Raw genomic sequence first — 72,089 nt, 5'->3', positions numbered from 1 at the left:
GTAAGGCTTTGCAGGATTAGGACCAAACAGTGTGGGGAGCAACAAAGTGAGCTTTACCTGCCCATCCTTTTTGAAATAGGATGCATGACATTCTTTACTCATTTCGGTGAAGTGACTGGGAATGCTCCTTCTAGGATACAGTTTCACCAACACACTTTCACATGTCACAGGGCTCCATAGCTGAGGATACCCTCATATTGCCCCATGCATCTCTATTTATTGATTCTTTTAATTCTAAATTTAAGGGAATCTGAAATATTAATCTTCAGAGAAAACCATAGCCCAATTTCACTACACAATATTATTTTCATTTTTTTTAAATTAAAAAACAAAAAAAAGCAAGACACCTAAAAGGACAAAACAAAGCCAGGATCTTTGCCTTTTATTGTTTTTCCCCTAGAAAAACCTACACATCAGCATTCTCTATGCTCTTTTCAATTGGTTCCCACCTTTTTTGGATTCCTCCTCCTTCCCCTCAGCCCCATGTGATCCCCCCAACCTGCCACAGAAAGGGTAACCAAGGAAACCAGAAACCATAGCAACCTAAAACAGTACAATTTGTCTCTAAAGGAAAGAAACATAAGCATGCAAAATCCCTTTAATGTTTGTACCAGGCTAGTGGCTCCAAATCTGTTTTCCCCCCTCCTCTTTGGAAAAAAAAATTATACCCTTGATTTCTTTTACAAGGGCAGCTTTGGTGCTGACAATTCTGTGCAGACATCAGGGTAAAATTCACCTTCTACCCCATTGAAGATGGCCTACTCAAGACCTTCTTAATGCAGGAGCCCTGCATTTGTAAGTCCCCCCCTGCCAATAAAATAAATAGTACAGTATTCAATTATAGTTGAACTATTCTGTCAGACAACTGCCTCTTCCGCCTTCAAATCCCTCCTGAAGACCTACAAGCAATCAGCCAAGTAACAATGGCTAGGTTGAGTGGCAGCTGAGAAGAGCTCATTTGATTTATCAAGCAGAAAAGTTCATATGAGACAGAGGCACCAAGTTCATACAGCTAGTCAATGAGACCACGTGTTCTTGTCGCTACATCCACATCCTCATCCCCCTTCCCATTATTTGTTACGCTAACTTGTTGCAACTTGCTCTATTTATCATAAGTACTTATGTGGCCCTCCCATCACCATAATATCGAAGCAACTCAATCATTAATAGACTTATCCTCACAACACCCCTTTGAGATAGGGAATTGCTATTATCTTCATTTAAGAGACTGGGAGCTGAGGAACAGAGCAATTAAAAGGTCAAATTTTTGAAGCTATTTAGGCACCTAAAGATGCAGGTAGATGCCTGATAGTAAAATCCCACCAGCTACCTAAATACCTTTGAAAATCTGGACCTATGTGAATTGCTCAAGGTCAGAAAGGAATCCTGGGACAAAGTAGAGTCTTGAACCTAAGTCTTTCAGCTCTCAGGCTAGTGTCCTAATTCCTGGACCAGTCTTGCTCTTGTATAGTAGAGTGTAAATTTCCTGGGGCAGGGAACATATCTTCCTAGATGTTCATACAAACTCTAGCATAAATAGGCCCCAACTGAGATTAGAACCTTATGATACTAGTAGTAATGATGATTAATTGCCCCCAATCCCTCACTATCACCATTGTAAGATATACAGGCAGATTCAACACTGGTTTTTACCAACTTCTGGCAATGTAGATCAAGGCCTCCAGGCACTTTCTGCTGCGAGGAGATCTAAGTGGCCACAGCCTCCCTTCTACCATGAGTCACTGCAGTACAAACCATGGCTGTTGCTTGTAGTGAGAGAAATCACATACAAGGGAATCCAGACCTTATAAACTTTAAATACTTTATTTTTAAATGGATTTCATCTTGATAGGGTTTAGAGTCACTTTTCTCTCTCATGATGAAGAGTCCTGAAAACAAACTGTTTGACTTACAGTCCAGTTCCAAAATAGAAAGATTACTGGAAGTTGTCTTGTTTGTAAAAATGACAAGTGTGGTCATAAATTGCACAAATTTACTTTTTAATTTTGCTGGGGGAGGAATCTCAAGTGACTGATTGTTGAAAAAGAACCCTTACAATCAGCTATTTTTACAGTATTTTGTGTGTCAAACTGGTGAGACCCTCACATAAGAGCACGCCAGCTTCCACAACATGGTCTCATGTATCCACTTTTTGAGGAGAAGGGGGGCAGGGGAGGGGGAGGAATGGGTTTATAGACAGAGTCTCTGTGATATGTAAAACACTGAATATTTCTGGCTCCCTGGTAGGCCTCACACCTGTCTTGTCTAAAGGCCTTGGAGGGCAGCTCTGCAAAGTTGGTACGCAAAGCTCACAAATCATAAGAATCAAGCATAAGGCTGAGAAGCCTCACCTTTAGGGTCAACAAGGCGCCAGATGGGAGACTGACCTCCCAGAATCTCCAAGACCCAGCCATCTTGGGGAGAGGAAGCCAGGTTATCAACCACCAGGCTATGCCAGCCTTTGACCAGTCACCCCTGTCTGGCTCCTTGATTACAGTTCAGCTCCTTCTCCATGAGAGTACACAACACTGTCAGAGCTGAAGGGTTCACAAGACCCCAGTTAACTTGTTTTTCCTTTTTTCTATTTTTGTCTTTATCATCTGGGGGATGTGAAAGTGTGGCTATATGCCTGCACCCATGAAGTCCGCATGGGGAAAGCGCCTGAAACAAAGTTCCCAAGTGGAAAGGGGTCCATGCCAAGTATACCACATTGTGGCTAGGTCAGGACGAGAGGTAATTTGTTATCTGGCACCCCCTTCCATCTGTTGTTCACATTGTGGGCCCCTCTCTGTTCCCATGACTCAGCTCTCCAACCAGGTCACTACATATAGTTTCCCCCACCAACCCAGACTCTCAAAATCTCATCAGACAAACTTTCCAGATACTACCTCAGATGATCTTCCATTGCACATCTCCAGGTCCTGTGCCACCTTCCCAGTGGCTGGTAAGGGAACCCAGGCCCCTATGACTAGCAGTCCAGGTCTGCTCAGTCTCAGACCCTTTTGGTGTTTCCCTAAATTCCTTCCTACACCACTTCTCTCCCAGCTTGCCTCACTCTGGTTTCCTGCCAGAAATTTCTCTACTTCCCAGGACTACTTCACACTGCTTCATCTCTTACTAGACTTCCCCCACTCCAGGACTACTGGATTACCTCCTTGTCCCGTCAGCTCCCTTTCCCTTTAGGCAGTGACTGCAGATCTTCTCCCTGCAGCTTCTTTCTGGTCTTACTTTCTGGCATTATACTCCTATCCCAGCTGGCCACTAGGCCTTATCAATCCCTGGCTTCCCCTCCAGGTGCAGAATCTAAGGTTAATTGGCCACTTCTGGCCCACATTAACCCACTCAGCCAGGTTAACACCTGATTACATACCCACAGGGGTTGTTTTGAGGTTGAGGGTATAGAGATCTTCTACCCTGCAGTTGCTGGAGCGGCATCCGCAAGTCTTCTTACTCCTTCTCTAAGTCACCTACTATGAGAAGCAGTCTGCCCTTCTCTTCTGTGGTGTCCCGATATGTCTCCTGCTGAAAATCTTGATCAGGTGCAGCTACTGGCAAAGCCTGCTCTGCAGTTACTAACTTCTTCTGTAGCCCCTTCACTCATGCCACAGAATGCTCTAGTAACTTTTCTCCCAGGGTCTGAGTTCCCACAGTAGACTAGTTACTCAGTATTTATCCATACATCTTCCAGGTTTATTTTTGTGGCTAGCAATCCAGGTCTGCTCAGTCTCAAACCCTGTTGGTGTTTTCCTAGGTTCCTTCCTACCACACCTCTCTCTCTGCTTGCCTAGCTCTGGTTTTTCATTGGAGATTCCTCTGCTTCCTAGGGCTATGTCATCCTGCCTCTAAGGCAGGCCCCAGAGCTTACTCTTGTATTGGATCTCCTCCTTGTTTCTCATCAGCTCCCTTTCCTTCTAGAGAGGGACTGCAGACCTCCCTCAGCCTCTTCCTGCTCTCACTTTCTGGTTTATAATCCTATCCCTACTCCTCCCCCAGTTGGGCTTCATCTGCCAGTATCAATCCATGACTTCCCTCTAAATGCAGAATCTAAGGATAATTGGCCCCTTCTGGCCCACATTAACCTGCTCAGAGTTTGTGTGCATGTGTTGGGGGGTGGATACCCCATCACACTATGGTTTAAAACAGCCCTAAAATATGGTCTCATAAAATTAATCAGAGTGTTTTTAAAAGTCCTAAAAGACTTGAAATTGTCATTGGGAATTTCTGATTGATAAGATTTGTTAAACTTCTGCTTATCTGAAGTGTTCTGTTAATCTGTATTACAAAGTCTGTGTGACTGGGGAGGGGTAGGGAGAAGGGTTAATCACCATGCAAGAACTGAAATCAAACGAGGAAGTTTTATAATTTGTTCCGAGGTTGTAGATCAAACATTAGATAATAATTTTGTTTCTGTCTTAAGTTATTTGTCTAGCTCGGAGTTATAGATCTGATTGACTTTGGTATAGTTCTTCACTTAGGGTTTATAAACAAATTGACAGCTACATCCTTAGAATGTATAAGGATTGACTATTTTTGTGTGTATTAATCTGATTTATTTAATTCCAATCCAATATTGAGACTAACTTGTTGATTTGACCCCCTATTTGATTTTACTATTGCATTGTTTAATTTTAGTATTAATAGCAGCTTAGCTTTGGTGATGCTTTCTGGATTTTATTGTTAATACTTTTAATACTATTTATATAGAGACATTTCTTTCAATAAGCAATGTGAATCCAGAACCTTGGAGGGCCTGGATGGAGATCAGCTAGCAAACCTAAAAGCCTGATCAGCGCTGATTAATTAGTAATTGCTTTCACATTGCAAAGATAGATAGCAAAGCTAAATTAAAAAAAACCCCAAAAACCCAAAACTTGTGCAATTGCCAGTAGCCTGCTGCACGCTCCAAATGGGACTCAGTGTATGTTCAGACACCTAGACTTTTCAGGGCAGCTTGATAGTATTGCCTAAATCCTCTAATGTTCTGGAGGTTGAGTGCTCCCAGGGGCTACACATCTATGCATGGTGAAGGGCCTGGCTGCTCACTCAGAATTTTCAAAGGCTCTTATAAGGCCCCACCTGCTCAGCCAGGTGCTGCTGGAATAGTTGTATCAAGGCATGGCTAGATCAAGAGGCGCTAGTTAAGCCTCTGAGGCTGACACAGAGATAAAGGAGATACTCCTACCCTCCACGTTGGGTCTATGAGAGCAAAGAGGACCTACCTGGAGCCCAGTGAGGCACAGGTGGTCTCATATTACAGGCTCAGTACTACATGTTGCCATCTTCAGGTCATCTATGGGATGAGCTGAGATGTGACCTGAAGAGGACGTCATCCAGGAGCTACATTAGTTCTCATCAGAATCAGCAGCACCCTAGACGTACTAGCTGCTGGGTCCTTCCAGAAGATCACAAGGGACCCCACTGGCATAATCTTGGCTTCCTTCCACTACATACTGTTTGGAGGATTTCTTTAATTCCATGGTGGGCAGGGATAGATAGTGTGTGAATTCTCCCATGGAGAGGGAGGGAGAGAGCTTGAAATCATTCAGACGGTATGGGAAAGATGACTTTCCTTCATGCTGGGCAGAATGAATGGCACCCATACACCTTATTCTGCCACAGATTCAATTAACAGTCACACACACATAATTTACATAGGCAATAGCCAGATTTCCTACCTCTCACTAGGACTGCTATGTGCTAGACAGGACATGCTTGCCTGCCCTGTTTGAGAATAAAATAATTGAGTCTGGATTCATTCTGGCTGAGTAGAAAAAGCAAATACTATGGACACTGTACAAATCCAGACAAGAACCAGGACAGTGGTGTAATCCTCATTTTAATAGCACATCTCCTTCCTTCCTTCTTCAAGGAGGCAGATAGTACTCCATCAGAACCTGGCTCCCGACCCTCAGATTAATTCCTCAAACGAGGGCCTAGCCTTGGCACAACAGCCTTAGGCCCAGCAGAATGGTGACAGAAAGGGCATTTAGCATTCCATTTCTTGTCACAAGAGTCTGGTGTCTGTATCAGCTGGTGGTATATTACGATATGAACCCTCCTAATTACCGCAGGCTGTCTGACAGAGACATGTCCCCCAGTGAAGGATTATAACATCCTCTTATAACATCCTCTTCCAGCTGTCCCCTGGCTGGTGCCTGCAGAGGCAGCTCCTTTGCTGGGGAAATCCTGCCTGTGGCCTTCTCACAGAATCCGGACAGAGTAGTCTCCAGTCCAGTTAAGTGCTGTGGGTTTTATTTTCAAACTTTCTTAACAAAAACAGGATCAAAGCTTCATATCCTTTACCCACAGTCTGTACAGTTCAGTCCTGTTCCCCCAAGTCTGTCCCTCACCCCACAAGTTCATCAACTCAAATGTCCTGGTTCTGACACCTGTCCTCAGAGCCCTTTGTGATAACAGGACTTTCCCCCGTCTCCCCTCTGTTTCTTGGACATGCTCCATTCATTGGCAGCTATTGCAGTCCTCCTTCCCCCATTTCCTGCTCCTTCTTTTACAAGGTTTAGCCAGTTAAGTTGCTGGTCTTTTCAGACAGCCAGCCAGCTGCATGAAGGTCTCTGACCCCAGAGAAATACTATCCCTTATCCCTTCAAACCTCTCCATTTCTTTAGAGTACCTGAATTTGTTCCTTCTAGTCCTCACTGGCTCAGAATTACCCAGATATAATTTTTCATGGGGTATCTGATACTGCATGTGGACAGGGCGTAGTTATCAGCTCAGGCACAGACAGCAGTCAGATCACTCATAAACGGATCTGATTTTTTTTTTGGAGGGCAGGTGTTGAATCACAGGCTTAGGGCTCCACCCCTCAAGGAGAACCATGTGGGGTGTTTCACATACAGAAGGCTCAATTGTGTCTTTAAGGAAGCTGGGAGCTCCTGGAGGTTTTGTGCTGGAGCTCATTGAAATGTAACCCTTGATTAGCTCTGTGTGTCACCCACAAATGCTACCACTGGCATAGAGAACAAGTGGGTAAGAACTAACTTGTCAGATCAGTTCCTCCCAAACACAGTTTATGCTAGAGATGTGCAGACAGTACACACACAGCACTGTTCCCATTACATGATGCCCCATCAGCAGCCATAACTCTGGAGCTGGGAGCGGTAGCACTAAAATAAAACTGTAAATTGGAAGCTAAAAGGGGTGAGAATGGTGGGAGCATAATGGAGACAGGAGGTTAAGTGTGGGGGCCTCACGGAGAGAGAATGAGTGATGGGAGCTCCTGGAAGAGGAGGGTCAAAAGGGATTGGAAAAAGTTATGCCTCCCCTTCTTACATTTGCTCTAAAATGCGTCAGCCTGGCACTGATCCCATGTTTCATTTATGAGGATGTGCTCACCATAAGTAAAAACAGCAACCTCTATAGAAGGCAGGATATAATATATTGTGGAATGCTTTAAAATCTCTTGTTACGATCAGATTCCATTAATGCTTTTTTTTTTTTTTTAAATGTTAGTGAGGTTCAGACTTCACACAGCACTGCATTAGGACAGTATAATTATTGCAGTGTCTGGTAGTGCCTCAGTAGCTAAGGATCTTGCCATTAAAAGTTCTGTATTTCCCTAGATCAGAGCTTAACTCCTTTAAGTCGCATGACTCATCAGCACTCAGGGTCCTCAGCATTATTTATGTTTTTAACTATAATGTGTTGAAATTAGTTCAGTTGTATCTGACTAAAAGAAATGAAAAGCTGGGAAGGGTAGAGGGTGCTTCCAGATACTTTCAGATCTTTGTGCAGCCCTGGAACAAGAATGGCTATAGTTTGAAAATAAAAACATTTCCTTAGTTGCTTTAGGAATTTGGGGGGGGGGGGGGGGAGTGAATCAACAAGACTGTCAAAGAGCCCATTGCCACTCCCTTTACTCTTGTGAGGAGCCCCTTTGAACCCAATATGATTCTTGGCACCAATGAGGCAAACAAGATTGGGCCCAAATGGTGCATACACTTTTCATATTGGAGCAGATTCTCTACCACTTGCTCAGACACAGGATATGCCTATAATGCCATCAGAGGTGTGACTAAAGCACATGTAGACATAGCTATAGCAAAGCTACCTCAGGTAACTTAAATGACATGGCCTGTAAGCCCTGCCCGCAGGTCCTGGGTATGCACTCCAGCAGTTAACTTGTGTTGCCACAGCTTCACGCCTATGGTTATTTGAGCTAGGTAGATCAAAACTAGCTTGGGTATGTCAACAGGTGATGCCCCTGCTCCCCTTTCCCCCCATTCACACCCTATTGCACACATACTTAAGTATCCATGGGTGAGGTGCATTCAGTGGGAAAGGGAGGCAGGATTTGGCCCCAAATCCACATATGGATACTACTCCAAACCTCATTGATTCTGGTAAGATTAATATACAAATGATGCTAGTTAGAGATGTGCCTAACTAGAGCTACTAATCTGAAGCTCCAAACAGGCCTGGTCTACACTTAAAAATTAAATCAACCTAGCTGCATTGTATAGGGTTGTGAAAAGTTATGCACCCTGAGCACTGTAGTTAGGTTGTCCTAACCCCTAATGTAGATGCATCTAGGTTGACAGAAGTATTCTTAGCTACATCAGAAAGACAGATTAAGTACATAGATGGAAAAACCCCTTCTGGCCATGTAGGAAGCATCTGCGCTCTGATGCTACAGCGGCACGGCTGCAATGGCCATGGAAATGTAGGGCTGGAAGAGACCTCAAGAGGTCATCTAGTCCATCCCCCCATTGTGAGGCAGGATTAAATATACCTAGAACACCCCTGACAGGTGTTTGTCTAACCTGTTCTTAAAATCTTCCAGTGATTGGGGTACCACAACCTTCCTTGGACGTCTATTCCAGGGATCCAGGAGTTTCCAGATGTAAGCAGGGTTTGAAGGAGTTCTCCCCTGCCCAGCTGGCTGCGGGCAGGGGAACAGGCTTCGGGACCAGATAGTATTTATATGAACACACCCACCCTGCCTAAATATCCAGCAGGCAGGGCTGTGAGCTAAAGTGACCAGCTTTGGCTGGTGTTGGGCTACAAGTCCCTTTATAAATTCACTTCACTTGAATGCAAGGGTAATGACATGTTGTTACCTTTGTTGTATGAGTAAAGGGCAGCAGAACTGTGCAAAGCCTGCCCTGATAGAGGAGTCACCATCAACTGAACTGAACCGAACTCACTCAGCCAGGGGCTCAGATGCCAGACCCCTGTGAAAGACAGGGGAGATGGGGACAAGTAGCCCTGCTGGGAGGCATGGGCTCTGCCTGAGAGTCCTAGGCATGGTTTAACCTGCCTCTCCCCACTGTTCAACGATAGAGCTAATTTAAGGCTCCCTTGGCAGTCTTTTGTTCTGTTAAGTGATTGCTAGGACTGAAATCACTTGTTGTGGGATAGTGTTTTCTGTCCAGCCTGCTTCAGCACTGAAGTTCCCCCACTAAGAGCTGACAATCACGGAGAGCTGGCAATCACTATGAGCTGGGTGGAACCTTAAGGAATTGGTCAACAGAGATCACAGTAGAGAAGCGGGTGGCAGCAGCAGGTGATGGATGGTGTGCATTGGTGATGGCTGTCAGGGCAGCCAATGCAGAGTAGCAACCAGACAGCAGAGTGAGCGAAGGGCCTTCTTTCCTGCCGCCCTGCCCCAACCAGGGTACAAGGTGAACTCTGCAACTGCAGCTCTGATCTCTGAGTCTGCACTGACTAAGGACAACTGTGAGTGCGGTGCGGGGAGGGGAGGGGAGGGGTACATTAAAGGAACGTCTGGTTGCTGGACTTAAAATCCTGAGGCAAATGGAAACTGCCCACCATACTCTGGAGTGCGTTTTATGCTTGTTAATCCTGCTTGCCATGTTTTCCCAAGTTAATGCTGGTTACTTTTCCCCTTTTATTTAAAGTTTCTTTTCTACACTCAGTCTCTGTGCTTGCAGGGGGGGAAATATTGCCTCTAGAGACACCGAAGGGGTGATGTGTAATTGTCCCAGGTTACTGGGGGCTCAAGCAGTTTATGTTGTACTGTTGAAAAGAACCCCTGGATACAGAGCGCAGCCCTTGTTGCTGACGCCCCACACTGGCAGAAGGGTTACAAATAAAGTAAGCAAGATCCAACTCCACTGTTTATGGTTTGGCAACCCCACCTGACAATATTTCCAGTACCAGCCACCCTCATTTTTGTTTGTCTGAAATAGAGATACAGGCTAAAACCAGACCAACTTAATTGAAACTCCCTTGATTCTGATGAAATAAGATCCATTTCAGTCACTTTTCACTGAGATTCTGTGTAGCAGAAATAACCCATGGAAGGAACCCATTGCTCATTTCAAATAAAGCAAATCCTCCAGAGGATGTCTTCAGTATTTGCATCTTCCTGAAGACCCTTCCCAGAAGCTAATACATCCAGTTTAAGGGATCTATTCTGCTATCAATGGATGTATTTAACTCCCTTTAATATTAGCAGGTGCCCTGTGTGTGCAACGAAAAGAGAATAGAGCTCTAACTATGGAAATGCAAGGCCATATATTCGAGGGAAGTATTTGCAAGAAAATGATTCAAGGAGGAGTCTTACAAGTCCTGCAGAGAGAGGGAGCAAGAGCTGTGAATGGATTCAGGCATTATCAAAGACTGTTTTGCAGGGCACTAACTGTCTTAGGGGATTTATAATGGATGTGCAGCCCTTCACCACTAAGTTAGCACCAATTTAAATCTGACCCAGGTGAACACACCAACAATGATTTAAAGTTGTTTCTGGGTCACATGACTAGCAGTCTCAGCCCAGGACTTAGGACCTGATCCAATGGTCATTAAATATCAGTAGGAGACTTTCTATTGGCTTCAATGAGTGGTGGGTCAGTGGCCTGGTGCACACGTGCACTTCAGCAAAATCCCTATTCTAATGAATTCTAACTGAGAGCCTTGCTAGCAGCTTCAGCAGAGAAGACGAGGATTTGAATGAGCATGGAGACTGTCCTCATCACTGTTAGAAGTGGTCCTTCAAGAAAAAGGCTGAGGAAAACGAGAGAAGCAGCACAGAACAGTTGGAATTCCCGCTGCTTGTTCTGTGCTAGATAGAGAACATCAGTCTCTGGGTCTATCCGTTCAATTACTCAGAAGTTACTTTGAAAACAGAATCTGGAGTTTCATTTAGGTAAAGAATATTTCCTGAGAGTTTAGTTAAAACAAAAGCTGATCCAGAAGGTATCAAAGCCACAAACATACAATGGGAGGAGTCTTACAAAGCCTCACATAGTTTGATTATCACTGGTCTACCATTGTTTGCAGTCTTGTTGCAGCAGTGTTGGTCCCAGGATATTAGAGAGAGAAGCTAGGTGATAGAGCAGGGATTCCCAAACTGGGGGTCAGGACCTCTCAAGGGGTCACAAGGTTATTATAGGGGGAGGGGTCACGAGCTGTCAGCCCCCATGCATGCCGTGGCTGCACTGTCAGCTCCATGCATGGCTGACAGCCAGAGCCCTTCAGAGCTCGGTGGCTGGAGAGCAGCGGCTGGTGGCCGGGTGCTCTGAAGGCAGCGCCACCCCCAGCAGCAGCGGCACAGAAGTAAGGATGGCTTGACATTGGAGGGGTGGCACGGCATGGGGTGGTAGTCACTTTCAGGGGTCATCACAGTTTGGAATATTTTCAAAGGGGATCCCAGGAAAAAAAAATTGAGAACCCCAGTAATAGAGAGACAAGAGCTGAAGAAGAGCTCTGTGTAGCTCAAAAGATGGTCTCTTTCACCAACAGAAGTTGATCCAATAAAAGATATTACCTCACCCACCTTGTCTCTCTATCACCTATGTTTACATTGAGCCTATCACTGTGGTACCACAGCACCTTGCCATTAATTGGCATAAATGGGAGTTGCATGGCTAACAACTTTTACAATATAATCTAATGCTTGAGTCTCCTCCCATTTATACCAGGTTTACACTATAACTCCCCTTATTTAAGTGGACTAATTCCTGCTTAACACTAGCAAAAGTGAGAGAAGAATCAAACCCCTATGGGGTTAGATCTCATTATAAGTGTCCTACAAAACACAGAATACAAGCATCCACCAGGGCAGAAGCTGCTCAATTACTATGTTGTTGCAAAACTGGTTTAATGAGACCAAACACGAACATTCATGTTTCATACATCAACAAACTATTTCATGTTTAAACAGCAATGTTCTCCTCTAGATTATTAAACACGTATTTCAACAGGATGAAACATGGTTTGCAGTTTCTGACGCTCACCTCCCATGCTGCTGGTGTCACACAAATGATAATCAGCAAGATGGCCACTGCCAGAGTCAAACTCCCAAATGACAATCTTTATTTTCAAGCCAAATTCACAGTTTACACATGGTGTCATCACCTTCAGGCTACTGTAGAGGAGCAAAGAATCACTTCTGCCAATTGTCAAGCTGTATCTCAAAGTAAAGAATTGATTCCAGGAGTGAGACACTGATTCTGCAATAATGAGCTATGAAGGGGTTTCTTCTCATAAATGGGACTGGGATTAAGTCCATGTCCCACAGATAATGATTATATATTCTGCTTTTTCTGGCAAATGTCAAGGTTAATCCTGCTGCTTGTTGTAAATTCAGCAGTTCCATTTTAATTCTCAGCACAATACTCCTGACTTGCTTTATGAAGTCCTAGTAAGACAGAAAAACTATTGTGTGACCTGTAACCTCTAAAATGAAATATCACTCCAATGTCTGCTAGGAGCTTTTCTGTAACTGAAGTTAGGATCCTGTAGGCCTTACTAATGGGAATAAGGAGGGCTGCAGACGAAAGCCTCGATATGATAATGTAGCAAATATTCCATTTTAAGCATTTGTCACCTGGCACATTTTGGGTATTGGTCTACTTCTTCCAGTGTTCATTTTCCTTGCCCAAGAGCCCACACTTCTTTCATTTTTTACTTCCTGCTTCTGTTCCAACAAGGGGCTTGTCTTCACTTACCTCGGAGATTCGGCGGCAGTCGACCGGAGTTACGCAAACTACGCAAAAAACTTGTGTAACACCCATTGACTTCTCTGCTTCTGTTCTGCGCACTGTCTTCACTACACTGCGCCAACTGGAACCGTGTTCCTGTTGACGGAGCGCTACGCCACTTGAGAAGGTGGTCTTAATACGTCAATTTCTGGATCAACTGAGCAGGTCTTCACTGACCGCTCATTCAGTCCAACGGTGGTGAATTTGCGCCGTCAGTGAAGACATAGCCAAGGATATCCTTTGCAGTATTTTTCTAAGGCAGCTCCCACACTGCCTTTTTGAGTTGTCACAGTGTCAATGGAAGCCACTCATGAAAGAAGCAGCATTAGAGAAAGTGTGTTGCTCCTATTGCACATTTTGAACTTGAATACATTTCAAGTCTGTACTTCATAGGGAATTTCTTTTTCCCTTCATTTTTTCCCTCCCACTGCTGCTCCAACAAGCAGTGACATTCATCTGGGTGGAATCACCTGCAGGAGACAAAGCTGAAAAGTTTTTTAATTTTCCTGTTTACAAAATGACGAATGATAGCACAGTGTTTCTTTTCAGCTCAGGAGGAGTTAGGATACAGGTGAAATTTCACCTTCAGCTGATCCTGTGGCACAAAGATTAGCCAATCCACTGTTTTTACACATTTCATTTTGTGTGTGTGTGAATGTGTGTTATCCCTAAGAGAACTCTCTTGCCATGTGATACCATCCCAGTTGCTGTTAGCAGAAGTGCTTAAGCCCCAATTTAAAAAGAAAGGCTGCTGGAGGGGCATTTTATGAATGTGGGGCTTGCCTCTGCAGTTTGCCCCTCCACACTATTGGTCTGCCAGGACCCAGGTTTGTCCACAAAGCTCATCTTTTTTCTTAAGCTTTTGGGAGTGGAGGGATTTAAGAGCTACTGTGTGCAAATTTAAAGGGGTTTGTATGATTTGTATTATTTAAGGAAGCAAATTAATCGCATGGTTCACTCGCTAGCTATGTCATGAAGGTTTCGTTTTCGACTCTGTAGTTCTAACAGCTCACAGTACTTAGAGGTGCTTAGTATTAGTAAGTCAAAATAAATAATGATAAATAAACACAATGGATCAAATTTCCTTCTCATGAAAGAAAACCAGATTCCACTGAAATCAGTGAGGCTATAGCTACTTATGGAAGTGGTGAATTTGGCTATTAGCTCCAGTTGTAGAAACTGGAGCCAAATCCAAAAAGAAAGGAGTTATTACTACTAGAATTAGGACTAGATTCACAAAGAGAGTTAGGTGCTTAACTGTCACTTTAGGTGCCTGTCACAGGGTCACTCACCACAAGCAGTGCCTCCTGCTGGCTGTGCTGGGGATTAGCTCTGCCAGCTTGCGATCTCCCTCCAATGTTGTCCTTTCCCATCTTGTCTCACTCTGCTGCCCCACTCACTCCAAGGTCTGCAGCTTTCTCTCTGCAGCTTGGTTCTCCAACCAGGTCACCAGAGTCCTCCCCTTCCAGGGAATTTACAGTCTTTCCAGACCTGCTGTCTGGCTGACACCTCCAACACCCTTTGCCCCTGTAATGGCTAGCAGAGGAACCCAGGCCACTCTCTACACTGGGTTCCATACTAGGGACCCTATAACAGACAGCTCCAGTCTGATCTCTTGTGGCTGGTCCCTGGGCTTTTTCCTACATATCTAGCATCCCCCCCCCGCCCGTGAGCTTACCAACCTCTAATTCCCTCCACTCAGGAAGTGACTCTCCCTTGTTTCCCTGCAGCCTTCCCTCCTCTGCCTGTTCCTACACAGGTGAGCCTGTCCTTAATTAGCTGCCTCCAGCCTAAATCTCTCCTGCTTGCAGTCTAATTAGCTGATTGGGCCCACCTGGCCTAATACAACTGTTGCAGGGTTAGCATGGAGCATCCACCCCATCACAGCACCTAAATCCAACATTTAGGCACCATTGGCATTCAGAAGCCCTGCTTAGCTACTGCTTAACCCTGTAGGTGCCTAAACTCACTGCACACCTACATTTTCACTATAAAAGTTCCCTAGACACTTATGTTTCTGCCTCCGGACATGGGCATTGCTGTCTCACATTAAGCATCCAGATGCCCAAGCCCCAGTGCGATGAGTATATCAGGAGAACTTCTGTTTCATCCAGGATGCCTGATCCAATAGGCATGTTCAGAGGCCACTTACCAGATCGACTCCCATTCAAAATTTGCCCAGAGGCGGAGCCACCAACACCCATCTTATAACTTTTAGTCTGCTGGTTAGGATGCTCATCTGTGATGTGGGACCCCAGTTCAGTTCTTCCCTCTGCCTGAAAGGCAGAAAGGATTAAAAGGGGGGAGGAGCTTCCCACCACTCAGGTGAACAGTCTAACCTGGGGTGGCCAAACTTACTGACCCTCCAAGCCACATACAACAATCTTCAGAAGTTTGAGAGCTGGGGCATGCCTGCAGGGGCTTAGGGCTTCTGCCCCAGGGGGGGCACCTCCTGGGGCTGAAGCCCTGAGCCCCCTCCCCGCTGAGCAGAAGCCCCTAGTTCCTCCACCCTGCCACAGAACAGAAGCCCTGAGCTCTCCCCACTTCTAGGTAGAGAATGGGAGGGAGTGGGGGCTCCATGAGCCGCACTTCAACTGTAAAAGAGAAGCATGCAGCTCGTGAGCTGTGGTTCGGCCACCCCTGCTCTAATCGCTAGGTTATGGGATATTCTGAAGTGGTACTTCTCAATCTCTCCTTTTGAAGCTGTTGCACAATGTATAACTAATTAAAGACTCCTTAGAGCTGGACAATGGGTCTACCACATCCCAGCAGAGCATCCTACCCACCAGGCTATAGAATTATTCTCCTGCCTTTCTGGTCTCGTAACTTTAATTATTTATACAAATCCGCTTCAGCAGGAGTGATTGAGAGGACACCCTATCAGACTATCCTATGACCTGGGGTTAGGGTCTTTTCTGAGAGGTAGGTGACCCATGTTCAAATCCTTTTCCCCCCCTTGTCCCTCATGCAGAGGAGAGAATTGAACCTGGGCTCCCACATTCCAGGTGAGTGCTGCAACCACTGGGCTAAAAGTTAGCACTACTGCCTTTGACATTTTTTGCAAGAAACTGCTTAGGCGAACTCTAGGAGAGAGTTCCTGGTTGTGACTCTCAAGGAAAGATGTGCGCTTCCCTGCACTTAAGGGACTAACTCCCTGAGCGGGGCAGGGCTTAGCACACACCCCTCTCTTCAGAATCTCCCATTGGCTACTTTAGGCTGCTTAGCATGTTGGCTTGTGTGAATCCTGTTCTGAGGTGCCTTTCTCTCCCCATTCATTGTATATGGAACCTAGGCACTAAACCTAGGCTTTGTGAATCCTAATGATTTTTTGTGATGCTCAGCATTACAAAGCGTAAGTCCCTTTGTGACACTAGCTTTTAGTAACTAAGTCAACAAGCTAAAAGTCTGGATCCAAACAATGATAAGCTTGGTGCAAGACAGGGGAGTTAAAAACCAAAACCTGGATCCAAATCCATTTGTAAATGGCCCTTATTTTAATAGTGTGTCAAACTAAAATCCTGCATTCAAACAACCCCAACTATCTGGGGTGTTTGAAATCCTGATCCAGATCTGAATCTTCCATCCTAGGCAACCTCTAATTAGTACTGAGGTATTTTCAGAAGTGCCTTGAGAAAACACCCTCCAAAGAGTGAAGCAGCTAGACTATCTAGGGCAGTGTGGTTCTTTCTGACCCACTCCTAGTGTGACCCTCTACCAAGCAGAAGTAATTGGGTCCATAATGACTCTCTCTTTAGAAATAGTGGTTTTATATTTATATAGCACATTTCATCCCAAATGACGGTAAATCACTTCACAAACTTTATAGAAAAACAACCCTGAAATACAGCCATCTCTGGAATGGAGGGTAGCAGCCAGCTGGCATATATTGGTCATGAAAGAATAAGGGAAGGGGATATTTTTGGCCAAGGACACCATAGCAAACCCCTTCTATAAAAAAAAGTGTTTTTGGATCTTTAAAGTGATATTTTACTCTGAAAAGTTACTGAGTACACAGGACATCTTCTTAGTCAATAAACCTGCTCCCTGGGTGTAGTCTGTCACAGCTGATAAGCTTAGTGACTAAATAAGTTTTTGCCGCTTTTTATTCCTGTTAACATGGAAGAAATTGCACAGCCAAGAAAGTGTGAGCCGACTTCTATTCTGGCTCTTACATCATCTATAGAATTGTAGGTTTCTGCTGTTCAATCTTTAATGTTGATGACGGGTGAGCCAGAAAAAGCCCAGTGTGACTTTCACATCTGATCCTAAACTGAATTTGCAGGCCTGGCAATTAGAAAATACACATTTGTACCTTTCAACAGAACAAATTTGTTATGGAGTCAATGAGAGATAATAAATGCAACACTCCATTATACCCTGTAAAGTAACTGTATGGAACAGAACATGAAAAGCAGGCAGGACCTCACCTCTGCAGGTTTCATCCAAAACACACTCAGTGGTACCCAATTTTGTCTCTCTGAGAAGAATAAAAGGCTGATCTGACCCTCAAAGATTTGAATCTATAAACCTGACACTTAGACCACCAATGTATCCTCTTGAATAGGACATGGAAGCCAACTCCAAAGGTTTGTGCCTCAATACTGTTCATTTTTCTGTTTTCAGTCTTCTTGATTACCTTGTTCTAGACAAGCAGCAATCTATCTCAGATACTTATATGGTCTCCATGGTCTTCACAATACCCCTGTGTGGTAGAAGGTAATATGATCCCCATTTTACAGATGGGGAACTAAGGCACAGCAAAGCTTAGTGTCTTATATAAGGTCACAGAGGATAAGGTCTGCAGTAGAATAAGGATTGTATCTGCTGTCTCCTCTAGTTGTAAGGTAGTGCCCTAACCACGGGACCATCCTTCATCTCTAGTCCTTAAGAGGTGCCACTTATTAAAAAATCAATAAAGATCTGTAAAAAAAAGGGATATGCAGGGACTCTAGGAGGTAAGAGGAGAGGGAATGTTTATGAGTGAAGTGCTAGTAAAGCAAGGGAAGTCATCGGAGGGGAGAGGCAGAGGCTCTGTAACAGTTTAGCTAGAGCCAGGCCTGAAGATTAGCCTGTGAGAAAGAAATGTTAAAATATAAGGGGCACGTGAAATGTGAACCATTAGCCACATACTTAATGGAAAGCTAGCAGGTATCAGTGAGATGTCAATGTTTAAAACCAATAGTGTATTCAGTGCTCTGCAGACAGAGAAACATCGTCCCTTTCTTGAGGATCTTATAGTTAATACAAGTCAGACACAAAATGTAACAGGTGTACAGAAGATTAATTAAATACAGAAGAGCACAGGGAGTTCTCTGCCCTTCTATCCTGGGCTCCATGGCTTTGCTACAGCATACACATAAAAAAGATAGGAAACTTATGTTTAATAGTTTAACAACTTTTCAGATAAGCGGAAGCATCCATAGTTATATAGAATAGAGTATTTTAAGGAATATAAATTCTCATGCTTCAGGGTATAAGCCAACTACCACAAAAAAGTTATTCCATAATTGTCCATTTTAAGGTTCCTTGCACCTTTCTCTGAAGTATCTGGTATTGGCCACTGTCCTGGACAAAGTACCAGATTAGATAAAGCACTGGGCTGAACCAGCATGGCAATTCTTATGTTAGCATTCCAGTGAAAGATAGTGACTATTGAAACCATATGAAGGACCCTGTTCTTGACTTAACAAGCTTTATAGCCACACCACCCCTCAAAAGATGTACTTGATGATTCCAAAGGAGTCTGAGTCCAGATTGCCCTGATTTGGCAGACCTTAGAAGTATCCTAGTTAGACCAATCTGATATGGAGAAGTGAAGGAAGTAAGACCTGACTAAAACAAAGTTAGATAGGACCAAGCTATGAAGGACAGCGGAACCACAGTATTTTATTGGCCACTATCCATGATATGCCTGATATAGTAACTGCCAGCTCCAAAAAAAAAAAAAAAAAAAACCCTGCCAAACTGATTTTATTCTCTATAATCACTTGTATGGTATTCTGAGTTAGCTGTGTTTACACACATGCACACCCAGTTGTTTATATCATACTTTACAATTACCTTTGCAGAGCTGATTCATTGTTTCCACTGATGAGGAAATCCTTGTTTGTACTCCTTTGCAGAAGAGTCTGCTGAACTAATTTGTCTCTGTTGAAATGGTGTGGATTAGTTATTTCTGATTTTATTTCATTTACCCCATTTATTAAATGCCATAGCAGTGTACTCTTAGGTGGCAGAGTTCAGAATTTCTGTCACAGCAAAGAATTCGGGGATAGTAGACTTTTGTACATAGTCAAAAGAAGCTTCAATTTAAATGGAGATGATGATTAACTTGACCTACTTTTGAGCATTTAATACAAAATGGGCCAGATCCTCAACTGGGCCAGTGCTCCACTCAGTACAGCTGAGAGGGGGAGGGGGAAGAGTAACTTAAAGTCCCCTTTGCACTTCCCTGATTCCCATGGCTAGTAGAAATTAGTTGGCCCCCGGTGTAACTTAGAGCAGCTCCAGAACTGCTCTATACATACACTTGCACCAATTTAACTGAAGTTGTAATTTTAAACCAGTTTAGCTGAAGTTGTGCACATGTGCATTTGGACAGTCCCATCCAGAATTGTCCATTATAAGGTTTCTAATCTATCAGACTGACATTTGGACAGTCCCATCCAGAATTGTCCATTATAAGGTTTCTAATCTATCATCTATTAGAATGACATAAGGCAGGTTTAAACAGATGTAAGCATATCCACACATGGATTTGCATCATTTTAACTGATTTAACTTAAATCAGTTCAACTTCTGTGTGTAGACAAGCCTTAAATTCTGCTAGCTGTTAAAGCCCCCTAAATGCTATTACACTGGGCAGAAATCACTGGAAAGCAGTATGCTCTGGTCATACTCCTCCCACTCCTGACACACCCCTTGGACTGAGGGGTTTAGGAGGTGGTAGCACAGAGCTGACTGTGCTGACCCTGATTCCCTTGCCCTAGGTAGCCCTCAATTGCCCAATTAGAGCAGCTTTGTGGCTCCTTTGTTCCTCCAAAGTCATGCAAAGGGGCTGGAACAGGGACCAGAACCTAACCCAATATTTTAATAAATCAGGCTAATTTTAATCTAAACTTCAGGATAACTCCTAATGGTTCATTGAAGTGTAACATCATAATCCATTATTAGTTAAGCCTCTTGCAGTTATTTCCTTCCTACATTTCCTTTCAGATGTCAGACTGGATTTTTGTTTTCACTGAGAGCACTATTTTTAAAACCAAAGAATTTAATGGTATTAAGATAGTAGGTATTGTACTGTACAGCATGTTACATAATGGGGTATTTATAAATGAGACCTTCTTATACAGCCAGTTTATAATCAGAAGTAATAGCACCACTTTGCCATTCAGTCTGCTTAGGATGCTGTAATAAATTCAGAGCAGACATTGGTTTGCTGCAGCTGGTGTGTGATGGGAAAGTTTTGTGCATTTTTACTTCTATAGTTTTCATAACTCTTTTATCCATTCCTCTGAAGAGAAGCAGAAATAATATGAGAATACAACTATGTGATAATGAACTGTGGCAGGCAGCCGACTTCCCCCTAGCGGGTCTCACGCTTTGGTTGCTTGTAGTGGATCAGGGCGCCTCTAGTCACCCAGTCTTCCCCAAGGAGGGGGTAGGGACCCAGGCCCACCCGCTCCTCCGGGTCCCAGCCCAGGGGCCCTATGAGAAGCAGCTAGGTGCTGCTGGCACAGTGTTCTCAACTGCACTTCTCTTCCCCTGGGCTACTTTTCCCCCTCCTTCTGGCTTCTTGAGCCTGGTACCTTTCTCCAGCCTGTTCCTCCACAGAATCTCTTCACTTTGGTCTGTTCCTCCTTGCAGCTCAGCTCAGCTCAGCTCAGCTCTGCTCTGCTCTGCTCTGCTCTGCTCTGCTCTGCTACTCCTCCCAGCTCATGCACTGTCTGTTTGGGGCGGAGGGCTTTTATGGAGCACCTGGCTGGTCCCTAATTGGCTCAGCTGCTCCTAATTGCCCCCTAACGAGACTCAGCTAATCTGCAGGGAACAGAGCTCTGAGCATTCTGAGGCTTACGTATCTGCCATAAATCACTTTCTTACAGCTTTCTGCCCTCGCTATATCACAGAACCCAGATTTGCCCATCTCTGAAGATCTCCAATCACTTCCAAGTTACTACCTTAACTCCAGGAACTCTTTCTGATCAGCAACCTGTCACCAAAACACAAGTGGTGGAGTCCAAGGGAAAACAGCAAGGTGAAGAATCAGGACCTGATCCTACAGTCCAGTCCTACAGTCCAATCAGCTGGTTTTCCCACATCATGTAAGATAAAGATCACTGCAAATTACATCAGAATCTCACACAGGCATTGCAATTACCTACTCACAAATGGCAAATGAAGGACAGCCTGATATGTGAATGTGAAGAAGACATCCAAACCATGGAACAGCTAGTGAACCGCTGTCCTCTGAGATCCTTATCCAGAGAGACAGCCTTGATTCATTCCATGTCACCAGAAGCTATAAAGAAGATGATAAACTTGGACATTGACTTTTAATGTTGTTTTTCAAGTTGCCACACAAAAGAAGGAGGGAAAAAACTCATATTATGAGTCTTGCCAACCCCAAACATTCAAAGATCACAAGTCAGGCTCAAAAAATCATGGGATTTTATAAAAATAATTAATTTTGAGTTCTTTTTATTTGCTTTCCAGTATCTGAACCTTTAGGGTGCATGCCAGTCAGATTTTCAAGGTTCTCTTTGCAACCATAAGGGTTAGAAACTTATGTTAAAAAAAAAAAAAGCTGAGATTCTCATGCAACCACAATTCCAAGAGAGCTGGGGCTTTAAAAAAACACCAACTGTCATGAGACTAGAGATAATATTGTGAGAGTTGGCAACATCGACATACAGTAGTACCTCATGGGCCAACGTAGTGCAGCACAATTGGGTATAAACAATACTAAAACAAACTGTGGCCTGGTCTACACTAACAATGGAGGTTGACGTAGCGCGGCTTATATCAACCACCTAAAGTATGCATCTCCACTGGCATTTCAGTTCTTCCGACCTAAATCGTGGTAAAATTCGACTTAATAAAATCACCTCCTCAAGTGGCGTAGCACTGAAGTCGAATTCTATGGGTCAAATGAGCATCAATGTAGGAAGAGCACAACGTAAATCAATATCATTGGCCTCTGTGAGGTATCCCATAATGCTCTGTTATGACCGCTCTGGACATTCACGTTGTGCTGCACTGTGGCCTCGTAAACAGGAAATAGCTCCTCCCCTCAAGCCCATGGAAATTTTGAATTCCCATTTCCTGTTTGGTCAGCGTGGAGAAAGCTTTGTAGCTGAACTGCTCATGGCGACTGCACACCCCAAACGCGCTCCATCCTGGAGTCAACCTGAGGTCTTGGATCTCATCAGCCTGTGGGCAAAGAGTCTGTTCTGGCTCAGCTCCGAGCTAGCAAAAGAAATGTAGATATCTATGAGAATATATCACGTGGTATGGTGGAGAAGGGCCACAACAGGGATGCGCAGCAGTGATGTGTTAAAATCAAAGAGCTGAGGCAGGCATATCAGAAAACTAGGGAGGCAAACAGTTGTGCCGTTTTTATGAGGAGCCTCATGCAATTCTCGGCAGTGACCTCACCACTGTGCTATCACACAGCACTGATACCTCTGAAGGATCCCGGTCCAGGATGAATGAGGAGGACTCTGTGGATGAGGAGGAGAAGGAGGAGGAGAACAGGGGGCAGGAGAGAGAGGTATCCATTCTCCCTGAGGGCCAGGACCTGTTCGTTACCCCAGAGCTGCACAGCTGGGAACAGGACAGCGTTACAGACTGAGATGCTGGGGAAGGCACATCTGGTGAGTGTGTGTAGCAAATTGCATTTCTGTGGTCATGTCCCCAGTCCAGCTTCTTATTTTTGGGAAAAAAGGAGTTTGTGTTTTGTGGAGATGGGCTTCCTGGGGGTTGGTAACGTCAGCAGAGGATTACCCCCTGAACAGACTATTTGTGCACAGGGATGTTCTGAGAATCCTCCGTGGATATCTCCAAGAAACTTTCATGTAGGTACTCTGAAATCCCTTGCAGAAAGTTTCTGGGGAGGATAGCCTTATTTCTTCCACCATGGTAGGACACTTTTCCCCACCACTCTGCTATTAAATGAGCAGGCATCATTGCAGAACTCGGCATAGCAACATAAGGGCCAGGCCTGTACCCTGTTGCTTGCAGGAAATCTTCCCTTTTCACCTGCGTTACCCTCAGGAGACTGATATCACACATGGTCACCTAGGGAAGATGGTGCAAGTTCACAGTACCCGACCAATATAGTCACTGCGTGTTATTCCCCTGCCGTGGATGGTGTCCCTGGGCCCCTACACAGACAATTCCTAGCCATGATATTGTTGACATGGGCGTTATGGATGCCCCTTTTTTTTCCTCCAGCGACACTTCACCCACTTCCTCCTCAAATCCCTTTTTATCACCTCCTCCCAAACCAGTCTTTGGGATGGCAAAGGGGAGCCCAATGATCCTTCTCCTTGGTTATGTGTGGACTGGGAAATTTAGTGCTATACAGACTTCTCTGTAATGGATGCAAGGGCCCCTTACTTACCATGTCTAGAACAGCACGCCGACCAGTGCGATAGGTACAGATTGGTATGCAGGTCTGGCTTTGCCTTGTGAATATGAAAGGGAGTTCTTTTTACATTGTAATATTTCTTTTACTCCAGGGGTCAGCTAACAATGGCAACTTTGTGCTTTGCTTGCCTTACAGTGGACACCTCAGCCTTCATCCCATCTTCTACTCCTGCAGAGCATCTTTCCCAGATTAGGAGGCAGAAAACAAAAACTTGGGAAGGCACGTTCAACAAACCAATGAATGCCTCTGCGGCTGCTGACACAGAGCACAGAGCCTGGAGGATGTCCTTGTCAGAAAAACTAAATATGGACATGGAACACAGAAAATCAGCCCAGGAACAGGAGCGTGCAATGCAACAGGAGATGTTGCGTATTATGAGAGATCAGTCTGACATGCTGAGGCATCTGGTAGAGCTCCAGGAAGAGCAGCGGTAGAACAGACTCCCTCTGCGGTCCCTGAAGAACACTCAGCCAACAAACCGTTTCCCAGCTCCCACCCCCAAGCACTCTAGGAGGAGGTTGAGCAGGGAGCAGTACATGCTGCACTCCACACTGGTGGAGGCGAGCAGAAAGAGACAATGGCCCCTTTAAGAACTAGGAATGTGCGTGATCTGCTGTTTGCACAGTCACACTTTGCACTGGCTGCCCAAGCAGCCTTATGAGAATGTTAAATTATCTTTCTTTCCCCCCATTGTAACTGATCATGAATAAAACTTTACTGCTTTAAAAAACATTTTCTCTTTATTCATGGAGAGCTTGGGGATTGCCAGCAGGGAAAGAAGGGGAGGAGGGCAATGATACGAGGGTGTGGGATTGGAACAGAAGGCAAAGAGATGTATATTACTGCAGTTCATTCAAAAAATGGGTTTTCAATGCTTACCTGAGGTGCAGTGCTCCACGGTTGGCTCTTAACATAGCACTGGAATCTGGCTGCTCAAAATTAGCAGCCAGCCTATCAGCCTCTACAACCCAACCCTGGGGGAACTTTTCCCACTTTGTTTCACAAACATTATGGAGCACATAGCAGGCAGAGATAACAGTTGGGATGTTGCATTCACTGAGGTCTAACCTAGTGAACAAGCTGCGCCATCTTGCCTTTAAGCAGCCAAATGCACATTCCACCACCATTCTGCACTTGCTGAGCCTATTATTGAAATGCTCTTTCTCGCTGTCCAGGTGCCTGGTGTACGGCTTCATTAACCAGGGGAGCAAGAGGAAGGCAGGATCCCCCAGGATCACTATTGGTATTTCAACATTGCCAATATTTATTTTTTGGTCAGGGAAGAAAGTGCCCACCTGCATCTTTTTTAATAGACCTGAGTTCCTAAAGATGCGCACATCATGCACCTTTCCAGACCACCCCAAATTGATGTCGGTGAAACGTCCCCTGTGATCCACAAGGGCCTACAACACCATTGAGAAGTATCCCTTCTGGTTTATGTACTCTGTGGCAAGGTGATCTGGTGCTAAGACAGGGATATGTGTACCATTTAACGCCCCCTACCCCCCTGTTTGGGAACTCCATTGCGGCAAATCCTTCCACTATGTCCTGCACATTTCCCAAAGCACTATCCTTCTTTGCAGAAGTCTATTAATGGCCCAGCACACTTGCATCACAGCAGCTTCCACAGTGGATTTACCGACTCCAAATTGATTCCCAACTGACCGGTAGCAGTCTGGTGTTGCCAGCTTCCACAGAGCAATGGTCACTCGCTTCTCCACTGTCAGAGCAGGTCTCAAGCAAGTATTCATGTGCTTCAGGGCTGGGGACAGCTCTGTGCAAAGTTCAATGAAAGTGGCCTTTTGTATACAAAAGTTCTGCAGCCACAGGTCATCATCCCACACCTTCATAATGATGTTGTCCCACCAGTCAGTGCTAATTTCCCAGGACCAGAACCGCCGCTCCATCGACTGAAGATGCTGTGTAACAGCCTGCAGCAAATGGAAATTGTTTCACTCTACAGCTTGTAGCAGGGTGGCCTCAGTAACATCACAATTTTCCATGCTGCGGCTCCTGTTTCGGCCTTGAAAGTACTACAGGATAAGAAATGAGGTGTTTGTGATACTCACAATGATAGCGCAGAGCTGAGCAGACTCCATGTCTCTCCAGCAACGGCGTGCACGAAGCAGAAAGTGAAGGGTTTGAAAAAGTGGCGCAAAAAGGCGACCGTTTGTTTGTTTGGACTGGGACAAGAAGGGAAGAGGGAGTATTTTGCATCATGGGAGGATAACAACCTTCCCAAAAGCCTCTGCGTCTAGTTCCACTGTGGGATAGCTACCCACAGTGCACAGCTTTGATTGTTGATCCAAGTACAGCTATTGGGGACGCAATACCCTGACATTTTGAGTGTGGTGTGATCATGCTCCTGCGACTTCTAAAATTCGGTGGGTGAAAGGCGATTTAAAATAAATTGACTTCACTCCACAATATAGACATACCCTAATACAAAACACACACAGTATTATGTTTAAAAAGCATTACAGATGTCATACAAATGGGCAGAATTCAAGAAATTCCAACTTAAGGTAAATGCTCCCTCTTTAACTGACACCACTGGGAAAAAGTAAAACCAACAGTAAATGAAGACTTGAGTCTAATCTGAATTACAGTCGAGGGCACAGGGAATAAATGAGGACCTTCCAGACCCTTTACTTCCCACACCAGACCCAGAGAGCAATGGCCAGGACACCACACCCAGTGGATTTCTGTTGCATATTGGGAGCAGTAACAACAGCTAGAAGGAGTCTTCATAGCCTCCTGACCTTAACATTCACCCTGGTATGAGATGTGGATTCCAAGTATTTTTTCAATCTATTCCTTTATTAAGATTGGTTGCTGGTCCTGCTATATCCTTTCATTCTCCAATCTCACATCCTCTATCTATTTATGTTTCTCTTTCTTTCTCTCTTACGTCCTCTTGCTCCTCTTTACCGCCCTCTCCCTCTGTTTTCCTCTCTTTGCCCACTCCCCTCTGTTAGTCCCATAATCTCATACTCTCCTTCATTTCAACCCTAGTGAGTCCCGCAATCTCTAAAACCTAGTTTAAAACAAATAGTGAAATTAATTAAAAATGGAACTAACAAATATATAAAAATGTGTGTGTGTGTGTACACACGTGCACACACACACACACACACACACACACACACGATTGCCATCAGCCTGAACACTTTGCTTGGATACTGTATCCATGCAATTCCCCCTTCCTTTCATTTCCTTTTGTCTTTTTAAATTGTATTTGGGGCAGGGACTGTATCTTCCTATATGTTCGTACAATGTTTAACACATTTTGAACCCTACTGCAATATAAACACTAAATAGTAATTATACACAAAGCATACATAATCAAGGATCTTGAAGAATTTGCAATTGTGCCACTTAAATGGACTTTTAATAATCTTCCACTTTCATCCAAGGTTCTCAAAGCACTTTACAACTGTGAGTAAGTATTATTATCCCCAATTTACAAATGGAATCACAGAGAGACAAAGTGATTTGCTTAAGGTCAAACAATGTGTCAGTAGCAGACTGGGGAACAGAACCAATATCTCCAGACTTCTAGTCCTCCATTCTAACAACTCAACCTTACTCTTCTACAGTTGTCCTTAGAACAATTTTCAACCCTCACAGTAATGTGAACCTACACAGTATTTCAGAGCAGAATAGAACCCAGAGTGTAAACCTGGGACCCAGTTCTGTGAATTTATGCAGCCCTTATGGAGTCAGTAGATTACATGGATGTAAATGAGAACAGAATCTAGAATGTAGTTATTTATGCTAACATTTCTAGTTATTTTGCAAAAAAATGCTCTATGCCAGCAAATCACAGAGGAATGTACAATTCTGGAAGGAATCATGCACTCCCCATGTGGCTTGATGCAGGAAGGAAAGCATTGCAGCCACTGTAACCTGGAAATTGGGATGAGAAATATCACAAAAATATGTTTCTTTGAGTGATTTTCAGTATTTCCTCAATTTGACCAATTCATTATTTAATATTTTAAGAATAACCTATACCAGGAAGTGCTGGAGCATAGATAGCTGTCAGATTTAGGGGCTCTTTGATTTGAGTAATAGGGAAAGGTTTGTGCCTGTTCTTACTTTAGCTGAACAAGTTCACCCATCCCTAGTAAATATGTGAGAATACAGTTTGTGTATGACAAGTATGATGCACTGCACAGGTGTACAACATCTTATGTAACTTCATTGACTCATAAAAGACTGGTTAGGACATCTAATCCATTCCCCCAGCCAAAGTAATTATTCTAAATACTTAAAGACTATATCACTTTATAAATATTAACTAATTAATCTTCACAACATCCCTGTAAAGTAGGTAAACATTATCTACAATTTACAGCTGGAAACAAACAGATTACCCAACACTGGTTCCATTGAAGTCAGTGTCAAAAATCCCATTGCATAACTCTGACCGCCATTTAGCCCCATATTAAGTGTGGCTCCCATCCTGAAAGGTATGCAGATGCCCTAAATCCCATTAAAGGTGTTGAGTGCCTGAAGTATCCACTAACTAAAGCTGGGGACATCATTTCACAAGACTGACCCCATTTTCAAACGTGCATTTGATATTTGGCACCTAGATCCAAATTTAGGGACATAAGTAAATGAGAGTTTCTGGCCCCTGAATATGGCTCCACATACCTAAAAGGCAGGTGGGGTTAATTCACAGACATTATTTGTGTCCTCATTTACATTAGAACAGGTGTCAGCAATGGGTTCAGCATTGGGTCAGGTGTACATGGTTTAAATGCAAGTGGAGACTGGAACCAGGGCCAGATTTAGGGGCAGGCAACCCAGGAAACCACCTGGTGTGCCAGGCTTGGAGGGTGCCAGGCTCAGGGTGCTGTTTTTGTTTTTAGGTACAAAAGGGAAAATAGAATGTTTGCAGTAAAATGTTTCAGGCATTCCATATGTGGATTCATTTTCCACTAACCCTATGTTCTGGACTTTTGTAAAATCTCATGGAACCTTCCAGACTTTCTGAGAACTACATTTTCTGTGAACCTCTTAGAATGTTGTTAGCCACGCCCTCACGGGTATATAAGGGGCGGGGCATCACTAGTCAATCAGGGAGATATAAGAATGAACTGAAGTGAAGTGAGAGCCCAGCTGCGATATTGTGAACCTTGTTTTATTGTGTAATTGTAAAAGTGTACTTGTTCTTTAAGACTTGAAGAATGTAAGTCATGAAATGTGCTTCAAATGCAATAAAAAATAAGGTATTCAAAAGTTTAACAAACGGAGTGTGTGGGGGGGTGCACCGAAAATGTTCCTTACCTGGGGTGCCATTTGGTCTGTGGCTGGCCCTGACTGGAATAAACCATGTTCAGCCTTTTTCTCTTGGACTACATTCATCAGTGAACTGAGTGCAGCTGAACCAGTGCTGAGCCTTGTGCTGCCACCCATTGTCAGCAACAGGTGATTTTTCTGCTATAGATCAGGCTGATAAGTACAGTGCTTTCATGTCACGGTGTGGCCTCCATAGTCTCAGCAGAGACTGGGATGATGTTGTGGCAGAACAGACAACTCAGATTAATAGAAAGATTCACATTTTGGGTTCAAAACAAACAAACCCTGGCAAACGCACCAGGAATTGAAGACACTCTCTGTGCTGCTACCCAGATGTACTCTCAGTCCCAATTCCAGCTGCCCTCAGAAAGGGGCTCTGAATAGCTGACTCAAAAGTAGAAGAAAAGGCATTAAAGATACAGAGCCAAATCTGGAGTCCACCGCAATCAATAGGAAAACTCCTATTGATTTCAATGAGACCAAAATTTGGGGCCAGATCCTATGTCCACTAAAGTCAATGGAAAGCATTTCATTTGGATAAGGCCTTTGACCCGCAAGGACACACATTCATGTGGATGTCAGCGGATGTCCCCATTGTTAATGGAGCTGATCCATATTTACAACAAAAAAACCACAGACAGTATGTCAGCAAAATTATGACTCTACTAATTATCCTCTTTCAAAGTCATTAAAATAGTACTTTGTTTAGTTGCAGACTTCTGTCGAGTGTGCTCTGTGTTTTTTTCGCTAAATAAAAACCAGCATTAAGTTAAGCAAACATTTTACATGCAAAACACCCAGCCTCATTACTCTTATAGTGTTCAAAAATAGCCACGCTACTTTTTTACAATTCTTCCCCAGAATTTCAAGTTCAACCAGAGAAAATATTTACAGCTGTGTTATATAAATTAATGACAGAGTTTAAAGTGAAAGTGCTGGCAAAACTTTATCTGTAGCAGCAGTGAAACTAACAACATTGTAATAAATAGGCCACGTACTATTGGTTTATTGCTTAATGACCTACTATTAGAAACTTGGGCTTATATTTTCAAAAGCGGTCTCTGATTTTGGGAGTATTTGCATGCTTCGTGTTAGACACCAAAAATGGTCAGTGGGCACTTTTGAAAATGTAATCTTGGAGTATGTCAGTGAAGAACAAGTAAGTTCTCTGGGGGCAAGAATTATCTTTATTTCTGTAACTGTGCAGCACAAAGCTCATGTTAGATAAGACCTGGATCTCTGATGTAAAGAACAAGCAGATTTTTTAAAAGTCCAAACCTCTGGGCACATACATTTTCCCTCCCTTTTGTAGGTGACCACTAAAATAAAAAACAAATACTATATTATTACAATATTGACTTCATCATGAGAAGCTGTGATATTTTTCTATTCTTTGACTGTAATATTGTGATGAGATACTTACAGCACAGTAAGAGAAATGCCTATCACTGTAACGTAATAAGAGATGTAATTGAGCTAAATCTGCCTTGCTATTTGCTGAAAGCCCTTGGTAGACATTAATTTTATATGCTCTCTATTGGTGCACGCATTAAAACAATCTCTAAAGGCAGGCTGTAAAAAATACATCCATTTTCTACACTATTCAAAAAAGCAGCACAATACCACACATTGGGTTTAGATCACATGGTACTAATAATACCTATGCCTGGTCTAACTAATGTTTCCACCTTTGCTTCTGTCAGTGGAGCTGTATTATTGCTAGACCAATGGTGGAAAAAATGTTAGTGTAGATAAGGCCTTACTGGCATGGTGGACTTTAAACATAGTTAAGATTGTGGCCTAAGTAACCAAGCAATGTAACTATTTACTACCCTTCCATGTACAGTAATAATTACGGAAATGTAATAAACATAAATTGCTGCAATGTGTGGTGGAGTATTATGTAAATCCTGTGAATTGTTAGCATGTCGTTTCATTTGCTAATTGATAAGGGTTGTTGATAATTCTGTTTATTGTTTTTATTATGATTTCTCTCCCATACTCTGTTATGAAGTAATATTCAAAAGTATGTATACAGCTACTTCAGTTATGATGGAGGCTAGTGATTTTCATTTACTAATATTTATATTAGCATCTTGCATCCAACAATCCCAAAACACTTAACAAATTCAATATGCTGATTACAGTATATATATCCAGTACTGAAATGCAGCTGCCTATGGGGTAGAATGTGGCAGCCTTTAACAAGCTCTCATCAAAACCACACAAAAGAAAGTGAATATACCATAGAAAGTTGGAACATCAAGAGAACGTTGGGTCTGACTATATCACAAAAAAAAACATGCTAGAAAAAAAGTGGGAATTAGGCACCAGGAACTTTTGAAAATCTCACTAGATGCCTATCTGCATTCTTAGTTGCCTAAATACCCTTAAAAATCTGTTTCTAAATATTTTTGCTTTCTCTCATTGTAACCTTTTATTTTATTTAGAATAGATTTAGTGATGTTATCTTACACCACCATGGGTTTGGTTGCTGGTTGCTACAGTTTCAAGCTCAACAGAGTGAAAGTCACCTCTGCTACATGTCTCAGATTTAGAGACTCTAGAAACACATGAAGTCCAAGGATAGTGACCACACATATATTCACAAGTACAAAGTTTAATCTATCTTGCAAATTTTATTAGAGTAACAAGCAAGGTTATGATTAGCCAAGCGTATATGAATCCTACAAATACCCGTGTACAAGCTATAAATATAGTCCTTAAAGAAAGTCTTAGGATCTGATGGATTCCTCACCAATTGATCATCAGTAGAGCGATAGTTCCTGCTGCGGGTTTTCACGTAGGTATTCTCATTTTTACCCAGCCAAGGAACCCTCTTTTATATTGGAATTCTGACTACACCTAACACCCTGCATATGTGCATGAATGTGTCAAACCTCTTTTCATTATCTGTACTTCCACATCCCATGAATATTGGACTGCCCCATTTTTCATAGGTTGTTTGTAGCTCCTCATGTTCTTATTAGCATTTACATACAACATATAACCTGTGGTCAGGACATGTGTTTTAAAAAATTTTACAATAAGGCACCTCATGGTCTTGAACAATACATTGTGGTTGATTTTCTGCAATATCACCTTTGGCATATCTTTACAGTAGTCTTCTGAGCTTTACTGGCATCGGGTTATTTTTGGTCACTTACTTCTGTCAAGCATTCTTAAACCTATGGCCTAGTATGGCTAAGCTGAAATCTTACAGGCCTCAGCCTGTAGGCCTTATATTTCAGGCCTATTTTACTTAGATACCTAATTCATACTCATCACTCCTAAATACTTAACAATCTTATACTTCTATAATCGTACAATTTAAATCTATTTAGCATACAACGATTAAATATGACATAGCATATAAGTTGATCATAACATCACATAGCACACTAACACATGGATGATAAAATGAACTAATTGGCTACATCATGCTGCCCCACGCACACATAGGAAACATCTGCAAAGCTTCATCACTATCCACCCTCAAATCTCTCTCCAAAACTCTCCTTTGCTATGATGCCTAAAAATCACTTGACAACAGTTAGGCTGCTGATCTGAAGAGACAACCGCTTATCAAGCGGACCGATATTGTCTCACTGTTTATTTGTACTCCTCCATCTATCTCTATCCATCTGTTTTCTCTTGTCTTGTATTTAGATTGTAAGCTACTTTTGGGAAAGGACTGTCTTTCTGTTCTGTGTTTGTACAGGGCCTGGTACAATGGGGTCCTGGTCTATGACTAGGGCCCCAAAATGCTACAGTAATACAAATAATACATAATGATCACCATCATCATCTTTGGAAAATAGGATTTAGGGTCCTAAGTCACTTAGGTAATTCTGAAAATGCTATCCTAGGTCTGATAAATAAACTTAAGATATCTGCTGAGACTTGGTCTACACTTAAAAGTTAGGTCATAGTTACAATGCTCACCACCCCCCAAGCACCACCCCCCAAAATTCACCACCACCCCCCAAGCACCATAATTAAACTGACCTAATCTCTGGTATAGCTGTAGCTATGCTGATGGAAGAATTCTTCTGTTGACCTAGTTACCACCATTCAGAAGTGGATTACCTACAGTGACAGAAAACCCCCCTTCTGGTTTTTGGTGGTGCATCTACACCATTGAGCTACAGCAGCATAATTGCAGTGCTATAGCTTTGTCACTGTAGCACCCATAGTGTAAATGTGTCGTTAGGACTTCAAGATGCAACGCTGCAAGGTAGACACTCACTACACTTAATCCACCTCTCCAAGAATTGGTAGCTAGGTCAATGGAAGAATTCTTCCATCAACCTAGTGCTGTCTACACTGGGGGTTAGGTGGGCTTAACTATATCGCTCAGGAGTGTAGACATAGCTGGGTCAATGTAGTTCAGTCGACTTAACTTTTGAATGTATACTTAGCCTTAATCTCCAGTGACAAAGCATTTGTTTTTCCACTGCCTCGTCCCTTGTGTAGTCATTTACACTTGGGCAAAGTGAATGTAAAATGCTACCAAATGAGAAATCTCCATTCACTGACTCTGGTGGTAACGTTTTACACCCACTTTGCACAAGTGTAAATGGCTACACCAGGGACAGGGCAGTGAAGAATTGATCTAAGATACAGGCCTTAATAACGCCTCTGGTAGGTAATTTGTGCAGCACTTAAATAAAGGGGACACAATTGAAGCCTAATAAATTTTACAGAATAATAATAAAGGGAGTTATACTCCATCATCTGGATGGGACATGAAGTTTCCTATTGCTATCGCTATAGGAGAGGAAGTTTGAAATAAAGTGTTTTAATTTTAAAAAATGTAAATAATGAAGGACAAGGGAAATGCTAATCTTCTTCCAGTCTCCTCCAGAATGATAAGAAAGAGCTGCTTTGGGAAAGAGGAGGAGAGCCCATCCAGTAAAAGTGAAGGGTGGAGAAGGAGGTGATTACAAAAGACAATGGGTGAAATCCTGGCCCCATTGATGTTGATGGGCATTTTGCCATAGACTTCAGTGGGGCCAGGGTTTCACCCAAAATTTTTAAGGAAAAAAGAAAATAAATGCTTTGATTCCAGTTTTGATTGACAGCTTTGTTAATAGATTATTGGGCTTAATCATATTAGCATTTACATGGGCTGGCCTAAGTGTGGAGAGATTGTTCACAACTTTGCTGCTACAATGGTTTAGCTATTTCTCTCTAAGCATGGGTTTCTGGTAACAGTGCATCTGTTACATTACAGAAACTACCTTCATGGCTGGAAAGGATCACAAATTTTGGCTATTTTTTTCAAAAGGGGCCCTGATTTTGTGTGCCTCAATTTTTCAAAAGTGTTGAGTGCCCTCCATTCCTATTGACTTCAGTTGGTGTTGTGGGTCTTCAGCACCTTCAAAAATCAGAGCAAACATGCCTCAAAGGACAGCCTACAACTGAGGCACCCAAAATCAGTGGCCACTTTTGAAATGTTGGACCTTAGTTTTCTAGGTCCTGACCCAGTTCCCATTACATGCAAAGAAAACTCTCCCACTGATTCCATGTGAACTAGTTTGGATCATCAGTTAGAGGAGCAGATACTATGGGGAGGCGCATAGTAGAAATGCCTATATATATTAGATTAAATTAATTATTCTCACTCTTTTCTGTGCTGGAATCCCCACCTATTTAGCAATATGGGAAAGGCAGGCTATTTTTGACCTGTTAATTGCATTAGATTAATACATGACAGCTAGCCTTGGGAACAAAGAATAACAAAAATGTGCAGAAAAAAAAAAATTGGTATCCTGGATTTATTTATCTACCTCTTCCAACTTTTCAGTGTCTCTGGTTATATTCTACTTTGGGTCTCTCCTCCCTACAACTGAGTCACAGAACCTGGCTGCAACTAATCTGACCTCTGCCCTAGTTACAATGTATACACAGAGAAGCCCTTAAAGCAAATCTACAACTTTAGATCATTCAGGGAGATGAATTTGAAGCTACATTTAAAAAAAAACAAAAAAACAACCAATCATAAAATTCTTAAAAGCCAAGCAATACTCAAAAGTTAGGAAGTGCCAGAATTAAGGCTGTCAGCGCATTCTGATTTAATACTGTTTTGCACTCACTTAGCGGTATAAAGGAATGTACAAGGGGCAAGAAGCAGAGAACTAAGCCCTGGATATTAAACTTTAATGGAAATTCATCAAATCAATCTTCCCTACATGCAAGATTTCTGAGTATCTTCTAAGGAGAATTTACTGATTTATAGGAAAGCAACTGGCACCTGATTTGCTGAGCAAATGATTTTCTAAAGTAACAAAACTCTGAAAAGATAAAGTCCTCGGTGTATGTTCTCACTGACAAACAAGAAAACAGCACACGTCATCAGCATGTAGAAAATGGATTCCAAACTAACTACCGACTACCAGAAAAGAACTCACAGAAGATTCTCAGTAAGAAATCATAATATGACCCAATGAGGCTGAGATCATCTTACAAAGGGCAATGAGTACACAGAGAAATGCTGAAGGCAGAGGACAGTGCCTCTCCTAGTGACATAACAACAGATGAATGCATTCCGTCTCTGATTACTGTGTATGTCCCTGACTAGCTCACAGCAACATAAATTACTGGAAAGAATGTTCATACGTTTCTGGGGAATAATTATTCATTGCTTTCCAAGTTAGAATCAATGTTTGGATCTGGTTCTGTTTTACATGACTATACATTCAAGTGGTTTACAGTATGGAAATTATGAAGTTTTAATGATCTGATGCTTTAAACTTTAATGAGAATGCTTTTTACCTGCCAAGATCTGTGTTTCATGATTTGTGTTTACCCTGCAACTAGCTGATGGCATAACCAACACCTTGTGCAGAGCAGCAAGAAGCTACATCCTTTACATTATTATACTTGCTTGTGATGCTATCTATCACTTGTATCTGGGCATAAGGAAATACAAAACCCTGAACTCAAATTCTAGCAGGTAGGTATAATAATAAATCAAATAATAATAATTGCACATTTTCATCTAAGGATCTCAGACTGTTTTACACATATTAACAAATTAAGTCAAAACGTGTATATATATATATATATATATATATATATATATATATATATATATATATATGTGTGTGTATAAATGTATATATGTATAAATTTGTGTGTGTATATATATACATACACACACACAATGTCAGTGTTAAGTCTGGTTACTGATTTGTGATCTTAAATATTTTTATTCAGTAGTGTTATAAAATCTTTTCAGTTCAACTTTAAATTAAAAACTTCTCTATCTCAAAATGTAAAGGGAACCATCAATTTGAGAGCTAGTCAATTAAAAAAAATTGTTAAAGTAGTATTGGGTGCCAGACTTCCCCTAATATTCTCTGCCTTGTTGTAATTGTACAGGCACATTTTCCTATTTTGTTCAAATATTTTTCTCCTCTGTTGCTGAATGGAAGAACCATACAAACAGGAAAAACTGACTAACTACTAACAATGTTGCATAAATAGTGAAACTGATTATACATACATTATGCTATTACATGCATAAAGTAAACAAACTAAAAAAAAATAGAGAAAATATTTTTCTCTCATTTCCTTCAGCTATAATAATCTGAGTTTTACTTGTAACAATAGTAGCAAAAAAAATTTCAAAAGAAGTGTGATTTTTAAATTGAGTGTCTCTGAAAATCATCTCTTCTATTAAAAAAAATGGTATCCATCCCATTAGATGTAAATAAAAATTGCATTATTCTATACCATTTACAACTACATTTGCTTGGGATCATTGTTTAAAAATTATTTTAATCTTGTGGGTTCATTTGCACCTTCTTATAATTCTGCTATGGAACAAAGCTAATGTACCCAGATGGCAAATATGAAAATGAAAAGATGGACTGTCAAAGACATGTGGGAAACATTTTTCAAAGCTGAATACAGTATTAGATGAATTTTCAATGGCAGAGTAAAAGTTCTTTTGTATGTCCTGTTTACAATGGAAGAGTAGATCTGACTGACATACTGTAGGTGGTGAGCTGTATTAGAGTATTCACCCACCCACCAAATGTTATTTATTAATGGATTGTTATATATGAAATTACATAGTAAAGCAAAGCAATAAAATTATATAAACCATGCTATAAAATGCAGTGTGTCTTAATGACATATAGGAAACCAGTGTATATATGCATGACTATGAACGTGTGCATGAGACTCAGTAATTTTGCTGAATATGTATGAGACAGCTGCAGTTTTTCAACATCTCCTTTCAGATAATTATATAACTGCAGCTCCTGATTTTAGTTGAAGGCAGACAGCCTCACATTACAGCAGCCTTCTTTGTTGCTCCCTTGTTGTTCCAGGCAGTAATATATATAAAAAAAATCAGTTCAGAGAGCAAACAGCATCATATCAGTTTTTTATCACCTTATAACCACATACACTGTATATGGGAAACTTTCTCTTCCTCTCTGTAGTTTTTCTGGTAGTCTTGGTGTTCTTCATATAACAGTTTTGGTTCTCGTTACCCATAACTAGCCATTAGTAGTTACCCTACTAGCCATTAGGAAGTGGCACAGGACCTAGGAGTGTAATGGAAGGTTGTCTGAGACAGCATCTGGACAGCTTGTCAAGTAGAACTTTGTTATTCCAGAAGGGGAGGGACTATATAGTGACCTGGTTGGAGGGCTCAGTCACAAAGTGGGAGCACCTGAGTTGCGGTAAGGAAGAAGGGCCACAGCACAAGCAACCAACAGAACAGGGTGCCAGATGAACTGAGAGCTAATTCCCAGACCCAGCCACAAGGAGGTGCACCTGCAGGGAGTGGACCCCTTATCATTCCCCATAATAGGAAGAACTCCTTGGACTCCACCTCTGTATGTAGTTTTCCTTTTTTGCCTGTAGGATACTCACTACACCCAGTTTTGTAAAGGAATAGCGGTATAGTCTTCCTCTTTCGTGATTCTTTGTATGTAAGATGTTCTGACTTACAAATTAATTGTATTACATGGTATTGTGGGTCTTTCTTTACATTAGTTCAAATCTAGAACCAGTACTTATAAATCCATTTATGTACTATTTTGGAGGACCCAGTTACCTTATTGTTGGCTTCTGATATGGCTTCTGATAAAACACAGTTTGGTCTTAAGTATTAGATGGGATTGATTTAAAATCTTCCCAAATGATGATTAAAGCCTTGGATTTTGAAGGATTGTAGTGTGATCTAATAAAAGGGCCAGAATACAGTTTGATTCCTGCCTAAAACAGCTGAGCATGGCTCAGTCTTGCAAAGGAAATTTATACAAATATTAAATAATAACAACTGTGTTTTTACCATATTTGTAGATGATCATGTTTACAGTTCCAGTCTACATTGCAATATGAAACCATGCCAAATAGGGTGTCATCTACAAACATTAAATAAAATAATCATAGTCATGTTTAGCCATGCCAGTATTAACTGTGTGTTAATTAGGTCCCCTATCACAATATTTTCTACAGTAAAAACAGGAGCTACTCTTTTGGCTGTCATCCTTTGTGTCAAAATGAATAGCCACAGGGGAATTTCAGGCATTTGTTGCTCCCTAGATGATTCCAGGAGTATGACCAATCAGAACCTTGGTGGTATGCTGGTGGCAGTTTCTTCTATACTGTCTGACTTCTTCCACTAAGAATTACTCATGAGTAATAAAACTACACTGCAACTTTCTCAAAGTTAAGATGTCTTGGAACAGAAAATATTCATGTGGTCACCCACTTCAGTTTGCTATTGTTAAAAGGTTTGCTGTTAAGAGAGATGGAATTATCAGTCATCTTCTTCTTTTGATGCCTTAGAAGAGTTCTTCCTTAGGGCTTTTGCAATCATATAGTTCTTTCATACCAGGATGATTTTGTGTAAGAAAAGGAGCTTAGGTTCACTTCAAGAAAAAGTTTTCGATGTAACATTTCATCTAGTTCAATTGCAGCTACATCAATGAGCACAGAATGGAGACTTCAGCAGTTGAGTGATGGCAGCAGTGATGATAAAAGTGCATATGGGAATCCCCATAGCAAGCAAAATCTTCATCATCATCATCATCATCATCAACATTTTATTTTTCATAATGTAATTTCTTTTCAAGTGTACCACAAATTGCTGTGCCAGACTGAGCAACACCCACGTCCAATAAAAATCTGCATAAATATGAATAGAGGGATGGCTAGGAGGGAGAGAATAATTACAAATCTGGAATTGCTGTAGGGATTGTTCCTATTGTTTCTTAAATGTTTGTTTTGTGCTAAAATTACGCTTTAATGTTAAGGATGACTGTAGGTCACACAAAGGGTCATTCAAACCCTGCGCTAGATTGTCTGGCCCCCTCTACTCCCAAAGGCATTGTGCTTGTTTACCACAAGTTTATCTGTCCACTGCCCCCCATGGCAGGGTCTGGTACTACCATAACTGAGTCCCATTTAAGAAGATGATAAACTGCATGGGAAGTGAAAATTGTAAACAGCACCATGGTCAGACAACAGTACAATTCTGGCTAAATCAGCGGAGGATTTTTCCTCCCAAAGTGCAGCACTCAGTTAAAACCCAACTTAAAAAAGACCCATTTTAAAATTGATTGTGCATGTACATTTGTGAGACGTGCAAATAAGAAAACCTTCTGAAATTTATGGACTCACACTGCTGATCATACATAACTTAAGTGATGACTTAGTCACTGAAGATGTGATCTAGTGCACGCTTTCATATAATGACGGCAAATAATATTAAATATTCAATTAATTGGTTCACTAACTGAAGCTGGGTGTATTCGTGTTGGACAAATTGCCATAGAAGCGCTAATCTTTAGGGTCCTATGCATTGTGGATATAGACCTGTGTAACATTTCTGAACAAGTTTTGAACACATTTTGCAAACAGGACCTTAGATTGTAAACTCTTTGGGCTTGTCTTCACTGCAAAGTTAACTTGAGTTATAATTCAAGTGTTGTCCTTAACTTGAGTCCCATCGATATACAAAAACCCTTAACTAGGATGATGATGCCTTTAATTTGTGTTAGCTGGCCCAAGAGGGATTAGAAGCAAAAACTTGAGTGAGCACTATTCATCACCTGCTCACATAATCACTCTGCTGTGTGGGTTAGCAGCACTTGAGTGCCATTAGTCCTCCAATGCCATTACAGAATTCCCCCACAGACAAATTCTCCTACAATTCAATGGGAAATAAAAAAACCGAGTGGCTCATCTTATTGTAGCATTAAGAACCATGGAATATGCCCCGAGAAGTCTTAGCAGCACATGCTAAGTACAGTGTACTTATTGAGTACGTGTATTGAGTACAGTGCCAATGCTCAGGCAGCAACTTGAGTGTTATTTTGCAGTGTGACAGCTCTTATTCAATGTAGGCTAACTCCAGTTACCTCTGTAGTGAAGACATATCCTTTGAGGCAGGAACTGTATGTGCTTGTACAACAATTAGCAAGGGCCAGGATTGAAATGATCACAAAATATATACATAAATTAATGGATTACTTTTAAATTCTCAGAAAACTAATTCTGTCCTCAAAGAGTAAGTGCTGTAAATTTGGGGAATATGTGCTGTATTTTTCTTACAAAACAAAGAAGTTGAATCTCTGCTTTAAATGAAAAACTCAACTCAGCCTTAATTGTGGAGCCATGACTAGCACCTCCATTGCAATAATCATGTCCTTTTAGCAGCAAAAAAGGACGATGTGTTGGCATCAGTGTTCTGTGGCAGTTGGGAATAGCAGTTGACTGCCCCTTCCTGATGGGAAGAGAGATTACTGAGGGGGTCCCTTTGGAGGAACGGAAAAGATGCTGTTCAGTTATAAAGTAGTGAGAAGGTTTTATCATAAGTCAGGGGTGTCAAACATCCGGCCCGTGGGCCGGACATGGTCTACCAACCGTTTTAGTCCGGCCCCTAGCAGCAGCGCTTGCTGCTACGAGATCTCGCGACGTTGCGCGCTGCCACCAGAGAGTATGACGCCGTGAGATCTCACGGCATTGTGCGCTGCCATGAGATCTTTGTACTATGGCGGCAGCGCCTGGAGCACTGTGTGCATGAGACACAGCACTCCAAAAGTGCCTAGTATTTCGATTTATGGTATGTATGGCCCACTTGAAGTACATTTAATTCAAATCTGGCCCACCATAGCAAGTGAGTGTGACATCCCTGTCATAAGTGATGTGACGTTTTTTTATTTTGTTGCTCTTAATTTTAATGACACTAACAGGAAGGAACAGGATACAGGATTATTCCAAAAGAATTAATCTCTCCAAGAGAGAGTACATTTATTTATAGCCATAGTCAGAGTGCACTAAGAAGAACTGGAACCTGATTCTGGTTCCCATAGCACTTCAGACTTCATCCCGCAGGACACAGCTGAGCAGTGTTTCAGTCCATATTCTGTGGAAGCCCAGTTGCCAACAGTCCAGAGATTGTGCATCCCTGAAGAGGATAAATACCGTGACCTATTTGCTATTAGTCATAAATATTTATATTATGATAGTGTCCAAAGGTGCCATTTAGGATAGGGGCCCCTTGTGAAGGGTGTTGTAAAAGCACAAAAAAGACAATATCTCTGAATCGAAAAAAATTATTATTGCATGCTAACAGTGAGATTAGCGCTACTCCAAACATAGAGTAAGACCTGGCTGCTGTTACAAAAGTGGAACGTCTCTGTAATTAATACTGTATGTTGAGCTGGTTATTGGGATGTTTAATGTATGAGTATATTGGTTTGGTTTAATAGAGGCCTGTAAGGAAACACAAGCCAAAGAATTGTTCAAGATAAACCATTTCTCTGTGAACATTTAAGGATTGCTGAGAGACAATGCCAGGACAGGAAAAGATCTGGAAACACAAGAAGATCAAAAGGACTACAGCAGTTTTAAAAGACACTGTCTCTCAATGAGGGGTAGTTATGTGGGGAAACAAACTGACACACAAGTATTCATTGGGGATGTCTGAAGAAGTTAGGCCTGCATAGATAAAGGGGTAGCAAAACTTTAAATAAAATAAACAGGTGTGCAGACTGTTGTTTTAAAATCTTTTTTTTCCTCTACTGCTTTAGTTCCTACTTCTAAATAAAAAATACTTTGGTTTGAGGAAGGCTGTTTTGTCACTGGTCAAACACTCCTGAAGGGAAGAACCACAGGGGCCAAACCCAGTTGGACCTGCTGAGTAAGGATGGTAGACATACATGGTACAGTAGTCCAGGGCCTGGTCTAAGCTGGGAGAACTACAGAATTCACCCCCAGAGAGATAAAGACCCATGGCCTGATATCTGAGGTGGCACACTCAGAGAAACCCAGAAGAGGACAGAATTTCAGCTAGCCCTGCAACTGTGCAGCAGCCCCAAGAAGCTTACAATCAAATGGCCTGAACATGCGTCTGTAGGTTTCAGTGGGAGCAGATTCAGACTCTCAATTAGAAAACACAGTTGATACAAAATGTACCTGATGATAATCAGATCCCAAGTGGTGTAATTTTTCTTTAATAACATTCTTCCTTCTATAGTGGATTAATGCTGAAAGCGTGTTTTGAGGCGGGATTTAAATGGAGAAAGCTTGCAGCCTTATCCAAGTCCCATTGGTTCAGTGGAGTTGGATCAGATCATTGGTGCACAAGTGCTCCTTTAACTTGAGACAAGTCTCTTTCAGTTACAATTAGTTACTTGTCAGGGAATTCTGACAAAATGTAAATGAAATTTTCTCTTAAATCTGCGTGTTTTTATCAGGGATTTCAGCAAAAAATCTGTTTTTGTGGGATTTCTGGGCTGCAATATTTAATTTTAATCTCTACTTGGTCCTATTTCTATATTTTAATAGAAGACAAGATGGGACCTAAAGAGAATCATTCACAAAGAATATTAATACAGTTATAAACTGAACTGCTGTCAAATTTTATGGAAAACCTACAAAATCACACAAGATGCACGACAACAGCCCATCACTTTGTATATGACATCACTGTAAACGGTTTTTATCTGATTTTTAAGGACAGCTGCAAGAGACTCAATCATTTGAGTAAACAAAAGACACAGAGGTAACCTGGTTGACTTATAGTTTAATCCACCACTGAAAGATCTGAAAGTTCTGTTTCCAGGTCTGGGGTCTCTCTCCTAGGCTAACAAGGGCTGGGAATTTGTGCAAGGCACCTTGACAATCCTTGCTAAACAGGAAGTTTCAGATGATGATCTGAAGCAATCCCTGTAGTTGAGCAAGGCCAGAGATGATGGGCTGTAAAAGGAAACCTATCCAACCCTTTGGTTGTTAGAGGTATGGGAGAATTTTAGTAGCTCAGTAGATGAGTTAAGGGCACATGGAAGGGTTTTTGGCATCTAGGGGATCAGGTTTGGAGGTTTGTCTTGGCAGATGAGGGAAGTTTCTGATAGCTGAGTCCATGGGGGGTGGGGCAAGGAGAGGCTTGTTCTGGGAAATATCGAAGGACCAAAAGACCAGAACACAAGGAGTCATGACCTGGGGGATGCTAGAAGCAGAATCAAAGAGACTAGGCAGTCGGGGCTTACAAAAATGACATATTCTCAGCAAACAGCAATTAAAATAATTTTACCAAAAAGAAAAAAATCTTCTGTCAACTGATAAATTGATAACTGATCATCTTTCCAGTTTACTATATCCCTGAAACAAAGTGTCTTGCCCTCTAAGAGCTGGATGGCCTGGGGCTAGCCAACCCTGATTACTGAAAGAGGAACAGCTGAGAGGGATCAGGTACTTTTCCCTCATAAAGAGCACCTGGAAGCTGCAGGGGGATGATGCACAGTGAGGGCAGACTCCAGCAAAGTCCTGGGATTTGGAGCAAATGCTGTGTCTATACTTAAACTGCTACAGCGGCACAGCTGCAGCTGCCCACTGTAGTGCATTAGTGTAGACGTTAACTACAGTGACAGGAGGGGTTCTTCCACTGCTGTAATTAATCCACCCCCCCACCCCAAGCGGCAGTAGCTAGGTTAACGGGGGTTAGGTCATCTTAACTATGTCGCTCAGGGGATGGATTTTTCACACCCCTGAGCGACGCAGTTGGGTCAGCCTAGCTTTTTAGTGTAGACCTGGCCCAAGATTAGAGCTAGGAAAGGCAGGGAGTAGCTTGCTAAAGCAGGAGAGACCCTGAGCAAGCAGGGGAAAGACTGCAGAGCTCTCCAGGCAGAAAGGACTGGGAGTAGGAAAAGAGAGGCTTGTTAGACTTTAATTTGGGATTTTGTGTTTTATTTTGAATTTATTTTCTGTGAATAAACCCTGACCTCAAGGAGGTTGTACTCTGAACATAAAAGAAGTGTGTGGAATCTGTCTACGGAATCCTGAAGAGGGGGAAACAGAGGCAGGTTGCTACGGCGTGACCTCTGGCCATGGGGGGCTGGTCAGAAGGCAGCTAACCACGTTATAATTCCTTAAATACCAAAATCAAGTTAACGAAAGTAGTATTTCAAAGAAACAAAATCCATGGATTTGAGCAGATTCTTGTGTTGTGATGAAATATGCATTTGTATTTAAGAATAAAAGCCTAAATTTTCAAAAGTAACTAATGTTTTTGAGTCCCTCAATTTTTGGGTGCCCAATAAGTTCTCTCAATAAGGTGGTTCAAGTCGGGCTTTCAAAATCAATGTATTTATATTTATTTTTTTGGGCTGTGTAAAACATGTGATGCCCTTAATAATTAATTTCCTTGCTTTAAGTGCTTGGATTTAGTAAATGATGTAATAGACAGACACATGGATGTAATTTAGTAACCTTTGTTGTTTTTTAAAGCAAAGTCTTTTGTTTTTAGAATTCTATTATAGGTGCAGATTAGTAAAACAATTGTCAGAAAATCTAAACACATCTTATTCTTGTTTTCTGGTATTCTGGCCTCTACCCATTCTGCAATGCACATAAAGCACATGTAAGAAATTAGCTTAGTTTGCAAAAGCATCATTATTTGACATCTATCGTTAAGAAAAGGAGCATTATATATAATATTTAAGTGTGACAAAGTTTCTGAAACATGAGAAAATGGACACAAAAAATGCATTAATTTTAAAGAAATTAAATGGCTGCCTACATTTTTCAAAGCCTTGTACAATTACTGGAACTAGATGATCTATGGCCTTGGAAATTTCAAGTATAATTACTTGGTTCCTTTATCATGAGTTATTATTTTCACATGATGGTTTAGTGTGTGTGTACACACAAGCATGCATGTCCATATGTGTGATAGAAGAAGGGCTCTCACTTCTATACCTGAGATTACATAAGTTTATAGGGGCTTCAAAGGGACTTGAGTTTTTGTTGTTTGCACTAACTGGAAGTGAAACTCAGAAATCACAACATATGCTTGCTTCCTTAGGATCAATAAAGAAGGTTAGGTATGTGATTGGCCTCTATACTCTGACATGAAATGTGTCCCTGAGAACTGACAGATCATTAGCCTACATAATTATGATAGACTAAAGGCCAAAATTTAGAGTTTGCCATATAATTAATACAATTATTACTTACATATAAATCACTCATGCTCCATCTCCAGCCAAAGGGCTCTGGGAATTAAGCTAAATAATAAAAACAAATTAAAATATAATAAAAAGATGTTCTTTGAAAATTTAAACAGATATACATAAAGAAAAAAGTCTAGTTCTAAAAAGAAGGGAAACAGATCAGTAATAGTAATAAATATTAGGACTGTCAATTAATCGCAGTTGATGTGATTAACGCAAAACAACTTAACTAGATTAAAAAAATTAGTTGCGATTAATTGTAGTTTTAATTGCACTATTAAACAACAATAGAATACCAATTTAAATTTATTATAAATATTTTTGGATGTTTTTCTACATTTTCAAATATATTTATTTCAATTTCAACAGAGAAGAGGAGAAAATAATAGGAGAAAAGTGCTCTTACTATAGACCTGGCCTACAATATCCAGCTAATGGATATTAGTCCATATATGGACTCCTTGCATTCTTTTCATTTGAAACAATGGTGCATAGTGATTAATGCTAGAAGTCTTTTTTAGATTGTAAGATTTTTGGGGCAGGGAGCAGCGCATGTACCTTACATGTTTGTACAATACCTAGCATAGTGAGGTTCCCATCTTGATTGGGGGCTGTAGATATTCCTATAGTGACAATCATAAAACATTAATACATAATATATTCATAAATAGTGTAACTAGATACAGTGTCTTTCACTTCTAGTTTACCTAAGCTAGCCTGCTTCAGTAGAGATATATTTTTGCCAATGACTTTTTATAAATGATTTGGAGGGTTCAGTGAAGTTTCCATGTGACAGCATCATGATTGACTACCCTTTGTTGTGTCTGAGCAGAAAAGCAATAATATAATAATATGGACTGGGATATTAATATATTATTATATAATAATATAATGGGCCTGAAGACTAAACTGGGGGCAGTTTCTCCAAGCAAGGAGTGAAGCACATTGGTGAGGCATTTAGCTGATGTTCTGTGAACAGAAGGCTGTCAATACGGAATTTTCACAAGCACCAAAATTCACTTTACAAAATTCTAAGTATTTAAAATTACATTTGAGAACCTGATATAAATCATGTCACTGCCATAATCTCCACATTTGAGATAGAGAGAGATGGGGGCACACTTTCAGTTTAAGTAAGTTAAAGAAGCTCATAAGCATCCACAGGCATTCTTTCCTCTATGCCCAAATACTTTTAATCTAGGACTAGATCCTATTAACAGTTATGCATTGGAGTAACTGTTCTTGTGCAAGTAGCGCCATTGGCTTCAATGGGAATACTATCATAAATGAAGTCACTTATGTGAGTAAGCATATGCAAGATCAAGCTCCTAATATGCCATATTTTGAGGTCCAAAAAGAAAATTTTTAAATGTAAATCCAAATAACCTCATAGGTGTTCAGATACTATGGTGACCGATGCAGTGTAAGAAAGAGAATTAGAATGGGTTGGGAGTGGGGTTGAAACAGAATAGGAGTCAATCCTGGTGCTGGGTCATTAACTAGGCCACAGATAGAAAATCTGAGAGAATAACAGCATAGATACGAGTCGCTTCTGTTAATTCTGATAATGGGAAATAAGACCTCAACAGCATTTGTATGCCATGATTTTTTTCTTTTTAAATCAGTACATTACTGGATCCAAAGCCAATGTATGCCTACAGAACAGGAGAAATATGATCACTGAATGTAAAAGGCCTGAGTAGTCTGGCAGCAGTAATATGAATGTGTTGCAATCTCAAAATTAAATCTAAATTAAACAAATTTGTTGCTAGATGGTAGTCATAGCTGAGCTTTCTGTTTCCCTCTTCCCAAGTCTTTGGAACATCTTAAAGTGCACTGTACTAAATAACAATCGCCTCTTTTCCCCCTGGCATTAGTAGCTAAGGTATTAAAGGATTGCTGCCCAGATTTCCCCAGAATGCACTGATTCAAACGCAGTTGTCAGTGTGACGGGTGTGAACAGGCCAACATGGTTGATATATAGCTATGCTAGAAAACATGCTGCTGTGTGGATGCACTGATACATGTTAGCTGTAACTGTGTCAGATGAGCCTGGTTAATGTAGTTTTACCTAGCATAGACAGGGCAAAGGAAAGCAAGGCAACACTAATGTACAAGGTTATTGGGTTTAAAACACTCACTGCACTAGGAGTGACACGGTTTGAACTTTCCAGGGTGTAATTATTCTTAATCCAGTCATATATTTGAAGGAGAATGGCGATTTAAAATTTTTTTTAAAAAATCTCAAATTCTAGATGCCTTCCCACACCCTGTTCTTCTACCACTCTCCAGTGCTGCTAAACACTCAGCAGTTACAATGAAACCAGGGGCCAGAATTACCTTCCGCGCATACAAGCTGTGTTCCAGACATGCCTATGGACCCCAGCTGAAGCCTTGCGCACTAGGCACCGCACAAATATGCCTAAAGAGACACATCCTGCCCCTCCCCCTCGTCCTGGCACGCAGCCAGGGCCACCCCTACACGCTTCCCCCCCAACACAGTCAGGACCATCCTGTATCCCCCCCCCCAGCACAGCCAGAGCCGCTCTACGCTCCCCAGCCGGGCCCCCCCCCCAGCTCCTGTCTGCTCACTCTCTCGCCCCCCCCCGGCCGCGACTCCCTCAATCGCGTTCCTCCTGCCGGTCAGGGAGGCCCCGCCCCGTCCTCCTGGGTGCGGGGTTTGAAAGCGGACGAGTCCATGTGCCGCGCAACGGGGGGGGGAGGATGGGGAGGGAAGGACGGGACTCACCCTCGCCCACCGCCTCTCGCTGCCCTTTGACAAGCGGCTGCTGGAGGCCCCCAAAGAGGGCGCGGGGGCTCGGCCGCGTGTGCGCGCGCCGGTCCCCGCGCCCCAGTGTGGTCTCGCCCTCCTCCCCCCGACGGCGCGGTGGGACGTGCCCGGGATTTCGCGTCACCCATTGTTTACAAACCAAGCCCAGCAGCGGGCTGCTGCGAGTCCGGGTTGCACCGCCGCGGCGTGCTGAGCCGGCCGAGATGCCGTGCCGGCCCGGGGAGCGCTTCCTGCTGCTGGAGCGCTCGGTCGCCGTGGGGCAGGCGGGCTCCAAGGAGGTGGACGCACTGGTGGCCAAGCTGGGCGAGGTGCTGCAGTTGAGCGCCCAGCGGGCACCGGCCCCCCGCGGCCCCAAGCACCCGCCGCCCGGCAGCGCCCGGGACCGCGCCGCGCCCTACTCCCCCCGCGGCAGCGGCCTCTTGGCCCCGGCCCCCCTGCAGCCGCACCAGCCCCCGGAGTCCCAGCGCCCGGGGAAGAACAGCCAGCGGGTAGCCAAGCAGCTGTGCGGCCGGGGCTGGCTGCGGACCGCCGCCCGCCGGAGGAAGCGGCCGGGGCCCGGGGAGGCGCCCGGCGAAGAGGAGGATCCGCACCGGCTCCTGCAGCAGCTCATCCTCTCCGGGAACCTCATCAAGGAGGCGGTCAGGCGCTTGCAGCTGGCGGCGGCGGCCGTGGCCACAGCAACCACCGGCGGCAGCGGGGAGGGGGAAGCGGCAGCCCTGCCGCCTCTGCAATAGCCCCTCGGGCTGCGGAGAGCCCGCCCCGCGCAGGGATCAGGACATCGCATGCGGGAGGGGGCCAGGCGGCGGTTCCCTCCCGGCAAGGGCCAGCGAGAGGCGGATCTGGGGGGGCGCGCCCCGTACTTGAAACAGACTTTTACGGACAGTGAGACCCCGTGGCCGGGGGGTGACTATTCTGTATAAAACGCGGTGCTAGCTCCGAGGCGCTGTAAATCTGTGCCGTGGTCGCGACTGGGAGAAGGAGGGAGCCCCCCACCTTCACCGAGCCTGCCCCTCTCCGCCGAGATGCAGGCCCCCTCAACTCGCTGCTGTGTGCGGGGGCGGGAGAAGGGGCCACCCCGCTGGGCCAGTCCTGACCTGCCATTGTCGGGGTGGGATGGGGGGGAGATCAACAGCCTCTGTTTTGGGGGAAGGGGCGGCGGGCGCTGCGCCTTGCCGGGATGAAGGTGCCCACGGCAGGGAGATGGGGTACGCGTGCGGGGAGGTAGGCTTGGGGGGAGCGGGTTTAAAATCTCATGGTTCCTCTTCCCCTGCCCCAAGGTCACGGTTTGCAGTCCCCGAAGCCGAAAGGCGCATCCACGGCGCACGCACGGTGGTGTTGTTTTCACCAGCCGGTTGGAGAGAGTAACCCTATCTTAGCTTGCTTTAACTGTACTGTGGGCAAGCCCTGTGTGTTTTGTAACCGCTGGGTGTCTCCTGAGGACGTGCACGTTGCCCGATCCGAGTTGTTGTGCTTTTTTTCCTCTCCTTTTCCAAGAGCTCCTCCTACCAGTGGGATTCTCAGAAACCGGGTCATATTACAGCAAGCTGTCTAAGAACCCCACCGGTGCCGTCCTTCCTGCTATCACCACTGCCGCTGCTCCTGCACTCTGGGGTCTCTCTAAGAGGATGGACATGACAGAGGGCTGTTTTTCTCTTCACACCCCTTCCCTGCTATTCCCAGTGCCAGCGCGCTCCAGGCTTGGAGTCCGTCTCGCTACACGGGAGTAGATTTGTTTTTCTCTGGTGGTCTCACAGGAGCCATTTGCAATAAGCCTAAATTCCCTCCTGGGAGGTGTGTGTTTCCTTTCACCTCCTGGGTCTTTTTTTTTTTTTTTTTTTTTTATACTTTTACCATTGTGACTACGGAGCAGTTTTAAATGTGAATATCAAAGTTGGAAAGCAGCTGGACTGATCATTGTAAGGTGTGAGCGAATGAAGACTGAGATATATTGTTCACATATGGTAGCTAAACAACAACCTTTTTTTTTTTTTTCTTTCCAAACAAAACCTCAATGGCTGGATTGCAAAGATACGGCTGTTGTCAAAATATATACACTTCGTAACGGAGTGTTTGAATTGTGTTCCTGGTTTACAGGACTAGTCTTAATTAACATGTTGTCTGTACTGAATAAATGTGGTCCTGTTTTTAGTTTGGCTCTGTGTTTTATTGGCAGGGAAGTAAACCTATTTATATGAACTAAGCAGTGTTTATAGTCTTATCAGTGTACATAACCCATCATCTTCTCTTTCAGTTAAGAGATCTCCATTTTGTGGACAAAACAACAATCCGCATAGTCTGATGCAGTGGGACACCAGTTATTAATGCATTGAGATGCAATTGAGCCCCTTTGTTTGCCAGCAGCATTCTTTCTTAAGCCAAGGGACACCCTTTCCTGCAGATTCAACGTTGCTATAGGAGTTCATAAGTCAAATCATACTTGACAATTAACAATTTAGTATATCACATTAAGGGCAGGAAGAAAGATGAAGTTGGTTGTGTATTCATGTTCTTTATTTCCCAGGGAAGAAGAGCATACAACTGAACTGAGATAGGGAGGGGAAAAGAGTGCAGACTCTAATACCTCTGTACGAACAGACTTTAAACATTTTTACTCAAAAATGATGGTACTAATTTAAGTTTTTAAAACATGGTTCTGCATATTTTAGGTTACTAGGTAATCTCATTTGATTTTAAGGTTGTCAGCAACTGAGTTTTAAGATTAGATTTGTATTCACACACTAAAACACAATTTCCCCTTCTTCCTCCACCCCACCCCACACATTGGGGCAAAAGCTGCTCCTTTTAAGTTATGATCCCACTTGAAAGAAAATGGAAGATGTTTACCTGTTTCTGAACAGTTAGTTACTTGCACAGTTAATTCTTTTTGAAGGTCAAATTTGATCCATAAAATACTTGAGTCAGAACATATTTTTGTTATGCTAGCAGTGAGAGATATACATAATCTTTAGTATCTAATTGCTTTTAATGTTCAGCTGAAGTATTGATTTCAGTATTTTTTCCTGAGGGGGTAAAATAAGCAGTATGTACTGTTCTTTTTACCAGCTTTGTCTTCCTTTTTCTAATTCGTAAGCAGACTGGGGTGTACATGTAATGTGATCTTTCGTAACAAAGCACATAACAAAAAAATGTTAAGAGCAAACTTCAGAAACATTGATATCTAATTCCTAACCTTTTAAATTTTAATTAATTTTTAAATTAAAATTTAATTAAATTTAATTAATTTTAAAACCCTAACTTTCATAATTTATACTGTTTCCTCTTTTGCATTTCACACAGCTAGAAATAAACAGACTTGCTTTTACCTTAGTGCTTGTGCTTTAGCAAAATGTTGCAGAGGAATTATTTTAAAATAAAATTTTTATTTCATTCTTTAAATCTTTAAGTCTAAGATGTAAAACAATTTGAGTTTCAAATGTAACTGCCTGCCATTGTGCCTTTTAAGTCTATTCATTTTCACATTTTTGTCTGATTGCCACAGAGTCAGAGTTGTACCCCTGTGCCAGTGGTTAATTTGAATCCTAGGATGAATATCTTAATTACATTGGCCCATTTAGTAATTCTGTTACTATACCTAGTTTGGCTGATCAGTATTTATGCAACTTTGGTTAAATATGTGAATGTATAACATAAAAGCCTGCTAAAATATTCCCATACTTAATAGGCTGGTTTTACTTATAATTTTCCCTCACTGCAATTTATGCACAGATTGTACATTTCCCCTCCAAAAACTTGCAATTTAAATAAGGCTTAGAAAAAACACTAGTAAATTTAATTGTAACTAGCTGGTTTTTAAGCTTTCTAAATTACTTTTAAAATAGCCTTTACTCTTTCCTTTGTGAAGGACCAGGAGATCTGTGGATGGAAAAGGGCTACATCGAGTTAAACATTGTATACAGTGTGTGTGATGGTGTTGTATAAAGGAATTTTGGCTCTCATTTTGGATGATTTTCAAAACCCTTTCCTATGTTTCCACCACTTGTAACATGAACGTACTAAATGCATGCCAGTAACCTTTTAACACTCCCTTCCATATATTTCTTAAGAAAATTCTTTTTATTCAAAATAGAGCTTGCATCGTTATTTTCATAAATAAACAGAACAAATTTGTTCTATCATTTTGGAAAACAAGCACATGATTGACTTATTTTTAAAAAACCTACAAAACATTACCCTGCCGTGCAAACATTGCTGCACTGTCCTATGCATAACATCCTGAAAGTGAAACTTATTTGAGAATGATTTCATTTGTTTGCTAAGTAGTGCAAAGATAAAAGTATAAACAGTGAATTAAACTATTCCCTAAATCTCTTTAAATATACTGTTGCTCCACTAAGGTATACATTTAAAAAAAATGTAACCTGATTTAGTCCACATTGCCTTTGCCTTCCCCAGCATACTTGTTCAATTTTGAAAGATAAAATCACTTGTCTCAACTGTATTTAATGTTTTTGAATTGTTACTGTACCCAAAAAAGTTCTAACACACCTACACTTTTCCTAATTGCTGTGTTTAATTTTCTTTTAATGGGTTCATCTCCTTTTCCTGGCCAGCAAGAAAACTGGGTAGAAAAGCAGGTTCTTTCAGCAAATGAATTCTGACCTCCAGGGCCCAAAATAAAATGCTTACATACTTATAAATAACAAGTGTTACAGTAATAAGTTTTTGGAACTGTTTCATTCTTTTATTCACTTCTGCGGTTCTGTATTTCTGTTGAATCAATCTTAATTTTTGTAAAAATATGCAAAGGAGTTGTATCTTGTGTACTTACATGGTATTGGGTTACTATGGCACAAAGTTGCATATTAATAATATAAATAATGGCTTTTTTGCATACACCCCCTGTCCCTCCCCAAATTCTCTGTAGGAGCATGAGTGACCTTTTGGCCAAAACTGCTTCATACCATTGTTTTATCTTGCTTATTCTATCGTAATTTTTTTTTGATTGACAGAAGGTGACAGTAACATTCTTCAGCTAAAATAATCTTCCCTGCCTGCCACTCTAGCCACATCTCTCTCACTCCTTCAGATTATTTTAAATTTCAGCAGTGCCTAGAGTTTCCAATCAGGATTGGGTGTCCATGGTGCTAGGCTAGTAGATGTATACAAAAGATATGGTGATGGTCCTGAGTGTTTACAGTCTCATGTTATGACAAGACTTAAGTGTGTCTGACAAACAGTAGAAGGGAGAGGAAGTACATGGGTTGGTTAATGCACAATTTGAGTCCTATTCAAGACAGATTGTCTCATCACTGGTTTCCATATGGTCTCTTTCCATATGAAGCTGATATTCCTCATTCCTACCTCTATCCCACCTGTATTGCATCTCCCCCTCATTCTCTCCATTGTTCTCTGCTCCTCTCATTTTGTGGCTCCCTTTGTTATCATCTCTGACTCTCACTTGTGTGCCATTTTTTCATGCTGGCCCTAATGATGTGAATGACATCTCTTGTCCTCTGTTCTAATCATCCTTGTTCTTCGAAATCCTTCTTTGAGTCAACGTGTTTTACTTACTTTTCTTTGCTGACTTCCAATCTCTGTTTGACAGAGACAAGGTGGGTGAGATAATATCTTTTATTAGATCAACTTCTGTTGGTAGACGAGACAGAGACAAGCTTTTGAGCTCAAAAGCTTGTCTCTGTCTCTTCCATCAACAGAAGATGTTTTCTGACTCATCTTCTCTCTCTCTTATCCTGGGACCAATCCATTTATACCATCTCTGCTTGATATCAGAACTCTGATTTGCTTGCTATGTGATTCACTTTGTATTACTTTTAAATTCTTCTGTCCTCTCTAAATTCGACAAAAATGAAAGTAACTTTAAAGTGAGCTGCAGAAGTGATGGGTGAAATCTTGGTCCTACTTAAGTCCAAAGCAAGACTTTCATTGACTTCTGTGGGGATTTCACCACTAAGTCCCTGTCAAAAGCACTGTGAAAAGTTATTGTGATGTTTAAACTTTAAAAATAAATATGTGCAATTACAATAAACTGAAATTTCTCTTTATGTGAAAATCTGTATGTGAATTGCATTACCTCTGCTGTACATGAAGAGCCCTGCTGGGGTGTTCTGGTGTGCTGGGTTTTAGCTAAGGGTATTGTTAAATTCTTTAAAATGCAAGGCAAATGTAATTGCACCAAGAAAATATAGATCAAAAGCAATCATAGAAGAACAACCAACCTCCCCCCCACACACACATTAAGGTGTGTTTTTTCACACCTCTGAGTGACAAAAGTTTTGCCAGCCCAAGTGCTAGTGTAGACAAGGCCTCTCACTGAAACGGACAGATCTTTTCTAAAGATACTAAAGCAAGGGTGTAGCTTCTGAGTTATATGAAGAAGGTTAGCAATATGTTAGATTCCAACCTGAGATAGAAGTTTTACTGTGGAAACAATCTTGAAGGTTCACCGTTAGTACCTTCCAAAGGCCTTGTCTACACTAGCACTTAACGCTGGCAAACCTTTTGTTGCTCAGGGGTGTGAAAAAACCACCCGCCTGAGCAACATAAGTTTTGCCTCTGTAAGCGCTTGTGTTTGCCAGCATAAGTGTTTCCCTCTGAGTGTTCTGATGCTTGTTCCATAAGTGGCCAGTTAGAGGGTGGCCTTTGATTGATTTAACAATCCAGCAAAGCTGCTGTTTTACAGCTCAGTGTGATTATTCTTAGCAGCAGTAGCAAATCAAAAACAAAAAGAAAAAGAGCCTTTCATTACACATTCTGTAATGTATTCTGTAGGGAGGGAGCACTGAAAGAAGAAGAGAGAGCAGCAGAAAAATATTTTAATTATAGGAATTGGATTTTGGCTGGCTTAATACTAAATATTCTGCTGCTCTAAGCATTTTACCAGTATAGACAGATGCCTGTTCTACCTGTATCACTGAGATTGGTTTAATTTAAAGTCTTAAATCTGTAGAAGTAAGGATTCAGAGTTAAAGCAAATAACCCAAACTTTGACCTTTTTAAATTCATGTTCTCATGCCTTTTTACCTTTTTAATACTGGTATTTTTCCATATTGTCAGCCAAATGACTGCAGAGGAAGGGGTGTGCAGGTATACATACATAAATAGTACGGTTGTTGTCTCTAAAAGGGTGAAATAATAAGCTTAGTATTATTAGTGATAGACATTTAAAATACCTGTGATAGCTTTGTTGTTGTGCATGATTATCCCCTTCTAATCTGATATCTTCTAAAATCCTTGTTAGGCAAATACCATAAAATATACTGTATCCTCTCTGTCTGCTCACCTCACTACTACAGCCTCTCCTTGCTAACAGCTTCCTCTGTGCTACTTCTGGCAGCTTCTCTCATTAGTCTTGTCCTGAATTCACACTTGCTTCCACAGTGCACCTCCCTCCTCATTTTCAGCTGTGGCTAGTTCCCAGAAAATTCCCACATCCTTTCTGATATGGCAATGGGACAAGGAAGCTTTGTTCTACATAGCAATTGTTCTGCCTCGGGTGGAATGTGGCTCAGTACTAATAGCATCAGATGGTGAGATGGGTTTTCAGTTCTGTTCTTGTACTTCCTTTACCTGTGTCTAAAATGGGGAAGATTATAATACTTTCAAGGGTCTTGTGATGTATGTTTCAGGGGTGTTTTGAAACATTTGGATGAAAAATTTCACAACTATGCAAAGTATTTTGTTAAGCAGCAAAAATTATGGAGCAACTATAACCGGTTTTAATATTATTGTTCATGTTAAGGCAGGTTTCTTTAAGGATTTTGCTTTCTCAATACAACAGTAGTTTTGCATGCAGACTGTCCCAAGGGCAGCTCCTGGCAGGAAGCATATGTAGTGATTTTGCAAAGAATGAGGCTTTATTTGGCTCTTCAAAAAGCTTTAGCAAATGCACTGAGTGTGCTAGGAAATGAGATTTCAATCACTTATAGCATTTTAATTTTATTTTCCCCCTAAACAAAGCAAAGACCATCATCTTCAATAAGGACTATATCTATACCAAGGATATCCATCAAGTACACGAGCTTCCTGCAGGAATTACTGGATTAAGTTCTATGGGTTAAGTTGTTATGGAGGAGCTTAGACTAGGTGATCATAATGGTCCTTTCTGGCTTCATATCTATTAATTAAAATCTTATCTCTTTTTTGCTCTTGTATTGTGTCTTAAAAATGTGTGGTTGCAATTTATTTTTCTTTAAAGGGAAAGGTAATTTCCTCTCTAACTTTCATAAAAATGGCTGCAGAGATTTTGCACAGATTTTTCACACAAAAAATGTTCACCATTTGCATGAGACAAAGAGTAGAAAGTTTCAGCCCAAAGGACGCATGGTTTGAAAACAAGGGACATGTCTGTGGTGAAATTATATTAAAAACTGGTTTGCAGTCCTAAATATAGTACACATAACCAGCTAAAATACTGGCATTTCCTGGATAAAACAGTTTATTTGAAGTTATGGGAAGCAGGGGCGTGTGCAGGAAGAGAAGGTTACTTACCATAACTGATGGTGCTTCAAGAGGTTTGGTCCCTATCTCGATTCCAGACATGGATGTGCATGCAAGCCATGCACCGGAGCTGGAATTGTTTGTAGTAGTCTCCGTCGACCTGCACACTGTGCATGGTCCACGTGGTTGCGTCCGAGGTTTTATGAGGGTGTGCAGGTCAATACCCCTTCAGTTCCCTCTTACTGGCAGGCTACGAGCCTGTAGCAGAGGGAATGTGGGGTGGGAATGGAATCCAGATAGGGACTACACCTCTTGAAGAACCATCAGTTCCAGTAAGTAACCTCTTCTTCTTCGAGTGCTGGTCCCTATGTGGATTCCAGACCTGGGTAGTGTAGAGAACAATATTCAGTTTGGAGGCAGGAGTGAGGGCTCAGTGGAAGCAAGAGTTTGCAGTACTGCTTGGCCCACTGCTGCATCTGCTACTGACGAGTGGGAGAGGGCGTAATGAGTGGTGATGGAAGACCACATTGCTGCCTTACAGATGTCCTGCTATGGGATGTCTGTGAGTAGGGCTGATGTGGTAGCCTGTGCCCGAACAGAGTGGGCAATGACGCCTGGAGGTGGAGAGACTCATGAAAGGGTGTAACATTCCATAATTCAGCGGGCAATCCCCTTGGAGATGCGCTGGGATGACAGAGTGTGTCCTCTGCAGTGTTCTGCTATTGCAATAAAGAGTCTGGGCGAGGTTTGGAACGCATGGATGCTTTGGAGGTAGAATGCTAGCACTCGGACACAGAGCGAATATAGGGTACGTGCCCTGGCAAAAGTATGCAGCTTAGGGTAGAAGGTTGAAAGGTGGATGACTTGATTGAGGTGGAATGGTGAAGCTACCTTGGAAAGGAACTTGGGGTGGAGCCGTAGGGAGACCTTATCACTGTGAAAGATTGTGAATGGTGGGTCCACCCTCATAGCGGCCAATTCACTGACTCATCTGTTAGATGTAATGGCTACCAAGAAAATCACCTTCATGGAGTGAGCGAGCACATAGATAGAGGCTGAAAGGATTGTTTTGTGAGTGCTGAAAAGACAAGGTTAAGGTTCCATAGGGAGTAGGTTTCCTTATCAAGGGAAAGGCATTGGGGAGGCTGCGGAGAAAGCGAGCCATGGTTGGGTAGGCAAAGATCGAGACGCCATCCACCAGTGGAAGGAACAAATTGAGTACTGCCAGGTGTACCCAGATTGGGGAGTGGGCGAGGCCTGAACGATGAAGGGTAAACAGGAAATCTAGGATCATCAGAAGTGCCTGACAGGCACATTGGACTGCATGGAGTTCCAGGATGTTGATGTGCATCCATGCTTCCTTGGAGGCCCATTGGCTTTGTGTTGTATGGCCTTGTATGTGTGCGCCTCAGCCCATGAGGAAGGAGTCTGTGGTCAACAAATCTGTGGTCAACGTCTGGTGTGGGGTGTGTGGGTTAAAAGGGATGCCCACCATGACCTTGAATGGGTCGCACCACCAGGAGAGGGATGTCACAACTGCGTGTGGAAGATGGACCTGTTTGTTGAAATGGTCCCTTTGGGGGTCGTACACCATGCAAAGCCATAACTGCAGGCACCACCTGTGTATGTGGCCGTAAAGTGTGATTGCTGTACATGCCGTCATGTGTTCGAGGAGTGAAAGGTGGTGTCAGAGATATGTCTTTGGATGGGTGCATAGTCATGTGATGAGGACCTTGATTTTGGTGAATCAGTCCTTTGGTAGGGATGCCTTGGCAGCCTGAGATTCCAGGTAGGTGCTGATAAAGGGCAATAGCAATCTGTCGTAGTAAGTCCTGGTATTGCCCAAATCATCAGGTGGCGAGAGGGCAGAAGGGATGTGAGCACCTCATCTGGCAATGACGATGCTCCCGTCGCTACTGGTGGTCCCACTGGTTCCATCGGATCCGTCGGTGCCAGGGGCATCCTGGACCTTTGCAGGTCCTCATACATCAACAGGGTGTGTTCGGAAGGCTCATAGAAAGGTGGTGATGGTGGTGCTCCTCTGCCACGGTATGGGTTCCAGTGGTGCCAATAGGGCCAGGTCTGTCAGTTCTGGTGCGATGGTGGCCTGCGCAGATGTTGGAGATCTTGCTCTGCTGGGGACCCATACACGTGATACTCCTGTTGGTACCCTGGGCTGTGTGCCGATGAAAACGACAATCCTGGGTCTGAAGACCACTCAGAGTCTAAGTATTGTTCGGGAAGAGTGGAAATGTTGGTACTGATGGAGCCTGGGCTGGGTCCCTAGGTGTTGGGTAGGGCGGTGCCTGGAGGAGCAGCAGTGCATCCATCAGAAAAGGGGGTTATTCAATCCCCGGTTCCTTGAATGGGGAGCCTTCCCTTGGTTGACACAGTTCTGCCATTGGCATCAATGGTGACAGCCTTCCAGGCACTGGGGGTGTGCTTCATGCTAGCCGGAATGGGGCCAGCAGAGTGGACGGGGCTGGAGAGACCTGAGGCGTGCTGCTGATTGCGGTTGTCGATTGTATCTCATTTAAGTGTTTGGTTTTCTTGGATCTCTTTGAGACGGTGCCTCAGGTCAGCATGCAACTTTTCACCTGGCTTGTCATGGGTCGGGGAGAGAGTGCTGCGCTTGGAGGCCATTCAGCTTGGCAAGCCCCCTTTGTGCCCGTGCCCATATTTCTCATGGGTCTTATGGGGTTTTGTTGAAGTGGCAGGTACCACCAATGCCATACCAGGAGGGGAGTTATGCACCACTATCTGACGGTGCCTGGAGTGCATGCGGATGCATTGCCTCTTCCATGAGGTAGTTTTCGCAGCCTCAATTCCCTGGCCTCACAAGTCTGCGTGGGAAGGAGCAACAAATTGAACATCTCACAACGACATAAGCATCATCCAAACAGTAGAGACAGTGTTGATGTTTGTCACTGATGGAGAAGGAGTGTGGGCAAGAGATGCAGTTCTTAAACCCGACTTGTCGGGGCATATTCCCCCAAAGCGGGTGGGATTCCTGACATAGTTTGATGACACTGATTAACTATACCAAGAACTTTCTAACTAAGAAATACTCACAAGCTATATACACTACAAATATAAAATAACTACTGGGTTTGGTTTTTTTTTTTAAATGCAGAGTCTCAAAATGAGAGGAGGAGAGTGTTCCAACTCTGGCCATGTAGCGGTAAGAGGGAACTGAGGTGGCATTGACCTACGTGTCCTCATAAGATCTTGGACGCAACCACGTGGACCACGCATGGTCACAGGTTGACAGAGGTGACTACAAACAGTTTCGGCTCTGGTGCACATGTGCATCCACATCTGGAAGTCACAAAGGGATCAGCACTCGAAGAAAAATTTAACTTTGACTCTTTTGGAGGGGTACATTCTGTGCTCCTGACTGGAAGAAGCTCACTCCTCCCACCCCCAGCCCTGGGAGGAGCTTGCCCTTCACCCCGACACCAGGAGTCATTCGTTCTTTCCCCACACAGCCCCGGCAGGAGATCGCTCTCCCCCCATGGCCTTGGAGCTGGGAGGAGCTCGCTCTTCACCTTTTCTCCCCTGCCACCGCAATCCTGGGGCTGGAGGAGTTCTGTGCCTCTGATGATTAATGGGGTGGGGGTGGGTATGCCCCTGCTTGCTCCCCCTGTTCATGCCCCAAAGGGAAGTTTTAATTTTGGAGGTTTAACCTGGATGTTGAAACAATAGTAAAAGTGAAATTATTTTAATGGACTATTTCCACTTTAAAATTAGTGTGTTCCAATTCTATTGAACTTGTATAGCTAAGCAGGGAAGATTAATGAATCAACACTAAAGGTGACCTTTTGTGAGAAGACAACTCCATTTAATTAAAACTTTAGAAACACAGTAATTGCCATTCTGAATCAGAACCAAGATCCCTCTTGACAGAAGCTTCAGAGGAAGGTTTAAGTACCCCACAGAAGGAAGATGTGGGATAGTCTGTCCCCCCCACATAAAGTATCATCCTGATGTCTAACAGCTAGAGATAAGCCTTGAAGCGTGAGGTTTAATATCCATTCCAAAAAAACCCATCATTAATTACAACAGTCTTGATCTCCATATAATTATCCAGTGCCTTTTTGAATCCTGGTTAAGTTGTTGGCCTCAACAACTTCCAACGACATCAAGTTCCACAATCTAATTACACATTGTCTGAAAAAAATATTTCCTCTTATCAGTTTTGAATTTCCCACCTTTTAATTTAAGTGACTGTCTCCTTGTTCTTGCACTAAGACAGGAAGAATAGAAGTTTTTCAAGTGCTTGTCCATACATATATTTCCACTCTGGGTGGCCATCTGTACACTGTTTTCTACAGAGATAAGGTTACTCATCAGTCCCTCCAGAAATGATACCCAAGATGGTGAATAAACAACCCTATCATAGGCAGCCTCCGTCTGCCTCTTTCTATCCTCCTTATTTCAGGTAATCAGAACCACCCAGCAAGAAACTAAGGTTGCACAGAAGACTTTCCTCTTTCTCCTCAACAGCAAGATCTATCTCTAGACAGCCAGTTTCACAGTTTAGTTGAGAGCTACTTGAAACCATAGCTAGAAGATCTGAACCCATCCCCTTCCCTCTTTGGGGACAGTTTATTTTATTTTCAAGTTGTTTTGATCATCATCATCTCAGGCTGTTGGTGAGTATCCAAGTAGGATATTTAGTTTAGTTTCAAGCCCTCCCTAGTTCCGAGCCACCTTCCCTGTCCCTTTTCAGGAACCTCCCCCACCACCATGAGAACTATTAAAAGAGGAGGTGAAGTCCCTTTTTATCCTGGGAGCAATAGGAGAAGTGCCTCTTCAATATGGGGGAGGAAGGTTTTTGTTCTCTTTGTAATTCCCAAGAAAAAAGGAGAATGGAGCCCTATTCTGGATTTGAGGGAACTCAACACTTTTGTTTGTTGGATAGAGTTCATAATGACCCTTACCTCAATTACTCTGGCCCTAGATCCTCAGGATTGATTTCAGCTGTTGACTTCCAGGATTTCTAATGGAACATCTTATTACAAGTACAGAGGCCTGCCATTCAGGTTATTAATAGCCCCAAGGGTTTTCATGAAATGTTTTGTGGTAGTAGAAGCATATTTAAGGATGCAAGGAATACAAGTTTAGCCCTACCTCAATGACTGGCTTATCCGAGGCAGCACATTTCAACAAGTATCAGACAATGTTCAACACATCCTACATCTTTTTGCCACTCTAGGTTTTAAGATCAGTGTAGCGAAGTCATCCTTTGTGCCTTCCCAGAACATAAAGTATGCAATAGCAAAAGCATACCTACCCAAGGCCAGATTCAAAACTATGGCAGGTATGATAAAAACCTCAAACAGTAAGGTTGTTGAGTCACATGGTTTTTTTGTGATTCAAACTGCCAGACTTCACACACATTGTATGCAAGGTTGGCTGAAGTCAATACACCATCCTAGCAGACATCACATAGATATGCCAGTCCATATTTTCCCCCGCTGTCCAGAAGTCACTAGATTGGTGGAAAAGCCCCAAGCAGGTATGCCAAGATGTTCCATTTTCTCTTCCTATTCTCTCAAAGACAACAGAGACAAATTCTTCTAACCTCAGCTGGATAGCACATCTAGACCAACATCAGTGCCTGTAATCTCAAGAGGAAATTTGTCTCCACATAAATATCTTTGAGCAATTTGTTTCACTTGTTTAGCATTTCTACCTTTGATTCAAGCCAGGACAGCACAGATGATGAGAGACAGCACCACTGTGATGTTCTATATGAAGACAAGGGAAGCACGATCATCCACTGATGTCAAGAAGCAGCCTGACGGTGGAATTGGGGTATCCATTACCATATCATCCTGACAGCTGTGCACCTACTTGGACTACATAACACTCTAGCAGATCACCTGAGAGGGAATTTTCAGATGACCAGGTGTGGACTAAAAAGGACACTGTCATCTGGAAAGCTATTCAAAGGTGGAGGCAGTTTCATATGGAATTATTTGCTACAGAAATAAGCATATGTCCCACCTTTTGCTCCAGGGAAGGCCTGAGTCCAGGACCCTTAGATGTACTCCTCATGCCATGGGGTTTTTTGCCTTCCTCTGTAGCATGGGGCATGGCTCACTTGCTGGTGGATTCTCTATACCTTGAAGTCTTTAAACCATGATCTGAGGACTTCAACAACTCAGTCATAGGTTAGGGGTCTATAACAGGAGTGGGTTGGTGAGGTTCTGTGGCCCAAGTTGTGCAGGTGGTCAGACTAGGTCATCATATTGGTCCCTTCTGACCTTAAAGTCTACAGGACCCCAAGTCTGATGTATGACCCTGTTGACCTATGAAGCAGACTTTTATAAGACCTGTAGACTGTCTATGAGCCAGATTTTCCCATGATGCTTTGGGAGTCGTGCTAAGAAAAGAAGATGTCAGCCTGCTGGAAATGATCAGTTTAAGAATAAATATTTGTAGTGATGTATGGCACTAACAAACAAGTACAAACACTTAGGTTAGCAAATAAAGAACAGATAATGTATTGGAAATTTATGGGTAAAAATAAAATGTCTGTAAAATGTGTGTGTAAAAATAAAACTGTAGGCAGCTCTGCTATAATTGTATCAAGCTGTAAGCTAACCTCAAAACCAGAACCAGACAAATAGTGCACGTTAACTGACTAGTCTACAGGCTACAGGAAAAGGTTCTCACAAATTGTGGTAATTGTGGTCTGTTTCTGTTAAGCTAACTTATCAAACTAACTTATCCTGAGGTCACTTTAGTTACTAAATCAATTCATATCTTTTTAAAACCCTTGTTTGGTAACACCTCCTATAGGGAGAGCATTACAAAAAAAATACCCGCAAATAAGAGTCAGTGGTAATGATCCTGATAGCACCAGCTTGGTTCAGACAGTTCTGGTTCCACACCTCATGAGACTCTCAGTACAGTTTCCAGTAACATTACCAATGTGTTCAGACAGTCTTTTGGGCAATGGGACCATCTTACATCACAATGCAGCCTCTCTTCTCTCAAAGTCAAGATGTTGGCTAGCTGCCTTTCATGGAGATAACTTGTTCTAAAGATGTCCAAACCATTCTGATATAAAGATGAAAGGATCACTTAAGCAGGGATGTGGAAAAGGTTCAGCATTTGGGCACACGAACACAGTATTTCTTCAACAGAATTAGACATTCCAACTATTCTGGACTACTTAATGTTATTAAATGGATCAGAACTTTATCAGTTCTATAAGGGTGCACCTGGTGGCTATATCAGTGCACCAACTTCCAGTGAAAGTGTTTCACATCCTATAGCAGCTAGATTTCTTAAAGGCCTAGTACGTAGATTCCCACCATTTTGGAAACCCCCTCCCTCCTGGAACCTCCATGTGATTTTACCAGGGTTGATGGGTCCTCCTCCCTTTGAGCCCTGGTATTCTGGAAATAGATGCAAATTTTTAAAGTGAGGGTAATTAACCATTGGAGCAGTTGACCAAGAGTTGTAATAGATTCTCCATCCCTGGCACTTTTAAGATCAAGCTTGGATGTTTTTCTAAGAGATATGCTGTAGTTCAAACAGGAATTAATTCAGGAAATCCGATGACCTGTGTTATATACTAGGCCAGACTATGCTCACAGTGGTCCCTTCTGATCGTCTAATATATGAATCTATATTCCTTATATAATCTGTCCATGAAGACAGCCTGCTTAATAGTGGTCACTTCTGCCTGTAGGCTGGGCAATTGCAAGCACTCATGGCAGATCCTCCAGATGTGCTTGATGGATCACTTGATGATTACCTGTTCTATTCATTCCCTCTGAAGCACCTGGCACTGGCCACTGTCGGAAGACAGGATACTGGGCTAGATAGACCATTGATCTGACCCAGTATGGCCCTTCTTATTTTTTAATCACAAACATAAGGTTCCTTTAACCCCCAATTAGAATTTATTCCCGAACTGCGGTTAGGTTTCCACCTAAATCAGATGACCCTTTTAACAATGTTCTTTCCTAAACCCCATTCCAACGAATGGGAGGCAAAGCTACTTTCTTTAGATATACATAGAGCACTCATGTTGCTAGATAGATCAAAGTAATTCAGGGTCTCTCCTATGTTGTTTGTTGCCTATGCAAAAAGAATGAAAACCCAGACCATTTAATCTCAAAGGCTATCTCAGTGAGATTGCATTAAACTATATTCTTAGTTAGCTAGTTTAGATCCTCTAGGTCAAATCAAGGCTCATTCCATTCAAGCACAGGTAGCTTGTGCCACTTCTTTCAGAAGTGTTCCTATTGCAGAAATTTGAAGAGCAGCTATTTTGGTTTCAGTCCACACATTCACAAATCAGTATTCCCTGGTAGAAGCATCTAGGTTGGTTGCCCCTTTTGACAGAGCTGTTTTATAACCTCTCTTCAAGTAGACTCCAAGCAACACCTTCAATATTTCAGGTTATTAGCAACGCAGAGACACAAATGTTGAAGGAGGTGCATGCCCAGGAAGAGACAGGTTATAACACCTGGATTCTGTAGTGGCAAAGGAACTGAGGATAAGTTGGCTTCTCTCATGCGTGGGCACATGGCACAGACAGAACTCCAATCGACACTGCTGGTCAAAAAAGATTCCAATCTTTTACCACATATGCACATCCAGAGTGGGGATGGCTAAAGAGGTACATGTGTAGCCATATGTAAAGGATTGGGGTTAACCTAGGTTGTTGGCCTTCAAGGGAGACTGCACTACTTCACTACCCAGACCCTCAGGGGTCTAGGAGCTCAGGCCCTCAGGTTGGGTGCGGCAGCAACCAGACTAGAGCCTAAGCCCTAGGGCAAGGCGGGGTGAATAAATAGTCTACAGCCCTTGGCCCCTGGTCAGTATGGGGCTGGCAAAGAATCAGTAACCTGCCCCGCCTTGACCAGGAGCCAGCAAAGCACTCTATGGCCTTCGGCCCCTGGTCAGGGCAGGGCCAGCAAAGCAGTCTAAGGCCCTGTGAGGCTTCACGGGGGGGGGGGAAGAGAGACACAGGGTCTCCCAACTCCACCACGTCCCAGGCCAGAACTCTAACAGTGGCGGGGCATCCTGCCACTGGATCAGTGGGGCTCCAGCCAAAACTCACTGACAAGTGCCTGGGCTTGAACACGGCTGGTCTGAGGTCAGCTATCCCTGGTCCACTTCTTCCACGCCTGTGCTCATGTATCTGTAGCCCTCTGTCGTGGTCCACCTCCTGGGGGTAAATTGGAAGGGGCAGTCCCAGCAGGTCCTCACTGTTGGTAGTGTCTGGCAGCTTCTCTAAGTCACTGGTGGCAGGCAGCTCCTCCAAGTTGCTGGTGGCAGGTAGCTCCGGCAGGCCCTCTTGGCTCCAGCCAGTAGGCAGCTCTGGTGGCCCTTTGGTGTGCCCAGGGTCAGGTTCAAGCCCTAGCACTGGGGGAGAGGCGTCCTTCTCATCCAGCAGCTCTCCCCTGACTGAGCTGCAAGGCCTGGCTTTTATACGTCCTCTTCCTGTCCTGCCCCTGCACTTTCAGTGTGAGTGGTGCCTTACCGGGGGTTGCTCACCAGGTGGCATGCATCAGCCTCTCAGTGTCAGCCTCCGAGGGAGGCCACACCATTTCGCTACACCACAAATTTGGGCAATAATACCTTTGTGTCAGCTCTTTTAGTGTCCCTGTAGGCAAACTCCTCTCACCTCACTCTAATAATCAGGCCCTAAAAGTCTTAGGACTTGAACCAGCACCCATTGAAGTCATTAGCAAAAATCCCATTGACTTCAATGGGAGCTGTATAAGAGCCTGAGAAATGCCTTTATAATAGTATCACTCGCCCTGGGATTTATAGTACAATTAATATCGATGCTGCTGTGGTGACTGAGAAAGTGTGTGGTAAATGGTTATGTGGACAGCAAGCATTGCACTCTGTGTCTCTTTGGCATTGTTACAGGATACTGTTCTCTTATTTAGCTGTAAGCTTGGCAGAATCTGATTTTTATTTTTTTATAATTTCAACAGATAATAGCAGTGTTTATTTTAAAGCATTTTTTCTCATTTAAATTATTACAGTTGTGGGAAATTATGGGGGGATCCAACAGGAATTAAATGACAGTAGATGTTGCAATTCCAACAGTATATTACAGTTAACATAAACTGTCAACATCACATGCCAAAATATACCAAGTAAATATTCTTAAATCAAACTGTAGGTCTCAAGCCACAATCTTCTTACTTTCCCTATCTCTAAATTTCGATTATGGATGGAAATATTATTTCATCGCATTGTGTGTGCATGGTGCAATCAATGTTTACTGACATTTACTAATAAAAATCTACTTCCCCCAAGCCTATTTATCAATATTTATCAGCACCTTCCCTAATCTGTGTACTTTCTGAGATAATAGTCTTGCACCTCCCCCTTGTGTGACATAAATGAAGAACACTGAGAAGAGGGTTTGGACTGTGATGATCAGTATTTGAGCCAAAGAGCTGGGTGTCAAGTTTGAGCCTATGTTTTTCGGTGTTAAATCTGACAATACAGCAGTAGATACTAATGTATACTGAAAATAGCATGCCCTGATTACTGTAGCAAATTAACTGACAGTGATGATATGAATCTTCACATGGGTTGTTATATACTGGCAGTCTTACCACTTTTCATGTTTTATTTACCAGATGTTAATTGTAACTTAATTTGTCCACAACATCTCCTTTTACTGCATCATCTATCTTGGAGATCAAACACATTTAATTTTCTTTGCCTTTCTTATTAACACCAGAAAACAAACTCTCACACACACACACCACACACACACACACACACACACACACACACACACACAGAGAGAGAGAGGTTTCCTCCACTGTTTTTAAAGATACACATCTGCTGATACTAAAAATAGGTCCTTGTCAGCAGCCTGGCAATTTTAGGCTCAATGAGAAACCATCCCCATGGTAACAACAGTACAGTTGTTGAATCATTTATTATTTGAGCTTCAAAACCACAATAGTGCTGGCAATTTTCAACTTCTGAGCAATTTTTTAAAGGATACTTTGCCATTTTGCTTATCCACATCAATATTTATCAAACAACACTGCCCTTTGAACTGATTACCTGCCTCCTTGTAGTCTGCACTCTGTAGCAACTACTCTGCTGGAGTACTAAGTCAGAGCATAGTAGTTTCCCTGCTCCCTTGCCCCAACATGTTTAAAACATGATTCAGTCTTGCATTGTACTGATGGGTCAAAACTTCGCTACAGACTTGTAAAGACAAAGGCTGTCCCAGAGTTTGTAAATCGGGTTAAATAAGTTTGATTCAGTCTTGGCTGAACTGTGTTTTAATCACAGCATGAGACTGCTGTATTGTAACAGTTCCCCAAAGTAGTATTTTCTCAGTGTAGATGAGACCGTAGGACCTGTCCACACTCAAATCAGGTCAATGATAGCTAAACCATACATGATCCTTAAACACAGATGATGCTAGCAGGGTTCTATCATGGGTTTCCCTGATTGGTGTGGCTGACTATTTCTTTCTGAACATTATGTTATGCCCTCCCTAGCTAGCTACTCTACAGTTCTGTTTTACAGAATAGTTCTAAGTCTGGCTTAGGCCCTGTCTGCATAACAACTTTTATTTGAGATTGTAACCAGTCTGGGTTAGCAATAATTTGGACTTGTGTCCAGCACTCCCTTACTCTCCTGTGTCCTGTTGGGATCTTGAAGCAGCTGCTCATTCAAGAGCCTGGACTTCTCACTGTTGCTCTGCAGGGGTAGGAGAGAGGGAGGGAATATGAACTCTACTATCGCAACAGATCAATGCAGAGGTAAATGAGTTTCAACTCAAAAGCTTCCTGCTTTCTTTGCAAAAAAAAAAAAAAATCCATAAAGTTGACTATCTGCCCCATAATTTATATAAGAAAAAGTCAGACAACTGGCCCCTTTGCTTCTCCTCACTTTCTGCTCCCTTTCCTGGATCAACTCAATACAGCAGAGCTTGTTATTGCCACAACAGCTGATAACACCCAGGAAAGAGCTAGAATTTTGCTGTTTTAAATACTAGCATTTCTAAGTGCCTAACTTAGAGCCCTAGGGTCTTTAATACAATACACAGACTGGGTCTTTAATTATGTTTCCCATTAAAGTCAATTGAAAGCATTTTGTTGTTTGTAATGGGAGATAGATTGGATACCAATAACAGGTCCAGTCTGACACATCAGCAGCCCATATAAAATTATCAGCCACACAGGCCATCAAATACAAGAATACTATTCCACGGTCTTTAGAGAGTCACCTAGAAGCTCTCATTTAAGGAGTCCTGCAAGGCTCAGTTCTACAGACCTTCTTATTCCACATTGAGGTTGGACCTCTCTAGAGAGCACTGACTAAAGCTCAGCTCATGCAAGTCAGCTGTGATGGTGGTGGGACACAGGACGCATTTCAAAGAGCTGACTGAAGTGGTCTGATTGTGCACCGTCTTTAGGTGTCTCATTGCTTCTGGACTGTGAGATGGGAACAGGGGTTAGAAATGCCCTTTTCCATCTTTGACCATTCAGCAAGCTTCACTCCTTCCTTTTCACAAAGTGATCACTCTATATCTGATCTCTCAGTCCTCATCCTCACAGGAAACCTGTACACCTTCAAACTATGAGCCTGGGAACTTAAATTCATAACTCTGCAAGACACAAAAAAGACACAGACGTAGCAGAGATACTAGTTTTGTGGCTCATTACAACAATTTGTAACATACCCCACTGCCTGCTTGCCCTTAATTGCCCACTTTATTTTAAGTGGTCTCCTCCAGCATGCGTGAAGCCCTTACACTTACCAATTGGTCCCAACTTGTATTAGATAATCTGCTTATCTCCCCCTGTTCTGAAGAGGAGTGCTGTGAAGCTTCAAAGCTTGTTTCTTCCACCAACAGAAGTTCGTCCAATAAAAGATACTACTTCACCTACCTTGTTTCTCTAGTAACATTGATAGTCAACATCCCATTGAGATGAAATAGACCAGTTCACACCTCAGAACTATTGTTTCAAGGCTGTCTGCAGACCCCAGTTTGTTCATATTTTGAAGGTTTTGTCTACAATGATGTGGCTAAATGATGTTTTTAAATGAAAATTTAGATACTGGAGCACATAGTGACAGCCCCCACAAAAGTGGATCAGAGCCAATTTATTTTGACGGTGGGCCTTCGCTATAGCTTTGGGACCATCCCTCTCAATCTCTGTGACTCACTAGGAGAGCTGTGCCTTTGGAGGACTCAGGCTGTCTTTTCTTCAAGAAAAAAAGGTGTGTTTTTAAAGTGAGATAACTAACACAAGTTCTCTATCTTGCTGTCAAATCCCCTTGAGACTAGGCACAGGTAGTTTTTATCTCAGTGTAGCTAGGTGAGGTCAACTCCAGGTCAAGGGTGTTGAGTGTTAGCCTCACTATAGCTAGGTGAGGTCATCTTGCTGTAAAAACACACCTTTTTTTGTAGTAAAGACATAGCCTCAGTGGCTGACAGTGACAGAGGGGGAGGTGGTGCACTCTGGACTAGGGCATTCTATCTGGCCAGAGAGGAGGTGAGCCCAACTCTTGCTGGGTTTTTTGGGGTTTTTTTGTAATTACAACTGCAGAATGGACTGGCAATTGCTGCCCTTTCTATTGAAACAATAGAAGTAACCCAGCACTATAAATGTATACATAAGACCATTTGAGGAGGGATGTGTACATAAGACCATTTGAGGAGGGATGACAGAGAGATTTCAGGAAGTGTCACATCACACACCCTGACTGCTTCACTAGTTCAGTAAACAGCAAACCTAAGGTTTTAGTTTTATTGCAGCTGCATCACCTTGCAGTTACTTGCATGCACAGTAGTGAGGTGCTACTTATTGTCAACACATTTTAGGCCAGAAATCCCATTAAGAGTCTAACAACCTAGAATCCAAAAGCATGCTATAAAAGCAATAAAGACACCAGTTCTATGTTCAGTTAATTGTGAGGTGATGCACTTAGTGGAGCTGATGTTGCTGAGCTGAAATGCTACAGCAATTGTGTACAGTCAACATTGTGAAAGTTAAAGCTATCTTTTTAGCCTAAATGTGCTTTCAGTGTGTTAGCTTTTAAGAAGCTCTAAGAGAATGTAATCTGTAGGGTGCTTTTAAAGTGGCTTTTGTATTATTAGTTCACTGAGTCAAACAAAGCAAGTTGAGGACATGTTAGTGCTTCACGTCTTGAGTGCAGAAATTTTCTACCTTAAGACAGATTTACAGAAAGCTGCTATCTAAAACATGTTGTCCATCATTAGTACAGGATTCATCAGGTTATCCAAGTACATGCCTTGGGGAAGGTCACAATGTGTCACCTAACAGATTTTCTCTTCCATGTGTGTGCATAATCATTGATTAAGAGTTTCCTATACAGAGAGACAAGAAAAACACACTGAATTCCTGAGGGGCAGTGACAATTGAGCAAAATATCTAGTCTATTAAAATCATATTCTAGTACAAAGGCTCTGCTCACAGTGATATGGCATCCCAGATTCTCTTTTTAAATTGTTCATTACTTTTAACAAAAATTTATAAGACTTTGCTGCCCTTTAGCTCATTATGCTACCACTCAGACAGATTTTCAGGTCTGCCGACATGTTTCATTAAGAGCCATTCTGATGCACTGAATGGTCTCTGTTCTTAGAGCAATCACTCATACTGCAGTGCAGTGAACATACAAATTGCTTTATACATTAATACACAGTACAGAGAGGGTGTAGAACTCTGAACACAGATGGAGCTTTCTTATTGGCTCTGAGTGATGTCATACCCATCTCTCTAGTGCTTATTGAATGGCCAGATCTGACATTTTTCTTTATTAATAAATTCCAATTTATACTAACAAAGAGATGCTTCAGCGAGTACATTGCTGGGGAATGATTGTGCCTCAGACGTCTTGTGTAACAACCATCAATGTATGTTATAGCTGCCTACAACGTTCTGATTTTTTAAATTATAATTTAATTATATTTAGCCAGTTCAATTTTTGTTTCTATTTTTATTCATTTTCAGTGATTTGGTTGGGCCTTGTAACTTCATAAATAAAAATTATGAGTGGATAGGTTATTTGAATTGTGAGTGCATAAATTTGCACAGAATTCCTTTCCCCCCATGAGCAATGAAAAAAATAGGAGTTAGAGCTTTTTTAGAAAAGTGTTTCACCATAGTGTTTTGAGTTGCATTCCCACACTGTGCATAGTTACAAAGAAAGCATACAGGACTTGGGAATTTCTATGAGAAATTAGGCCATTGCCTACCATTGTCACAACCTTTCCCCATTTGCATTCCCTTGTAATGAACAGAAGGAGATGGCATAGAGACTTCTGTTGCACGAGTAAAATGGATTATTTCCCCTTAGGATAATTTGCTGTCTCTGTTCTATATATTCCTTTGAAACTGACCAAGATTCACTCTCATACATTTGTACTGAAATTCCTCTAATCTTTTCCAAAATAATCAATCATAATAATAATTAAAATCTGCCTCCTC

General features: G+C 42.5%; 1 protein-coding gene and 1 long non-coding RNA gene across 2 annotated transcripts; one reads left to right on the top strand and one right to left on the bottom strand.

Moving 5' to 3' along the window:
* Positions 1 to 41,118: 41,118 nt before the first annotated feature.
* Positions 41,119 to 48,169, bottom strand: LOC137145168 (uncharacterized). Its single transcript, XR_010917588.1, has 4 exons — positions 48,151 to 48,169; positions 45,980 to 46,024; positions 45,406 to 45,455; positions 41,119 to 41,356 (listed from the first exon to the last, which is right to left on the bottom strand). It is a non-coding gene; the product is annotated as an uncharacterized lncRNA (long non-coding RNA).
* A 198-nt stretch (positions 48,170 to 48,367) lies between these two features.
* On the top strand, positions 48,368 to 50,340 carry FRAT2 (FRAT regulator of WNT signaling pathway 2). Its single transcript, XM_067535818.1, has one exon. The coding sequence runs from the start codon at positions 48,396 to 48,398 to the stop codon at positions 48,924 to 48,926; it is 531 nt and encodes a 176-aa protein (XP_067391919.1). The 5' UTR covers positions 48,368 to 48,395; the 3' UTR covers positions 48,927 to 50,340.
* Positions 50,341 to 72,089: the final 21,749 nt, after the last annotated feature.

This window comes from Emydura macquarii, unplaced genomic scaffold (genome assembly GCF_026122565.2).
Source record: "Emydura macquarii macquarii isolate MOO-44397 ecotype Brisbane River unplaced genomic scaffold, CSIRO-AGI_Emac_v2 contig_383, whole genome shotgun sequence".
Taxonomy (NCBI): Eukaryota; Metazoa; Chordata; order Testudines; family Chelidae; genus Emydura; species Emydura macquarii.
The sequence above is the reverse complement of the archived record's forward strand: the minus strand, read 5'-3'. Positions and strand labels throughout refer to the sequence as shown.

Bases quoted from the DNA above. Each gene is read 5' to 3' on its own strand.
- FRAT2 (XM_067535818.1), top strand. From the start codon at position 48,396: ATGCCGTGCCGGCCCGGGGAGCGCTTCCTGCTGCTGGAGCGCTCGGTC.